At 46.8% G+C, this 72,089-nt stretch overlaps 3 protein-coding genes across 3 annotated transcripts; all 3 read left to right on the plus strand.

Annotated features, from left to right (window-relative positions):
* Positions 1-4,041: 4,041 nt before the first annotated feature.
* LOC148383105 (janus kinase and microtubule-interacting protein 3-like) lies at positions 4,042-7,170 on the plus strand. The gene is made up of 12 exons (XM_088358585.1): positions 4,042-4,050; positions 4,187-4,291; positions 4,436-4,549; positions 4,705-4,747; positions 4,969-5,031; positions 5,118-5,216; positions 5,306-5,539; positions 5,660-5,725; positions 5,787-5,855; positions 5,932-6,009; positions 6,066-6,299; positions 6,379-7,170. The coding sequence occupies exons 6-12, from the start codon at positions 5,127-5,129 to the stop codon at positions 6,493-6,495; spliced, it is 888 nt and encodes a 295-aa protein (XP_088214711.1). The 5' UTR covers positions 4,042-4,050; positions 4,187-4,291; positions 4,436-4,549; positions 4,705-4,747; positions 4,969-5,031; positions 5,118-5,126; the 3' UTR covers positions 6,496-7,170.
* A 16,846-nt stretch (positions 7,171-24,016) lies between these two features.
* Positions 24,017-27,145, plus strand: LOC148383106 (janus kinase and microtubule-interacting protein 3-like). The gene is made up of 12 exons (XM_088358560.1): positions 24,017-24,025; positions 24,162-24,266; positions 24,411-24,524; positions 24,680-24,722; positions 24,944-25,006; positions 25,093-25,191; positions 25,281-25,514; positions 25,635-25,700; positions 25,762-25,830; positions 25,907-25,984; positions 26,041-26,274; positions 26,354-27,145. Exons 6-12 carry the CDS (start codon positions 25,102-25,104, stop codon positions 26,468-26,470), a joined length of 888 nt encoding a protein of 295 aa, XP_088214686.1. The 5' UTR covers positions 24,017-24,025; positions 24,162-24,266; positions 24,411-24,524; positions 24,680-24,722; positions 24,944-25,006; positions 25,093-25,101; the 3' UTR covers positions 26,471-27,145.
* Positions 27,146-44,020: 16,875 nt separating this feature from the next.
* LOC148383107 (janus kinase and microtubule-interacting protein 3-like) lies at positions 44,021-47,147 on the plus strand. Its single transcript, XM_088358583.1, has 12 exons — positions 44,021-44,029; positions 44,166-44,270; positions 44,415-44,528; positions 44,684-44,726; positions 44,950-45,012; positions 45,099-45,197; positions 45,283-45,516; positions 45,637-45,702; positions 45,764-45,832; positions 45,909-45,986; positions 46,043-46,276; positions 46,356-47,147. Exons 6-12 carry the CDS (start codon positions 45,108-45,110, stop codon positions 46,470-46,472), a joined length of 888 nt encoding a protein of 295 aa, XP_088214709.1. The 5' UTR covers positions 44,021-44,029; positions 44,166-44,270; positions 44,415-44,528; positions 44,684-44,726; positions 44,950-45,012; positions 45,099-45,107; the 3' UTR covers positions 46,473-47,147.
* The last annotated feature ends 24,942 nt before the right edge of the window (positions 47,148-72,089 follow it).

Below are 72,089 nucleotides of genomic sequence, written 5' to 3' on the forward strand. Positions count from 1 at the left end.
AGACCTCAGTCAGTCCGGGTCGGACAGAACACCTCTGATGTCATCACCCTCAGCACAGGCTCCCTTCAGGGCTGCGTCCTGAGCCCCCTGCTGTGCACCCTGATGACACACGACTGCGTCCTCAGGTTCACCACCAATCACATCGTGAAGTCAGCAGACGACACAACGGTGGTGGGGCTCATCAGAGACAACAACGACCTGGACTACAGAGAGGAGGTGGAGCAGCTGGTGGGCTGGTGCAGAGAAAACAGCCTGATCCTGAATGAGGAGAAGATGAAGGAGATCATCGTCGACTTCAGGAAAAAACAGCCTCACCACGCTCCACTGATCATCAACAGCTCAGCTGTGGAGGTGGTCAGCACCACCAAATTCCTGGGGGTCCACATCACAGAAGACCTCACCTGGACTATGAACACTACGGCACTGGTCAAGAGGGCACAGAAGCGCTTGTACTTCCTGCGGAGGATGAGGAGAGCCCACCTGCCCCCACCCATCATGAGGACGTTCTACAGGAGCACCATAGAGAGCATTCTGACAAGCTGTCTCTCTGTGTGGTGTGGAGGCTGCACCGCCTCCGATTGGAAGAACGTGAGGAGAGTGGTGAGGACAGCAGAGAGGATCATAGGGGCTCCTCTTCCCTCCATTCAGGACATTTCATCTCAGCGCTGCATGTCCCGTGCCCGTAACATCATCAATGACCCATCACACCCCCACCATGGACTGTTCTCCCTGCTGCCCTCTGGGAAGAGGTTTGCAGCATCCGCTGCAGGTCCACCAGGTTCTGCAACAGCTTTTTCCCTGCTGTCATCAGACTGTTGAACACTAGAACTGTTGAGCTCTAAACTGAACTCTGCATCACACATTCACAGAACTGTACTTTATGACACTACGGACCTCTATCTTGCACTATCTCGCACTACCAACTTTACTGAACTTGTATAAACCCTTTAAATAGAAGTTTAATACATGGTTTAGCATTCCTCTGCACACTCTTGAATACTGTTTTGCCTACTTGCACTATTGCATAATTATCACTGCTGCACTTTATACTTATTTTTAATATATATATATATATATATATATATATATATAGTATATATGTATATATATATATTTTCATAGGATATGTTACTTCTATTCAACTGCAATATCACTACTTTGTTGTAAGACGTATGCAACGGAATTTCGTTTTGTATGCACCATGTGCAGACAAGATGACAATAAAGTTTGTCTAAGTCTAAGTCATGTCAGGTCAGCTGTCTGGAGAGAGAGAGAAGTCAGGACCTGCGGGCGGAGCACCACCGTGCCACCGCCGCCATGACGGAACTCAAAAGCAAACTCCATGAGGAGAAGCAGAAAGAGTTAGCCATTACCAGGGAGACATTACTGCGGCAGCATGAAATGGAGCTGATGAGAGTGATCAAAATCAAAGATGGAGAGATCCAGCGACTGAATGCCTTGGTCCTCAGCCTGAGGGACGGCTCCATGGACAAGGTGATCCGCTCTATCCGTGTCTGACTATCCGCACGCCACGTCGGGCTTCGATGCGGCCGCTACCGTATTGTGTAGCTTGTCCCCAGTAAGCGTCGCGGCGCTCCGTTGCGGTCTCAACGGCCCGGTGTGGCGCAATGTCTGCTCAGGTGAGGAGGGGGGGCGCTTTGCTGGCGGAGGTGGAGGAGACGCGGCGGTGTCGGGAGACCGAGCGGTGTCGCCTCCACCAGGAGCGCGGAAGAAGCCCTGGCAGCGGCCCAGCAGGCCTGGCAGTCCCGAGCGGCCGAGCTCCGATCGGCTCATCACCAGCATCGGGAGGAGCTGAGCCGAACCAAGAGAGACTGCGAGAGGGAGATCCGCCGACTGGTAGGACTGATCAGATGCGCGGTGCGTGGCTATGTTCCCAATTTCGTTGTATACCTGCAGTGCAATGACACCTAAGGCATTCTATTCTATTCTATTTCACAAGAAGAAAATGTCCGGTTGCTCGCTTCGCTTTTGTCACAGCAAAGGTGTTCTAGTCGATTCCAGAAAAAAATTGGCCGGTTGCTCTCTTTGTTTTTGTCACAATTCTGGCAAATGAGTTTGCCCGCCTGCCTGAGCGCTCCCCGTTTGTACATCCAGACGGATGAGATCAAGCTGAAAGACAGAGCGGTTAGTGTTTTGGATGAAGCCCTGGGGCCGGCCACGTCCACCGCCTTCAGCTGCAGACTCAGGCTGCCGAGCAGCAGATCGCTGCCCTGAGGGATTCCCAAAGGGCGGGCCTAAACTACCCTGGAAGTGGGGTCAACGCCGCTACTAGCAATCCTCTTCATTGCGTAAGCCACCTCATCACACACTTGCAGTACGCATGACTTAGTTCGTTGCTGGAGGAAGGTAGCACAAAAACAGTTTTGAACTTTGAACGAGTGCTTGTGTGTGTGTGTTGCGGGGCGTTTTCAGTCTCAGGAGGATCGGGACACGCGACGGTTTCATCTGAAAATCGCTGAGCTCAGCGCAGTCATCAGGAAACTGGAGGATCGAAACGCCCTGCTTTCTGAAGAGCGCAATGAACTGGTAATTTATTGACGGCACGCTTGAAGGTTTGCGCTACGTTTGATGCGCGCCATCCAGCGAGGCACCCATTGCGCTTGCTTATTAGTTGAGCGGCGCGGCGAGTCGGTTGCCTGGTAGATGTCTTTTATTGGGAGCCAAAGCCACGATTCCGTTCAAACCGATGCAAAAGGAATGGATACGTTCTGGCCCGCGTGTTGTGCGTCTTTCACATCCCGCACTTCATGCTTGCAGCTAAAGCGACTGAGAGAAACAGAAAGCCAGTTTCTGCCACTCCTGTACAAAAACAAACGCCTGAGCAGGAAGAATGAAGAACTCTCGCTGGTGCTGTGTCGCCTTGAAAACAAAGTGCGCTTTGTCACCCAGGAGAACGAGGAGATGGCAAGCTTGGTAAGTCGACGCGGACAACGGCGGCGTGCCAACAGAGTCCACTGCATTTGTGTTCCACAGAGAAGGCCTAGTTCGCTCAATGACCTGGACCGCGGTTGCGGCCAGCAGGACGGTGAAATGGAGTTCCTTCAAGTTGTGGAGCAGCGGCACATCATCGACGACTTGTCCAAGGTCTTCAGGCAGGCGACTCGGTGCACGTACGGCAGCGCCGCGCTCGCTCGCTGTCGCCAGGAAACCTTTTCCGTCCAAAGCTTGGCCGGCGGCCGCCATCCAAAAAATTGGCCCCTTAAATTCCGACCTTTCAAGCAGGAGCATTGTGCGCACGCGTTTGAACACGCTTTAGACTTGTTTTGCCGTTTTCAGCAGCTCAAAGCTCCCGTTTTGTCAGCGCCTTTGCCACTCGCTGTGCGCTGAAAACGACGGACTTGCCCGGCTGCTCAGCCCGTCAACCATGAGCCGCGAGCGCGATGTCATTGTCCGTAGGCAGCTAGTGGCAAAATGCACCCTGTTAGAGTTGCGCTCGCTCCAACTTATTTTGCAAGAACCACACGGGAGACAAGTAAGTTCTTTTGGACACCTGCAGGTGGAGAGTCCATCCGTTGTACGAATGAAGTCTGACTCTCGGCTCCTGCACGAGCATTTTAATTAAGAGAAACAGGGTGGGTGTAAGAGTGGATTGAATAGAGGAAGCCCTTGACCTCTAGTCAAAACATAGCAAGGGGTGTTTTACGACTTTGTGTAGGAAGGGATAAGCGATAGGGATAAATAAGGGATAAATAATATTATTTATTACAGGTCGCAGTCAAAGTCAAAGCAACACAATGATACGATAAAGATAATCTGGAAAACCCTGACACACCCTGTAGTTGTCACTTTTGGAAAAGACGAGCGTCCCTCCAATCATCGCCGGTGACGTGTTTTTCAGGCTCTGGAGACAGGAGCTCATGTCAGAAATGTCATTGTGAGTCGCGTTTGTTTCTGCGCCGGAGCCGTTCGTTCCCTTTGCATCCAAAGAATCTCAAAGGCGGATTATTTGTGTCGACAGGAGAGAGATTTGCTGCTACGATACCGACGTCGAGAATCTCTGAGGAGGAACAAAGCGTGAGGTCCTGCAAGGTGAGTCTGTTTGTTTGCGGCTGCTTGGTGTTGCGCAAGATGAAATGGCCTTTTTCTCGCTATCGTTCCTCTCGTCGATTCATCGTGAGGTGTCGCTTCAGTTTGTTCAGAGAGATGTTTGCTTCCGCGCCCGCAGGTCATCGAAACATTTTACGGCTACGACGAAGACGTGTTGGTGGACTCGGACGGATCGTCCTTGTCTTTTCACACCGACAGAACCCCCGACACGGAACCCGAAGAGGTAGCCCGCCATTTCTGCCAGCGTATTGGCACCAAACATTCCTCTTCAGCCTGGAATCGGACTCGTCTTTGCGTCGCGGGTGCTTTGTCGCCGGTCTGACTGATTCTGGTACTAGTGCTGTGTTGCATTGGTGTGTGCATGAAGAGGCGGAGCTTCGCTACCGCCAGCTGACGCAAGAATATCAAGCGCTGCAACGAGCCTACGCTCTGCTAGCCCAGACCAGCGAAAGGGGACTACGACGCCGAGAAGGAGATCAAGGTGGCGCCCCTTCCCGCAACCCCCGGCCGGGTCGCAGCCTCCCCGTTCTCACCCAGCCTCGGGTGTTCTCTGGTCTGAAAGGAGGAGGAGGAGCCTCCCTCCTCCTCCTTTCAGACCAGAGAAAAGCTGATGGTAGAAATGGGTCACTATCAAAGCAGAGTAGCAGATCTGGAGTCAGCGCTGAAGCAACAAGGACAGGTAAGCTCATCAATGAGCACACCTTTTTCTCAGACAAAATAGCTACATTCTTCAGTCACTCATCCGTCTGGCATTACTGGACCAACCCCCCCCCCCCCCCCCCCCCGAACGTGGCTGGGAAAATGCGGAGAAAAGCAAATGTCATTTTCCAGTCAACCAAAGAATTTGTGGATGAAAATGACACAACATTCCAAAGCTGTCCACGCGTTTGTCTCTTCTAGAATGTCAAGTGGGTGGAGGAGAAGCAGCTGCTGCGTCAGAGCAATCAGCAGTTGGCCGAAAAGGTGACGGAAAGAAAGGCGCTGGGCGGAGTCGCTTGGCGTCACACCTGTCGGGAAGCCCCGCAGATGAGGTCTGACTGTCTTTTCAGGTCAGGCGGATGGAGGCGGAAGAAGCGCGTCTGAAAGAGCACATCCAGGATATCCGAGACCAAAACGAACTGCTTGAGTTCCGCATCCTGGAGCTGGAGGTGGGAAGACTCGCACAAGCGTGTTGAGGCCAGAGATGTGACGGACGGACGGACGGACGGACGGACGGATGCATGCCTCTGCCTTTCAGGAGAGGGAGTGGCGCTCCCCCGTCTTGAAGTTTCTGCAAGTCCGTTTCCCAGACGGCCTCAGCCCTTTGCAGATCTACTGCGAGGCCGAGGGCGTGAGCGTACGTAAGGCGTCCCTCGCAACCCTAACCTTAACCCGAGGTCCCAGAACACCTTACATTGCTCCTTGCGCCTTTCCCCCGGACATCGTCATCAGTGATCTGATGAAGAAGCTGGACATCCTGGGCTATAACGCCGTAAGTGTATGTCGAACTCCTTATGTTCGCACTCCACGAGACTCGGCGGCTCAAATGTGACTTTTGGAAGGCTTTGCGCTGAAAGAAGCTTGTTGACGCTGTGCCTTTGGGCTCTTGCAGAATCTCACCAACGAGGAGCAGGTGGTCGTGATTCACGCCAGGACCCTTCTCACCCTAGCCGAGAAGGTAACGCGCACGTCCACGCACGCTCTCGCATTCTGCTTATGTGACAGCAGCCTTTCCTCAGTGGTTAGAATACATCAAAGTGACCAAGTCAGCACTTCAACAGAAGATGTTGGACATTGAAAGTGAGAAGGTAGACAGACACGCGACATCAGCCAAGGGGAACTCCGGCAATGTGCCCCAACAATTCTGACCTTGAGCTGTGCTAGGATATGTTCTGCAAGCAGAAGGGCTACCTGGATGAAGAGTTGGACTTCAGGAAGTGTTCCATGGACCAGGCTCATAAGGTAAGCCGCCCTCAAATCTCCCGCCGGACCACTGATGGACGAGGATTGCGGCCCAGAGGATCCTGGAGCTGGAGGCCATGTTGTACGAGGCGCTACCGCAGCGGGACTGCCCCGCCACGGACGGCGAAAAAGCCAGCCACGCTGGCGTGAATGACGTGCTGACGGCGGATCAGAGAGAAGAGCTTAGGAGCGCCGTGGACCAATGGAAGCGAGCCCTGATGTGCGAGTTGAGGGAGCGCGACGCTTGCATCCTCCAAGAGAGAATGGATCTGCTGCACAGCGCGCAACAGGTAAGGGCCCAAAGCCAGCCCGGCACTTACTTGCACGCTTACTGGCTTTTGAATGCCACTTTCCATTTGTCCGTCCTAGAGGAACAAAGAGCTGAAAGAATTCATCGAAGCTCAGAAGAGACAAATCAAACAATTGGAGGAGAAGTTTCTGTTTCTCTTTCTATTCTTCTCCTTGGCCTTCATTCTGTGGCCCTAACACCAGCTGGTGAGTGAGCTCCAGCGGCACCGCACTCGACACCTCCGATACACTGCCAGCCGGTCTCAGACGTTGGCAGACGCTCCGATGCCAACGTATACCCCCCGCCACGGTGACAGAGGCACCGCGTCACACCGGCGCTCATCCAATCAGAAGGCAGGAAAAGCAAATTCACATGCAGGGCACTTTTGAACCAGAAGAGAGCGCCACAAAAAACGGTTGTTGCCCCAAACGCGCACTAAAAAGGGTCAGAATAACAAGAGTCCCACTGGCCAGCCGGGGCCACCCGTCCAGCTGTTTCTTCAGGGGGGAAAAAAATTGGAGTCACCGGTGAGTACATTTTGCATTTAGCTCTGCTTTTCTGCTTCTGTCTTCAAGTGTGTGGCATCCTGCGATCAAAGAGTCAGCCAACCCCAAAGCGGTTGACCTCAACGTCCCACCACCATGCCTACCAGAGCAGGTGACGTGATGCTTTGGACATCCTTCCGTCTCAGATGCCCAAAAGTACTCTTTGCCACATCTGCGGCAATACGGTGTCTTTTCAAAGGTGCAAATAAATCCAGCGTGGGCGGAACACGCACGTCTTCGGTTTTTCCCGCTTTGTTTGTGTGACAGCTGTTGTGAAAATTTTATACAAATAAAGTTGTATAGTACAGGTTTGGCCAAGCCGCAACTCCCGAACCGCATGCGGCTCTTTTATGTTCATATCAACATTTGTGTGTGTGTGTGTGTGTGTGTGTGTGGGGGGGGGGGGGTTGTGCGTGTTGGCTTCACTTGAGTTCAATTTGGTATTTTGGTCAAAAGCGCATGTGGTGAAATTCCACAAAGTAGGATGGGCAAACACATTTCTTTAAACTATGAGTGTCAATTGGGCTCTCGAAATGGCAGGGAAAAGATGCACAGCAAAACGAAAATACGTAGATGAACACAGGACGTTTTAATCAGAGTGGGAAAGTTTCTATTTTTTGTTGAACGTGATGGCAAACCATTCTGCCTGATATGTCAGACCTCAGCGCATTTCAAAGATTCAAATCTTCAGCGCCATGCACTTCAGCTCACTCCATGCTAACATTGATCAGGCGTCGAACCCGCATCATCATGCTTAAGAGGTGGCCATGCTAACCAGTGCGCCATTATGTCAACGCATAATAACTAAGTCTACTGGTCAAAACAGCGGTTACTATATGACGTCGCTACGTCGTGGTCACGTGACGCAGACAAGACGTCAATGGACGTGGGCAGAGTTAACTTGTTTAAAAGGGAGTAGGCAGAAGAAATATTTAATTTATTTAAATCTATTTTGAGTGCACACCATTATGCCAATGCATAACAACTGTAAATCTACTAAACAAAACAGCGGTTGCTATATGACATCTGCCACGTCGTGGTCACGTGACATACGTGACGTCGATGGGCGTAACTTTCGCCGGAATTCAAATCCGCGGGGAGAGTTAACTTGTTTAAAAGAGAGTGGGCAGAAGAATTATTTAATTTATTTAAATCTATTTGGTGTGTGCGCCATTATGTCAATGCATAACAACTGTAAGTCTACTAAACAAAACAGCGGTTGCTATTTGACGTCTGCCACGTCGTGGTCACGTGACGCGGACGTGACGTCGACGCCTACTTTACATCCCACCGATCACAGGACTCCTCGGCTGCATAACCGTGCCCCCTTCCCAACCAATCGGATTTGCTATACGCGAAAACGACGCCAATGGAAAGAGCTTCCGCCCAAATTTAAATCCGTGGGCGTGGCTCGCAGCAGGAAGTAGGAAAATGGCGGCGATGTTGACAAAGACACAGCGGATGGTAACATACGACTAACAAGAGAAATATTTTTATTTTCTGCTTGCAACTGGACCGTCCAGAGCGTACACGGTAAGTACAACTCATCGTTTTTAAAAAGAAGTACTTTTGTTGCCCTGAAAAGCGAGTGAGCGTGGCGTTTGTGGGGGACGTCGAATTTCGACGATTCTTTCTGGTCAACGGTTGTAAATGATTGTGTTGATTAAAAAAGAAAACTTGATGTAACTCTACTTTTAACTGCCGTTTCAGATAGATTTGGAATTGCATCACATCCAATTTTGCCTAGAGCGTACACGGTAAGTAACACTCGTTGTGTTTAAGGAGATTTACGTTTGTAATAGCAGAAGTGTAGCCGCGTTGCGTTGTACGTGTGAATGTTGGTCCGGGCGAAATGTTAATGTTTAATTTCATTCCTTTAGGTTCCACGGTGTTCGTTGGCTGCAAGTTTTCCACTGCAAGAAGAGGCTCATATCATTGACCAGGAGCGAGCTACAATGGTGAGTAGCCATAACATTTATGTTAAACACTTCCTATTTCATGTCTAACAGTACTTGATTTAACAAATAACCATAAATAAATACAGTGTGGGCACTGAAGTTAACATATGTGATTATACTGCCTAATCTGTCACCGAGTAGATTGTTGCAAAGTAATATAAGATCCAAAGTTGTAATTCAGAATAGTTTTCAAAAGAAGGCCATTAGAATTATATACAAGTCTGATTACCCTGAACAAGCTATTAATTAAATCACAAATTCTTCAATTCAAAGATTTGGTAGATTATCAGACAAATAATGTCTAACAGTAATTGATTTAACACATCACGATAAGTAGATTGAGTGTGGGCACTCTCAAGTTAACATATGTGATTATACTGCCTAATCTGTTACAGAGTATGTTGTTGCCAAGTAATGTAGAATAGATCCAAAGTAGTAATCCAGAATAGTTTTGAAGAGGCCATTAGAATGATAAACAAATCTGATTACCTTGAACATAATAACAAGCTAAGTGTTTAATATGTCCTATGAAGTCAAAATTGGGCACCATCATGTGGTGAAATTTGGAATTGCATCACATCCAATTTTGCCTGGGAACAAACAGATTACATAAATCTTAGTTTTGAATAAGCCACTCCTTCTCAAACAAGTAAACTCTGCCCATTTTGCGCAGTAGATGTTCTGTTAATATCTAGTATTTATACAAAGTCATAATTTAAATTGCTTTCAACCTTCATTCATCGGTTCAACCAACATTACTCGCTCTTATTACCAACTTGTATTGATTTAACTAAGCGTTTAATACTTCCTATCAGGTCTCAAATCGAGATTTGGCAAAATACAATTTCAGCAAATCCAATTTTGCCAGGGAACAAAAATAGATTAAATAAACTAAATAAGTCCTCTTCCCATTAAATAAATCAGAAAAGTCTGTCTTGTAACCAGTCCTCTTCAAACAAGTAAAGTCTGCCCATTTTGTGCCGTAGATTTTGTGTCTATGCCTAGTATTTAAACAAAATCATAATTTAAACGACTTCTTTCCTTCATTCACTTTGGAAATTTGGAATTGCAGCAAATCGAATTTTGGCAGGGAACAAAAATAGATCAATTAAACTAAATAAGTCTTCTTCCCATTAAATAAATTAAAAAAGTCTGTCTTGTAACCAGTCCTTTTCAAACAAGTAAAGTCTGCCCATTTTGTGCCGTCGATTTTGTGTTAATGCCTAGTATTTATACAAAATCATAATTTAAAGGACTTCATTCCTTCATTCACTTTGGAAATTTGGAATTGCAGCACATCAAATTTTGCCTGGGAAGAAAAGTAGATTAAATAAATTTAATAAGTCTTACTACTTCCCATTAAATAAATTAAATACGTCTTACTTGTTCCCACTCCTTTTCAAAACAGTAGTTTAAAACGAGGGCCCTTCACTCAATCTTTAACCTCAACCCCGCACGTTGTGTTGTATCTGTGAATGTTGGTTGTGGCCAAATGATAGTTTTCTTTCATTCGTTTAGGTTCCAAGAAAACTTGATGTAACTCTACTTTTAACTGCCGTTTCAGATAAGCGGGTATTACGTCGCAGTCAAATGCCGCGGATATGACGTAATTGCCCGAACCTCCGCCAAAATTCAAATCTGTTGGCGCGATGGCCGTGAGCCACTGAGCAGCGACGATTATCAACAGAAATATCTTTATTTTCTGCTTGCAACTGGACCGTCTAGAGCGTACACGGTAAGTAACACTCATTGTGTTTAAGGAGATTTACGTTTGTAATAGCAGAAGTGTAGCCGCGTTGCGTTGTACGTGTGAAAATTGGTCGAGGCGAAATGTTAATGTTTAATTTCATTCCTTTAGGTTCCACGGTGTTTGTTGGCTGCAAGTTTTCCACTGCAAGAAGAGGCTCGTATCATTGACCAGGAGCGAGCTACAATGGTGAGTAGCCATAACATTTATGTTAAACACTTCCTATTTCATGTCTAACAGTACTTGATTTAACAAATAACCATAAATAAATACAGTGTGGGCACTGAAGTTAACATATGTGATTATACTGCCTAATCTGTCACGGAGTAGATTGTTGCAAAGTAATATAAGATCCAAAGTTGTAATTCAGAATAGTTTTCAAAAGAAGGCCATTAGAATTATATACAAGTCTGATTACCCTGAACAAGCTATTAATTAAATCACAAATTCTTCAATTCAAAGATTTGGTAGATTATCAGACAAATAATGTCTAACAGTAATTGATTTAACACATCACGATAAGTAGATTGAGTGTGGGCACTCTCAAGTTAACATATGTGATTATACTGCCTAATCTGTTACAGAGTATGTTGTTGCCAAGTAATGTAGAATAGATCCAAAGTAGTAATCCAGAATAGTTTTGAAGAGGCCATTAGAATGATAAACAAATCTGATTACCTTGAACATAATAACAAGCTAAGTGTTTAATATGTCCTATGAAGTCAAAATTGGGCACCATCATGTGGTGAAATTTGGAATTGCATCACATCCAATTTTGCCTGGGAACAAACAGATTACATAAATCTTAGTTTTGAATAAGCCACTCCTTCTCAAACAAGTAAACTCTGCCCATTTTGCGCAGTAGATGTTCTGTTAATATCTAGTATTTATACAAAGTCATAATTTAAATTGCTTTCAACCTTCATTCATCGGTTCAACCAACATTACTCGCTCTTATTACCAACTTGTATTGATTTAACTAAGCGTTTAATACTTCCTATCAGGTCTCAAATCGAGATTTGGCAAAATACAATTTCAGCAAATCCAATTTTGCCAGGGAACAAAAATAGATTAAATAAACTAAATAAGTCCTCTTCCCATTAAATAAATCAGAAAAGTCTGTCTTGTAACCAGTCCTCTTCAAACAAGTAAAGTCTGCCCATTTTGTGCCGTAGATTTTGTGTCTATGCCTAGTATTTAAACAAAATCATAATTTAAACGACTTCTTTCCTTCATTCACTTTGGAAATTTGGAATTGCAGCAAATCGAATTTTGGCAGGGAACAAAAATAGATCAATTAAACTAAATAAGTCTTCTTCCCATTAAATAAATTAAAAAAGTCTGTCTTGTAACCAGTCCTTTTCAAACAAGTAAAGTCTGCCCATTTTGTGCCGTCGATTTTGTGTTAATGCCTAGTATTTATACAAAATCATAATTTAAAGGACTTCATTCCTTCATTCACTTTGGAAATTTGGAATTGCAGCACATCAAATTTTGCCTGGGAAGAAAAGTAGATTAAATAAATTTAATAAGTCTTACTACTTCCCATTAAATAAATTAAATACGTCTTACTTGTTCCCACTCCTTTTCAAAACAGTAGTTTAAAACGAGGGCCCTTCACTCAATCTTTAACCCCAACCCCGCACGTTGTGTTGTATCTGTGAATGTTGGTTGTGGCCAAATGATAGTTTTCTTTCATTCGTTTAGGTTCCAAGAAAACTTGATGTAACTCTACTTTTAACTGCCGTTTCAGATAAGCGGGTATTACGTCGCAGTCATGTGCCGTGGATATGACGTAATTGCCCGAACCTCCGCCAAAATTCAAATCTGTTGGCGCGATGGCCGTGAGCCACTGAGCAGCGACGATTATCAACAGAAATATCTTTATTTTCTGCTTGCAACTGGACCGTCTAGAGCGTACACGGTAAGTAACACTCATTGTGTTTAAGGAGATTTACGTTTGTAATAGCAGAAGTGTAGCCGCGTTGCGTTGTACGTGTGAAAATTGGTCGAGGCGAAATGTTACTGTTTAATTTCATTCCTTTAGGTTCCACGGTGTTTGTTGGCTGCAAGTTTTCCACTGCAAGAAGAGGCTCGTATCATTGACCAGGAGCGAGCTACAATGGTGAGTAGCCATAACATTTATGTTAAACACTTCCTATTTCATGTCTAACAATACTTGATTTAACAAATAACCATAAATAAATACAGTGTGGGCACTGAAGTTAACATATGTGATTATACTGCCTAATCTGTCACGGAGTAGATTGTTGCAAAGTAATATAAGATCCAAAGTTGTAATTCAGAATAGTTTTCAAAAGAAGGCCATTAGAATTATATACAAGTCTGATTACCCTTAACATAACAACAAGCTATTAATTAAATCACAAATTCTTCAATTCAAAGATTTGGTAGATTATCAGACAAATAATGTCTAACAGTAATTGATTTAACACATCACGATAAGTAGATTGAGTGTGGGCACTCTCAAGTTAACAGATATGATTATACTGCCTAATCTGTTACAGAGTATGTTGTTGCCAAGTAATGTAGAATAGATCCAAAGTAGTAATCCAGAATAGTTTTGAAGAGGCCATTAGAATAATAAACAAATCTGATTACCTTGAACATAATAACAAGCTAAGTGTTTAATATGTCCTATGAAGTCAAAATTGGGCACCATCATGTGGTGAAATTTGGAATTGCATCACATCCAATTTTGCCTGGGAACAAACAGATTAAATAAATCTTAGTTTTGAATAAGCCACTCCTTCTCAAACAAGTAAACTCTGCCCATTTCGCGCAGTAGATGTTCTGTTAATATCTAGTATTTATACAAAGTCATAATTTAAATTGCTTTCAACCTTCATTCATCGGTTCAACCAACATTACTCGCTCTTATTACCAACTTGTATTGATTTAACTAAGCGTTTAATACTTCCTATCAGGTCTCAAGGCAAGATTTGGCAAAATACAATTTCAGCAAATCCAATTTTGCCAGGGAACAAAAATAGATTAAATAAACTAAATAAGTCTTCTTCCCATTAAATAAATCAGAAAAGTCTGTCTTGTAACCAGTCCTCTTCAAACAAGTAAAGTCTGCCCATTTTGTGCCGTAGATTTTGTGTCTATGCCTAGTATTTAAACAAAATCATAATTTAAACGACTTCTTTCCTTCATTCACTTTGGAAATTTGGAATTGCAGCAAATCGAATTTTGCCAGGGAACAAAAATAGATCAATTAAACTAAATAAGTCTTCTTCCCATTAAATAAATTAAAAAAGTCTGTCTTGTAACCAGTCCTTTTCAAACAAGTAAAGTCTGCCCATTTTGTGCCGTCGATTTTGTGTTAATGCCTAGTATTTATACAAAATCATAATTTAAAGGACTTCATTCCTTCATTCACTTTGGAAATTTGGAATTGCAGCACATCAAATTTTGCCTGGGAAGAAAAGTAGATTAAATAAATTTAATAAGTCTTACTACTTCCCATTAAATAAATTAAATACGTCTTACTTGTTCCCACTCCTTTACAAAAAAGTAGTTTAAAACGAGGTCCCTTCACTCAACCTTTAACCCTATTTATTCACCTTCTAGGCTAAGTGTTAAAGGCTAAGTGTTAAAGGCTAAGTGTTAAAGGCTAAGTGTTAGAGGCTAAGTGCCAGAGGCTAGGCGCCAGAGGCGAGTTTTTGTGGGCTGAAGTTTTAGTGGGGTTAGTGTGAATACAATCCAAAAGAATACAACAGAATACAATACAATAGAATATAATACATAGATTAAATTCAATAGCTCTTACTACTTCCCATTAAATAAATTAAATACGTCTTACTTGTTCCCAATCCTTTTCAAAAAAGTAGTTTAAAACGAGGGCCCTTCACTCAACCTTTAACCTCAACCCCGCACGTCACATTGTGTTGTATCTGTGAATGTTGGTTGTGGCCAAATGATAGTTTTCTTTCATTCGTTTAGGTTCCACGGTGTTTGTTGGCTATGTTTTCCACTGTCAGAAGGATGAAAATACAAAGTACAACGCTTGGACGTGGGCGAAGACGTCACCGGTGAGTCCTTCCTTCCTATTTATTTACCTTCTAGATGCTAGAGGCTAAGTGTTAGAGGCTAAGTGTTAGAGGCTAAGTGTTAAACACAATACGAACAACACAACGATACTGCACTGAACAACACGATACCGCACTGAGAAACACGATACCGCACTGAACAACACGATACCGCACTAAACAACACCATGCCGCACTGAACACCATGCCACACTGAACAACACCATCCCGCACTGAACAACACCATGCCGCACTAAACAACACCATGCCGCACTGAACAACACCATGCCTCACTGAACGACACCATGCCGCACTGAAAGACACCATGCCGCACTGAACGACACCATGCCGCACTGAAAGACACCATCCCGCACTGAACACCATGCCGCACTGAACAACACCATGCCGCACTGAACAACACCATCCCGCACTGAACAACACCATGCCGCACTGAACAACATTATGCCGCACTGAACATTATGCCGCGCTGAACAACACCATGCCGCACTGAACAACACCATGCCGCACTGAACAACATTATGCCGCACTGAACAACACCATGCCGCACTGAACAACACCATGCCGCACTGAACAACACCATGCCGCACTGAACAACATTATGCCGCACTGAACAACACCATGCCGCACTGAACAACACCATCCTGCACTGAACAACACCATTCCGCATTGAACACCATGCCGCACCGAACAACACCATCCCGCACTGAACAACACCATCCCGCACTGAACAACACCATGCCGCACTGAACAACATTATGCCGCACTGAACAACATTATGCCGCACTGAACAACACCATGCCGCACTGAACAACACCATGCCGCACTGAACAACACCATGCCGCACTGAACAACATTATAACGCACTGAACAACACCATCCCGCACTGAACAACACCATGCCGCACTAAACAACATTATGCCGCACTGAACAACATTATGCCGAAATGAACAACACCATGCCGCACTGAACAACACCATGCCGCACTGAACAACACCATCCTGCACTGAACAACACCATGCCGCACTGAACAACACCATGCCGCACTGAACAACACCATGCCGCACTGAACAACACCATGCCGCAATGAACAACACCATCCCGCACTGAACAACATTATGCCGCACTGAACAACATTATGCCGCACTGAACAACACCATGCCGCACTGAACAACACCATGCCGCACTGAACAACACCATCCTGCACTGAACAACACCATCCCGCACTGAACAACACCATGCCGCACTGAACAACATTATGGCGCACTGAACAACATTATGCCGCACTGAACAACACCATGCCGCACTGAACAACACCATGCCGCACTGAACAACACCATGCGACAATGAACAACACCATCCCGCACTGAACAACACCATGCCGCACTGAGCAACACCATGCCGCACTGAACAACACCATCCTGCACTGAACAACACCATGCCGCACTGAACAACACCATTCCGCACTGAACAACACCATGCCGCACTGAACAACATTACGCTGCACTGAACAACACCATGCCGCATTGAACAACACCATGCCGCACTGAACAACACCATCCTGCACTGAACAACACCATGCCGCATTGAACAACACCATGCCGCACTGAACAACACCATCCTGCACTGAACAACACCATCCCGCACTGAACAACACCATCCCGCATTGAACAACACCATCCTGCACTGAACAACACCATGCCGCACTGAACAACACCATGCCGCACTGAACAACACCATTCCGCACTGAACAACACCATGCCGCACTGAACAACACCATCCTGCACTGAACAACACCATCCCGCACTGAACAACACCATGCCGCATTGAACAACACCATCCTGCACTGAACAACACCATCCTGCACTGAACAACACCATGCCGCACTGAACAACACCATGCTGCACTGAACAACATTATGCTGCACTGAACAACACGATCCTGCATTGAACAACACCATGCCGCACTGAACAACACCATCCTGCACTGAACAACACCTTTCCACACTGAACAACACCATGCCGCACTGAACAACATTATGCCGCACTGAACAACACCATGCCGCACTGAACAACACCATGCCGCACTGAACAACACCATGCCGCACTGAACAACACCATGCCGCAATGAACAACACCATCCCGCACTGAACAACACCATGCCGCATTGAACAACACCATGCCGCACTGAACAACACCATCCCGCACTGAACAACACCACCCCGCACTGAACAACACGATCCCGCATTGAACAACACCATCCCGGACTGAACAACACCATGCCGCACTGAACAACACCATTCCGCACTGAACAACACCATGCCGCACTGAACAACACCATGCCGCACTGAACAACACCATGCCGCACTGAACAACACCATGCCGCACTGAACAACATTATGCCGCACTGAACAACACCATGCCGCACTGAACAACACCATCCCGCACTGAACAACACCATGCCGCATTGAACAACACCATGCCGCACTGAACAACACCATCCTGCACTGAACAACACCATCCCGCACTGAACAACACCATGCCGCACTGAACAACATTATGGCGCACTGAACAACATTATTCCGCACTGAACAACACCATGCCGCACTGAACAACACCATGCCGCACTGAACAACACCATGCCGCACTGAACAACATTATGCCGCACTGAACAACATTATGCCGCACTGAACAACACCATGCCGCACTGAACAACACCATGCCGCACTGAACAACACCATGCCGCACTGAACAACACGACGTCGCACTGAACAACACGACGCCGCACAGAACAACACGACGCCGCACAGAATAACACAATACCGCACAGAACAACACAATACCGCACAAACAGTTTTAGATAATATTACGTCGCAGTCATGTGACGCGGACATGACGTCAATAGGCGGAACTCACGGCAAAATTATAATCCGTGGGCGTGGCTTGCAACAGGAAGTAGGAAAGCGGCAGTTCTGGCAAACAAGACACAGCTGTTAGTAACACGATGACTAACAAGGCAAATATTTTTGTTTTCAGCTTGCAACTTGACCGTCTAGAGCGTACAAGGTAATTACAACTGGTTTTTTTTAGCCCTGAAAAGCAAGGGAGTGTGGCGTTTGGGAGGAATGTCGAACTCGGCGTCTGCTTCCAGCCACAGACGCCAAATTTCGACGATTATTTCGACTGGTCAACGGTTGTAAATTATTGCGTTGACTAAAAACTTTATTTAACTCTACTCTTAACTTTGCCGTTTCAGATATGCGGGTATTACACCGCGGAAATGACGTCAATAGGCTGAACTCTCGCCAAAATTCAAATCTGTGGGCGCAATGGCCTTGAGCGAGACACCGGATACAAACACGACGATTATCAACAGAAATATCTTTATTTTCCGCTTGCAAGTGGACCGTCTAGAGCGTACACGGTAAGTACAACTCATTGTGTTTAAAAAGATTTACGTTTGTGTAGTTTGCGTTGCGTTGTATCTGTGAATGTTGGTTGAGGCTAAATGTTAATGTTTAATTTCATTCCTTTAGGTTCCACGGTGTTTGTTGGCTGTATGTTTTCCACTGCAAGAAGAGGCTCGTATCATTGACCAGCAGGAGCTACAATGGTGAGTACCCCTTTCGTCTTCCATTTATGTTAAACACTTCCTATTTCATGTCTAACAGTACTCGATTTAACAAATAACCATAAATAAATACAGTGTGGGCAGTCACGTTAACATATGTGATTATCCTGCCTAATATGTTTATCACAAATATGTCACTAATCACTAATATGTTTATTTGTTTATCACAACACCTTTGGACCTTCAGCAATCGATTATTTACCTTCATCTACATAGAGACAGAACGATGGTGTCTTAAACATCTCATTCATTTCACCAAATAACTTCACGCAGGTGGATAACGGCCGTCTCGGTCACGCTATGTTGCGTGATGCAGTTTTGAAGAACCAAATGCATTTATTCAATGAATAAGTCAAGCTAGTTCTATGTTTATGATGTTGTAAGTTACGGTACCGATTGAAGTTGAGTTCGAAGCCAGTGGAAAACAGCGCTGCGTTTGTGCTCTCCAGGTACAAATGTTGTGATCTCTGACTGACGACCGGGCGAGACTCGAGTAAGAGATGTCCAAACGAGCTCCGGCAGGGCGGGCCAAGGCGGAGCGAACGGACGCCCTTCAGGCCGCCAATGACGAGCTGAGAACCAAACTGATGGACGTCCAGTTAGAACTTCAGCAGGAGAAGAACAAGGTGAAAACCTCAACAGACAGACACTGCCTGCCTCCCTGCCTGCCTCCCTGCCTGCCTCCCTGCCTGCCTCCCTCCCTCCCAGTTTTCCCGATGTAGATTAGACATGCGTGTGCCATGACTGTGTCAGCCTACATCAACAAATGCACCGAGGACGTCAGCACCACTAAGAATATCATCACCCGGGGCAACCAACGACCCTGGATGACTGAGGAGGTACGTCAAACGCTACGAGCGCGGAACTCTGCCTTCAAGTCTGGCGACAAGGAGACACTGAGGACAGCGAGAGCCAACTTGAACCGTGCCATCAGGATAGCGAAGCGAGACCGCAGTCGAAAATTTCAGGATCGTTTCCACGACGTCAAAAACATCAGGAGTATGTGGCAAGGCATACGGGCGATTACAGACTACAACTCACCCTCCCCCCCCCCGGTGGGTGTAGTTGATGCTGACTTTCTAAATGGTCTAAATAACTTCTTTGGGAGGTTCGAGGCACTAAACGGCACTCCAGCAGTTAAAACTGTCCCCCATCAGGAAGAGGAGGTACTCTGCCTTGACTCCGCCGATGTGTTGAAGACCCTGAGGAGAGTCAACCCCTGTAAGGCCCCTGGCCCCGACAACATTCCTGGGCGTGTGTTCAGGGAATGTGCAAGTCATCTGGCTGGGGTCATCACAGACATTTTTAACACCTCGCTGGGCCAAGCCACAGTGCCGGCGTGCTTTAAGACTGCCTCCATCATTCCGGTGCCGAAGAAACCTCAAATCACCTCATTTAATGATTACCGGCCTGTTGCACTGACTCCGGTTATGATGAAGTGCTTCGAAAGGCTGCTTAAAGGTCACATCGTTTCCAGACTCCCCCTATTATTTGACCCGTTCCAGTTTGCCGACCGGCAAAACCGCTCCACTCAGGACGCCATCTCCTCCGTTCTTCACCTGAGCCTGGCTCACCTGGAGGAGAAGAACACCCATGTGCGGAGGCTGTTCCTGGACTTCAGCTCAGCGTTTAACACCATCATCCCACAGCATCTGGTAGGAAAATTGGAACACCTGGGCTTCAACACCCCCCTTCGCAACTGGCTGCTAGACTTCCTCACCAACAGACCTCAGTCAGTCCGGGTCGGACAGAACACCTCTGATGTCATCACCCTCAGCACAGGCTCCCTTCAGGGCTGCGTCCTGAGCCCCCTGCTGTGCACCCTGATGACACACGACTGCGTCCTCAGGTTCACCACCAATCACATCGTGAAGTCAGCAGACGACACAACGGTGGTGGGGCTCATCAGAGACAACAACGACCTGGACTACAGAGAGGAGGTGGAGCAGCTGGTGGGCTGGTGCAGAGAAAACAGCCTGATCCTGAATGAGGAGAAGATGAAGGAGATCATCGTCGACTTCAGGAAAAAACAGCCTCACCACGCTCCACTGATCATCAACAGCTCAGCTGTGGAGGTGGTCAGCACCACCAAATTCCTGGGGGTCCACATCACAGAAGACCTCACCTGGACTATGAACACTACGGCACTGGTCAAGAGGGCACAGAAGCGCTTGTACTTCCTGCGGAGGATGAGGAGAGCCCACCTGCCCCCACCCATCATGAGGACGTTCTACAGGAGCACCATAGAGAGCATTCTGACAAGCTGTCTCTCTGTGTGGTGTGGAGGCTGCACCGCCTCCGATTGGAAGAACGTGAGGAGAGTGGTGAGGACAGCAGAGAGGATCATAGGGGCTCCTCTTCCCTCCATTCAGGACATTTCATCTCAGCGCTGCATGTCCCGTGCCCGTAACATCATCAATGACCCATCACACCCCCACCATGGACTGTTCTCCCTGCTGCCCTCTGGGAAGAGGTTTGCAGCATCCGCTGCAGGTCCACCAGGTTCTGCAACAGCTTTTTCCCTGCTGTCATCAGACTGTTGAACACTAGAACTGTTGAGCTCTAAACTGAACTCTGCATCACACATTCACAGAACTGTACTTTATGACACTACGGACCTCTATCTTGCACTATCTCGCACTACCAACTTTACTGAACTTGTATAAACCCTTTAAATAGAAGTTTAATACATGGTTTAGCATTCCTCTGCACACTCTTGAATACTGTTTTGCCTACTTGCACTATTGCATAATTATCACTGCTGCACTTTATACTTATTTTTAATATATATATATATATATATATATATATATATAGTATATATGTATATATATATATTTTCATAGGATATGTTACTTCTATTCAACTGCAATATCACTACTTTGTTGTAAGACGTATGCAACGGAATTTCGTTTTGTATGCACCATGTGCAGACAAGATGACAATAAAGTTTGTCTAAGTCTAAGTCATGTCAGGTCAGCTGTCTGGAGAGAGAGAGAAGTCAGGACCTGCGGGCGGAGCACCACCGTGCCACCGCCGCCATGACGGAACTCAAAAGCAAACTCCATGAGGAGAAGCAGAAAGAGTTAGCCATTACCAGGGAGACATTACTGCGGCAGCATGAAATGGAGCTGATGAGAGTGATCAAAATCAAAGATGGAGAGATCCAGCGACTGAATGCCTTGGTCCTCAGCCTGAGGGACGGCTCCATGGACAAGGTGATCCGCTCTATCCGTGTCTGACTATCCGCACGCCACGTCGGGCTTCGATGCGGCCGCTACCGTATTGTGTAGCTTGTCCCCAGTAAGCGTCGCGGCGCTCCGTTGCGGTCTCAACGGCCCGGTGTGGCGCAATGTCTGCTCAGGTGAGGAGGGGGGGCGCTTTGCTGGCGGAGGTGGAGGAGACGCGGCGGTGTCGGGAGACCGAGCGGTGTCGCCTCCACCAGGAGCGCGGAAGAAGCCCTGGCAGCGGCCCAGCAGGCCTGGCAGTCCCGAGCGGCCGAGCTCCGATCGGCTCATCACCAGCATCGGGAGGAGCTGAGCCGAACCAAGAGAGACTGCGAGAGGGAGATCCGCCGACTGGTAGGACTGATCAGATGCGCGGTGCGTGGCTATGTTCCCAATTTCGTTGTATACCTGCAGTGCAATGACACCTAAGGCATTCTATTCTATTCTATTTCACAAGAAGAAAATGTCCGGTTGCTCGCTTCGCTTTTGTCACAGCAAAGGTGTTCTAGTCGATTCCAGAAAAAAATTGGCCGGTTGCTCTCTTTGTTTTTGTCACAATTCTGGCAAATGAGTTTGCCCGCCTGCCTGAGCGCTCCCCGTTTGTACATCCAGACGGATGAGATCAAGCTGAAAGACAGAGCGGTTAGTGTTTTGGATGAAGCCCTGGGGCCGGCCACGTCCACCGCCTTCAGCTGCAGACTCAGGCTGCCGAGCAGCAGATCGCTGCCCTGAGGGATTCCCAAAGGGCGGGCCTAAACTACCCTGGAAGTGGGGTCAACGCCGCTACTAGCAATCCTCTTCATTGCGTAAGCCACCTCATCACACACTTGCAGTACGCATGACTTAGTTCGTTGCTGGAGGAAGGTAGCACAAAAACAGTTTTGAACTTTGAACGAGTGCTTGTGTGTGTGTGTTGCGGGGCGTTTTCAGTCTCAGGAGGATCGGGACACGCGACGGTTTCATCTGAAAATCGCTGAGCTCAGCGCAGTCATCAGGAAACTGGAGGATCGAAACGCCCTGCTTTCTGAAGAGCGCAATGAACTGGTAATTTATTGACGGCACGCTTGAAGGTTTGCGCTACGTTTGATGCGCGCCATCCAGCGAGGCACCCATTGCGCTTGCTTATTAGTTGAGCGGCGCGGCGAGTCGGTTGCCTGGTAGATGTCTTTTATTGGGAGCCAAAGCCACGATTCCGTTCAAACCGATGCAAAAGGAATGGATACGTTCTGGCCCGCGTGTTGTGCGTCTTTCACATCCCGCACTTCATGCTTGCAGCTAAAGCGACTGAGAGAAACAGAAAGCCAGTTTCTGCCACTCCTGTACAAAAACAAACGCCTGAGCAGGAAGAATGAAGAACTCTCGCTGGTGCTGTGTCGCCTTGAAAACAAAGTGCGCTTTGTCACCCAGGAGAACGAGGAGATGGCAAGCTTGGTAAGTCGACGCGGACAACGGCGGCGTGCCAACAGAGTCCACTGCATTTGTGTTCCACAGAGAAGGCCTAGTTCGCTCAATGACCTGGACCGCGGTTGCGGCCAGCAGGACGGTGAAATGGAGTTCCTTCAAGTTGTGGAGCAGCGGCACATCATCGACGACTTGTCCAAGGTCTTCAGGCAGGCGACTCGGTGCACGTACGGCAGCGCCGCGCTCGCTCGCTGTCGCCAGGAAACCTTTTCCGTCCAAAGCTTGGCCGGCGGCCGCCATCCAAAAAATTGGCCCCTTAAATTCCGACCTTTCAAGCAGGAGCATTGTGCGCACGCGTTTGAACACGCTTTAGACTTGTTTTGCCGTTTTCAGCAGCTCAAAGCTCCCGTTTTGTCAGCGCCTTTGCCACTCGCTGTGCGCTGAAAACGACGGACTTGCCCGGCTGCTCAGCCCGTCAACCATGAGCCGCGAGCGCGATGTCATTGTCCGTAGGCAGCTAGTGGCAAAATGCACCCTGTTAGAGTTGCGCTCGCTCCAACTTATTTTGCAAGAACCACACGGGAGACAAGTAAGTTCTTTTGGACACCTGCAGGTGGAGAGTCCATCCGTTGTACGAATGAAGTCTGACTCTCGGCTCCTGCACGAGCATTTTAATTAAGAGAAACAGGGTGGGTGTAAGAGTGGATTGAATAGAGGAAGCCCTTGACCTCTAGTCAAAACATAGCAAGGGGTGTTTTACGACTTTGTGTAGGAAGGGATAAGCGATAGGGATAAATAAGGGATAAATAATATTATTTATTACAGGTCGCAGTCAAAGTCAAAGCAACACAATGATACGATAAAGATAATCTGGAAAACCCTGACACACCCTGTAGTTGTCACTTTTGGAAAAGACGAGCGTCCCTCCAATCATCGCCGGTGACGTGTTTTTCAGGCTCTGGAGACAGGAGCTCATGTCAGAAATGTCATTGTGAGTCGCGTTTGTTTCTGCGCCGGAGCCGTTCGTTCCCTTTGCATCCAAAGAATCTCAAAGGCGGATTATTTGTGTCGACAGGAGAGAGATTTGCTGCTACGATACCGACGTCGAGAATCTCTGAGGAGGAACAAAGCGTGAGGTCCTGCAAGGTGAGTCTGTTTGTTTGCGGCTGCTTGGTGTTGCGCAAGATGAAATGGCCTTTTTCTCGCTATCGTTCCTCTCGTCGATTCATCGTGAGGTGTCGCTTCAGTTTGTTCAGAGAGATGTTTGCTTCCGCGCCCGCAGGTCATCGAAACATTTTACGGCTACGACGAAGACGTGTTGGTGGACTCGGACGGATCGTCCTTGTCTTTTCACACCGACAGAACCCCCGACACGGAACCCGAAGAGGTAGCCCGCCATTTCTGCCAGCGTATTGGCACCAAACATTCCTCTTCAGCCTGGAATCGGACTCGTCTTTGCGTCGCGGGTGCTTTGTCGCCGGTCTGACTGATTCTGGTACTAGTGCTGTGTTGCATTGGTGTGTGCATGAAGAGGCGGAGCTTCGCTACCGCCAGCTGACGCAAGAATATCAAGCGCTGCAACGAGCCTACGCTCTGCTAGCCCAGACCAGCGAAAGGGGACTACGACGCCGAGAAGGAGATCAAGGTGGCGCCCCTTCCCGCAACCCCCGGCCGGGTCGCAGCCTCCCCGTTCTCACCCAGCCTCGGGTGTTCTCTGGTCTGAAAGGAGGAGGAGGAGCCTCCCTCCTCCTCCTTTCAGACCAGAGAAAAGCTGATGGTAGAAATGGGTCACTATCAAAGCAGAGTAGCAGATCTGGAGTCAGCGCTGAAGCAACAAGGACAGGTAAGCTCATCAATGAGCACACCTTTTTCTCAGACAAAATAGCTACATTCTTCAGTCACTCATCCGTCTGGCATTACTGGACCAACCCCCCCCCCCCCCCCCCCCCGAACGTGGCTGGGAAAATGCGGAGAAAAGCAAATGTCATTTTCCAGTCAACCAAAGAATTTGTGGATGAAAATGACACAACATTCCAAAGCTGTCCACGCGTTTGTCTCTTCTAGAATGTCAAGTGGGTGGAGGAGAAGCAGCTGCTGCGTCAGAGCAATCAGCAGTTGGCCGAAAAGGTGACGGAAAGAAAGGCGCTGGGCGGAGTCGCTTGGCGTCACACCTGTCGGGAAGCCCCGCAGATGAGGTCTGACTGTCTTTTCAGGTCAGGCGGATGGAGGCGGAAGAAGCGCGTCTGAAAGAGCACATCCAGGATATCCGAGACCAAAACGAACTGCTTGAGTTCCGCATCCTGGAGCTGGAGGTGGGAAGACTCGCACAAGCGTGTTGAGGCCAGAGATGTGACGGACGGACGGACGGACGGACGGACGGATGCATGCCTCTGCCTTTCAGGAGAGGGAGTGGCGCTCCCCCGTCTTGAAGTTTCTGCAAGTCCGTTTCCCAGACGGCCTCAGCCCTTTGCAGATCTACTGCGAGGCCGAGGGCGTGAGCGTACGTAAGGCGTCCCTCGCAACCCTAACCTTAACCCGAGGTCCCAGAACACCTTACATTGCTCCTTGCGCCTTTCCCCCGGACATCGTCATCAGTGATCTGATGAAGAAGCTGGACATCCTGGGCTATAACGCCGTAAGTGTATGTCGAACTCCTTATGTTCGCACTCCACGAGACTCGGCGGCTCAAATGTGACTTTTGGAAGGCTTTGCGCTGAAAGAAGCTTGTTGACGCTGTGCCTTTGGGCTCTTGCAGAATCTCACCAACGAGGAGCAGGTGGTCGTGATTCACGCCAGGACCCTTCTCACCCTAGCCGAGAAGGTAACGCGCACGTCCACGCACGCTCTCGCATTCTGCTTATGTGACAGCAGCCTTTCCTCAGTGGTTAGAATACATCAAAGTGACCAAGTCAGCACTTCAACAGAAGATGTTGGACATTGAAAGTGAGAAGGTAGACAGACACGCGACATCAGCCAAGGGGAACTCCGGCAATGTGCCCCAACAATTCTGACCTTGAGCTGTGCTAGGATATGTTCTGCAAGCAGAAGGGCTACCTGGATGAAGAGTTGGACTTCAGGAAGTGTTCCATGGACCAGGCTCATAAGGTAAGCCGCCCTCAAATCTCCCGCCGGACCACTGATGGACGAGGATTGCGGCCCAGAGGATCCTGGAGCTGGAGGCCATGTTGTACGAGGCGCTACCGCAGCGGGACTGCCCCGCCACGGACGGCGAAAAAGCCAGCCACGCTGGCGTGAATGACGTGCTGACGGCGGATCAGAGAGAAGAGCTTAGGAGCGCCGTGGACCAATGGAAGCGAGCCCTGATGTGCGAGTTGAGGGAGCGCGACGCTTGCATCCTCCAAGAGAGAATGGATCTGCTGCACAGCGCGCAACAGGTAAGGGCCCAAAGCCAGCCCGGCACTTACTTGCACGCTTACTGGCTTTTGAATGCCACTTTCCATTTGTCCGTCCTAGAGGAACAAAGAGCTGAAAGAATTCATCGAAGCTCAGAAGAGACAAATCAAACAATTGGAGGAGAAGTTTCTGTTTCTCTTTCTATTCTTCTCCTTGGCCTTCATTCTGTGGCCCTAACACCAGCTGGTGAGTGAGCTCCAGCGGCACCGCACTCGACACCTCCGATACACTGCCAGCCGGTCTCAGACGTTGGCAGACGCTCCGATGCCAACGTATACCCCCCGCCACGGTGACAGAGGCACCGCGTCACACCGGCGCTCATCCAATCAGAAGGCAGGAAAAGCAAATTCACATGCAGGGCACTTTTGAACCAGAAGAGAGCGCCACAAAAAACGGTTGTTGCCCCAAACGCGCACTAAAAAGGGTCAGAATAACAAGAGTCCCACTGGCCAGCCGGGGCCACCCGTCCAGCTGTTTCTTCAGGGGGGAAAAAAATTGGAGTCACCGGTGAGTACATTTTGCATTTAGCTCTGCTTTTCTGCTTCTGTCTTCAAGTGTGTGGCATCCTGCGATCAAAGAGTCAGCCAACCCCAAAGCGGTTGACCTCAACGTCCCACCACCATGCCTACCAGAGCAGGTGACGTGATGCTTTGGACATCCTTCCGTCTCAGATGCCCAAAAGTACTCTTTGCCACATCTGCGGCAATACGGTGTCTTTTCAAAGGTGCAAATAAATCCAGCGTGGGCGGAACACGCACGTCTTCGGTTTTTCCCGCTTTGTTTGTGTGACAGCTGTTGTGAAAATTTTATACAAATAAAGTTGTATAGTACAGGTTTGGCCAAGCCGCAACTCCCGAACCGCATGCGGCTCTTTTATGTTCATATCAACATTTGTGTGTGTGTGTGTGTGTGTGTGTGTGGGGGGGGGGGGGTTGTGCGTGTTGGCTTCACTTGAGTTCAATTTGGTATTTTGGTCAAAAGCGCATGTGGTGAAATTCCACAAAGTAGGATGGGCAAACACATTTCTTTAAACTATGAGTGTCAATTGGGCTCTCGAAATGGCAGGGAAAAGATGCACAGCAAAACGAAAATACGTAGATGAACACAGGACGTTTTAATCAGAGTGGGAAAGTTTCTATTTTTTGTTGAACGTGATGGCAAACCATTCTGCCTGATATGTCAGACCTCAGCGCATTTCAAAGATTCAAATCTTCAGCGCCATGCACTTCAGCTCACTCCATGCTAACATTGATCAGGCGTCGAACCCGCATCATCATGCTTAAGAGGTGGCCATGCTAACCAGTGCGCCATTATGTCAACGCATAATAACTAAGTCTACTGGTCAAAACAGCGGTTACTATATGACGTCGCTACGTCGTGGTCACGTGACGCAGACAAGACGTCAATGGACGTGGGCAGAGTTAACTTGTTTAAAAGGGAGTAGGCAGAAGAAATATTTAATTTATTTAAATCTATTTTGAGTGCACACCATTATGCCAATGCATAACAACTGTAAATCTACTAAACAAAACAGCGGTTGCTATATGACATCTGCCACGTCGTGGTCACGTGACATACGTGACGTCGATGGGCGTAACTTTCGCCGGAATTCAAATCCGCGGGGAGAGTTAACTTGTTTAAAAGAGAGTGGGCAGAAGAATTATTTAATTTATTTAAATCTATTTGGTGTGTGCGCCATTATGTCAATGCATAACAACTGTAAGTCTACTAAACAAAACAGCGGTTGCTATTTGACGTCTGCCACGTCGTGGTCACGTGACGCGGACGTGACGTCGACGCCTACTTTACATCCCACCGATCACAGGACTCCTCGGCTGCATAACCGTGCCCCCTTCCCAACCAATCGGATTTGCTATACGCGAAAACGACGCCAATGGAAAGAGCTTCCGCCCAAATTTAAATCCGTGGGCGTGGCTCGCAGCAGGAAGTAGGAAAATGGCGGCGATGTTGACAAAGACACAGCGGATGGTAACATACGACTAACAAGAGAAATATTTTTATTTTCTGCTTGCAACTGGACCGTCCAGAGCGTACACGGTAAGTACAACTCATCGTTTTTAAAAAGAAGTACTTTTGTTGCCCTGAAAAGCGAGTGAGCGTGGCGTTTGTGGGGGACGTCGAATTTCGACGATTCTTTCTGGTCAACGGTTGTAAATGATTGTGTTGATTAAAAAAGAAAACTTGATGTAACTCTACTTTTAACTGCCGTTTCAGATAGATTTGGAATTGCATCACATCCAATTTTGCCTAGAGCGTACACGGTAAGTAACACTCGTTGTGTTTAAGGAGATTTACGTTTGTAATAGCAGAAGTGTAGCCGCGTTGCGTTGTACGTGTGAATGTTGGTCCGGGCGAAATGTTAATGTTTAATTTCATTCCTTTAGGTTCCACGGTGTTCGTTGGCTGCAAGTTTTCCACTGCAAGAAGAGGCTCATATCATTGACCAGGAGCGAGCTACAATGGTGAGTAGCCATAACATTTATGTTAAACACTTCCTATTTCATGTCTAACAGTACTTGATTTAACAAATAACCATAAATAAATACAGTGTGGGCACTGAAGTTAACATATGTGATTATACTGCCTAATCTGTCACCGAGTAGATTGTTGCAAAGTAATATAAGATCCAAAGTTGTAATTCAGAATAGTTTTCAAAAGAAGGCCATTAGAATTATATACAAGTCTGATTACCCTGAACAAGCTATTAATTAAATCACAAATTCTTCAATTCAAAGATTTGGTAGATTATCAGACAAATAATGTCTAACAGTAATTGATTTAACACATCACGATAAGTAGATTGAGTGTGGGCACTCTCAAGTTAACATATGTGATTATACTGCCTAATCTGTTACAGAGTATGTTGTTGCCAAGTAATGTAGAATAGATCCAAAGTAGTAATCCAGAATAGTTTTGAAGAGGCCATTAGAATGATAAACAAATCTGATTACCTTGAACATAATAACAAGCTAAGTGTTTAATATGTCCTATGAAGTCAAAATTGGGCACCATCATGTGGTGAAATTTGGAATTGCATCACATCCAATTTTGCCTGGGAACAAACAGATTACATAAATCTTAGTTTTGAATAAGCCACTCCTTCTCAAACAAGTAAACTCTGCCCATTTTGCGCAGTAGATGTTCTGTTAATATCTAGTATTTATACAAAGTCATAATTTAAATTGCTTTCAACCTTCATTCATCGGTTCAACCAACATTACTCGCTCTTATTACCAACTTGTATTGATTTAACTAAGCGTTTAATACTTCCTATCAGGTCTCAAATCGAGATTTGGCAAAATACAATTTCAGCAAATCCAATTTTGCCAGGGAACAAAAATAGATTAAATAAACTAAATAAGTCCTCTTCCCATTAAATAAATCAGAAAAGTCTGTCTTGTAACCAGTCCTCTTCAAACAAGTAAAGTCTGCCCATTTTGTGCCGTAGATTTTGTGTCTATGCCTAGTATTTAAACAAAATCATAATTTAAACGACTTCTTTCCTTCATTCACTTTGGAAATTTGGAATTGCAGCAAATCGAATTTTGGCAGGGAACAAAAATAGATCAATTAAACTAAATAAGTCTTCTTCCCATTAAATAAATTAAAAAAGTCTGTCTTGTAACCAGTCCTTTTCAAACAAGTAAAGTCTGCCCATTTTGTGCCGTCGATTTTGTGTTAATGCCTAGTATTTATACAAAATCATAATTTAAAGGACTTCATTCCTTCATTCACTTTGGAAATTTGGAATTGCAGCACATCAAATTTTGCCTGGGAAGAAAAGTAGATTAAATAAATTTAATAAGTCTTACTACTTCCCATTAAATAAATTAAATACGTCTTACTTGTTCCCACTCCTTTTCAAAACAGTAGTTTAAAACGAGGGCCCTTCACTCAATCTTTAACCTCAACCCCGCACGTTGTGTTGTATCTGTGAATGTTGGTTGTGGCCAAATGATAGTTTTCTTTCATTCGTTTAGGTTCCAAGAAAACTTGATGTAACTCTACTTTTAACTGCCGTTTCAGATAAGCGGGTATTACGTCGCAGTCAAATGCCGCGGATATGACGTAATTGCCCGAACCTCCGCCAAAATTCAAATCTGTTGGCGCGATGGCCGTGAGCCACTGAGCAGCGACGATTATCAACAGAAATATCTTTATTTTCTGCTTGCAACTGGACCGTCTAGAGCGTACACGGTAAGTAACACTCATTGTGTTTAAGGAGATTTACGTTTGTAATAGCAGAAGTGTAGCCGCGTTGCGTTGTACGTGTGAAAATTGGTCGAGGCGAAATGTTAATGTTTAATTTCATTCCTTTAGGTTCCACGGTGTTTGTTGGCTGCAAGTTTTCCACTGCAAGAAGAGGCTCGTATCATTGACCAGGAGCGAGCTACAATGGTGAGTAGCCATAACATTTATGTTAAACACTTCCTATTTCATGTCTAACAGTACTTGATTTAACAAATAACCATAAATAAATACAGTGTGGGCACTGAAGTTAACATATGTGATTATACTGCCTAATCTGTCACGGAGTAGATTGTTGCAAAGTAATATAAGATCCAAAGTTGTAATTCAGAATAGTTTTCAAAAGAAGGCCATTAGAATTATATACAAGTCTGATTACCCTGAACAAGCTATTAATTAAATCACAAATTCTTCAATTCAAAGATTTGGTAGATTATCAGACAAATAATGTCTAACAGTAATTGATTTAACACATCACGATAAGTAGATTGAGTGTGGGCACTCTCAAGTTAACATATGTGATTATACTGCCTAATCTGTTACAGAGTATGTTGTTGCCAAGTAATGTAGAATAGATCCAAAGTAGTAATCCAGAATAGTTTTGAAGAGGCCATTAGAATGATAAACAAATCTGATTACCTTGAACATAATAACAAGCTAAGTGTTTAATATGTCCTATGAAGTCAAAATTGGGCACCATCATGTGGTGAAATTTGGAATTGCATCACATCCAATTTTGCCTGGGAACAAACAGATTACATAAATCTTAGTTTTGAATAAGCCACTCCTTCTCAAACAAGTAAACTCTGCCCATTTTGCGCAGTAGATGTTCTGTTAATATCTAGTATTTATACAAAGTCATAATTTAAATTGCTTTCAACCTTCATTCATCGGTTCAACCAACATTACTCGCTCTTATTACCAACTTGTATTGATTTAACTAAGCGTTTAATACTTCCTATCAGGTCTCAAATCGAGATTTGGCAAAATACAATTTCAGCAAATCCAATTTTGCCAGGGAACAAAAATAGATTAAATAAACTAAATAAGTCCTCTTCCCATTAAATAAATCAGAAAAGTCTGTCTTGTAACCAGTCCTCTTCAAACAAGTAAAGTCTGCCCATTTTGTGCCGTAGATTTTGTGTCTATGCCTAGTATTTAAACAAAATCATAATTTAAACGACTTCTTTCCTTCATTCACTTTGGAAATTTGGAATTGCAGCAAATCGAATTTTGGCAGGGAACAAAAATAGATCAATTAAACTAAATAAGTCTTCTTCCCATTAAATAAATTAAAAAAGTCTGTCTTGTAACCAGTCCTTTTCAAACAAGTAAAGTCTGCCCATTTTGTGCCGTCGATTTTGTGTTAATGCCTAGTATTTATACAAAATCATAATTTAAAGGACTTCATTCCTTCATTCACTTTGGAAATTTGGAATTGCAGCACATCAAATTTTGCCTGGGAAGAAAAGTAGATTAAATAAATTTAATAAGTCTTACTACTTCCCATTAAATAAATTAAATACGTCTTACTTGTTCCCACTCCTTTTCAAAACAGTAGTTTAAAACGAGGGCCCTTCACTCAATCTTTAACCCCAACCCCGCACGTTGTGTTGTATCTGTGAATGTTGGTTGTGGCCAAATGATAGTTTTCTTTCATTCGTTTAGGTTCCAAGAAAACTTGATGTAACTCTACTTTTAACTGCCGTTTCAGATAAGCGGGTATTACGTCGCAGTCATGTGCCGTGGATATGACGTAATTGCCCGAACCTCCGCCAAAATTCAAATCTGTTGGCGCGATGGCCGTGAGCCACTGAGCAGCGACGATTATCAACAGAAATATCTTTATTTTCTGCTTGCAACTGGACCGTCTAGAGCGTACACGGTAAGTAACACTCATTGTGTTTAAGGAGATTTACGTTTGTAATAGCAGAAGTGTAGCCGCGTTGCGTTGTACGTGTGAAAATTGGTCGAGGCGAAATGTTACTGTTTAATTTCATTCCTTTAGGTTCCACGGTGTTTGTTGGCTGCAAGTTTTCCACTGCAAGAAGAGGCTCGTATCATTGACCAGGAGCGAGCTACAATGGTGAGTAGCCATAACATTTATGTTAAACACTTCCTATTTCATGTCTAACAATACTTGATTTAACAAATAACCATAAATAAATACAGTGTGGGCACTGAAGTTAACATATGTGATTATACTGCCTAATCTGTCACGGAGTAGATTGTTGCAAAGTAATATAAGATCCAAAGTTGTAATTCAGAATAGTTTTCAAAAGAAGGCCATTAGAATTATATACAAGTCTGATTACCCTTAACATAACAACAAGCTATTAATTAAATCACAAATTCTTCAATTCAAAGATTTGGTAGATTATCAGACAAATAATGTCTAACAGTAATTGATTTAACACATCACGATAAGTAGATTGAGTGTGGGCACTCTCAAGTTAACAGATATGATTATACTGCCTAATCTGTTACAGAGTATGTTGTTGCCAAGTAATGTAGAATAGATCCAAAGTAGTAATCCAGAATAGTTTTGAAGAGGCCATTAGAATAATAAACAAATCTGATTACCTTGAACATAATAACAAGCTAAGTGTTTAATATGTCCTATGAAGTCAAAATTGGGCACCATCATGTGGTGAAATTTGGAATTGCATCACATCCAATTTTGCCTGGGAACAAACAGATTAAATAAATCTTAGTTTTGAATAAGCCACTCCTTCTCAAACAAGTAAACTCTGCCCATTTCGCGCAGTAGATGTTCTGTTAATATCTAGTATTTATACAAAGTCATAATTTAAATTGCTTTCAACCTTCATTCATCGGTTCAACCAACATTACTCGCTCTTATTACCAACTTGTATTGATTTAACTAAGCGTTTAATACTTCCTATCAGGTCTCAAGGCAAGATTTGGCAAAATACAATTTCAGCAAATCCAATTTTGCCAGGGAACAAAAATAGATTAAATAAACTAAATAAGTCTTCTTCCCATTAAATAAATCAGAAAAGTCTGTCTTGTAACCAGTCCTCTTCAAACAAGTAAAGTCTGCCCATTTTGTGCCGTAGATTTTGTGTCTATGCCTAGTATTTAAACAAAATCATAATTTAAACGACTTCTTTCCTTCATTCACTTTGGAAATTTGGAATTGCAGCAAATCGAATTTTGCCAGGGAACAAAAATAGATCAATTAAACTAAATAAGTCTTCTTCCCATTAAATAAATTAAAAAAGTCTGTCTTGTAACCAGTCCTTTTCAAACAAGTAAAGTCTGCCCATTTTGTGCCGTCGATTTTGTGTTAATGCCTAGTATTTATACAAAATCATAATTTAAAGGACTTCATTCCTTCATTCACTTTGGAAATTTGGAATTGCAGCACATCAAATTTTGCCTGGGAAGAAAAGTAGATTAAATAAATTTAATAAGTCTTACTACTTCCCATTAAATAAATTAAATACGTCTTACTTGTTCCCACTCCTTTACAAAAAAGTAGTTTAAAACGAGGTCCCTTCACTCAACCTTTAACCCTATTTATTCACCTTCTAGGCTAAGTGTTAAAGGCTAAGTGTTAAAGGCTAAGTGTTAAAGGCTAAGTGTTAGAGGCTAAGTGCCAGAGGCTAGGCGCCAGAGGCGAGTTTTTGTGGGCTGAAGTTTTAGTGGGGTTAGTGTGAATACAATCCAAAAGAATACAACAGAATACAATACAATAGAATATAATACATAGATTAAATTCAATAGCTCTTACTACTTCCCATTAAATAAATTAAATACGTCTTACTTGTTCCCAATCCTTTTCAAAAAAGTAGTTTAAAACGAGGGCCCTTCACTCAACCTTTAACCTCAACCCCGCACGTCACATTGTGTTGTATCTGTGAATGTTGGTTGTGGCCAAATGATAGTTTTCTTTCATTCGTTTAGGTTCCACGGTGTTTGTTGGCTATGTTTTCCACTGTCAGAAGGATGAAAATACAAAGTACAACGCTTGGACGTGGGCGAAGACGTCACCGGTGAGTCCTTCCTTCCTATTTATTTACCTTCTAGATGCTAGAGGCTAAGTGTTAGAGGCTAAGTGTTAGAGGCTAAGTGTTAAACACAATACGAACAACACAACGATACTGCACTGAACAACACGATACCGCACTGAGAAACACGATACCGCACTGAACAACACGATACCGCACTAAACAACACCATGCCGCACTGAACACCATGCCACACTGAACAACACCATCCCGCACTGAACAACACCATGCCGCACTAAACAACACCATGCCGCACTGAACAACACCATGCCTCACTGAACGACACCATGCCGCACTGAAAGACACCATGCCGCACTGAACGACACCATGCCGCACTGAAAGACACCATCCCGCACTGAACACCATGCCGCACTGAACAACACCATGCCGCACTGAACAACACCATCCCGCACTGAACAACACCATGCCGCACTGAACAACATTATGCCGCACTGAACATTATGCCGCGCTGAACAACACCATGCCGCACTGAACAACACCATGCCGCACTGAACAACATTATGCCGCACTGAACAACACCATGCCGCACTGAACAACACCATGCCGCACTGAACAACACCATGCCGCACTGAACAACATTATGCCGCACTGAACAACACCATGCCGCACTGAACAACACCATCCTGCACTGAACAACACCATTCCGCATTGAACACCATGCCGCACCGAACAACACCATCCCGCACTGAACAACACCATCCCGCACTGAACAACACCATGCCGCACTGAACAACATTATGCCGCACTGAACAACATTATGCCGCACTGAACAACACCATGCCGCACTGAACAACACCATGCCGCACTGAACAACACCATGCCGCACTGAACAACATTATAACGCACTGAACAACACCATCCCGCACTGAACAACACCATGCCGCACTAAACAACATTATGCCGCACTGAACAACATTATGCCGAAATGAACAACACCATGCCGCACTGAACAACACCATGCCGCACTGAACAACACCATCCTGCACTGAACAACACCATGCCGCACTGAACAACACCATGCCGCACTGAACAACACCATGCCGCACTGAACAACACCATGCCGCAATGAACAACACCATCCCGCACTGAACAACATTATGCCGCACTGAACAACATTATGCCGCACTGAACAACACCATGCCGCACTGAACAACACCATGCCGCACTGAACAACACCATCCTGCACTGAACAACACCATCCCGCACTGAACAACACCATGCCGCACTGAACAACATTATGGCGCACTGAACAACATTATGCCGCACTGAACAACACCATGCCGCACTGAACAACACCATGCCGCACTGAACAACACCATGCGACAATGAACAACACCATCCCGCACTGAACAACACCATGCCGCACTGAGCAACACCATGCCGCACTGAACAACACCATCCTGCACTGAACAACACCATGCCGCACTGAACAACACCATTCCGCACTGAACAACACCATGCCGCACTGAACAACATTACGCTGCACTGAACAACACCATGCCGCATTGAACAACACCATGCCGCACTGAACAACACCATCCTGCACTGAACAACACCATGCCGCATTGAACAACACCATGCCGCACTGAACAACACCATCCTGCACTGAACAACACCATCCCGCACTGAACAACACCATCCCGCATTGAACAACACCATCCTGCACTGAACAACACCATGCCGCACTGAACAACACCATGCCGCACTGAACAACACCATTCCGCACTGAACAACACCATGCCGCACTGAACAACACCATCCTGCACTGAACAACACCATCCCGCACTGAACAACACCATGCCGCATTGAACAACACCATCCTGCACTGAACAACACCATCCCGCACTGAACAACACCATGCCGCATTGAACAACACCATCCTGCACTGAACAACACCATCCTGCACTGAACAACACCATGCCGCACTGAACAACACCATGCTGCACTGAACAACATTATGCTGCACTGAACAACACGATCCTGCATTGAACAACACCATGCCGCACTGAACAACACCATCCTGCACTGAACAACACCTTTCCACACTGAACAACACCATGCCGCACTGAACAACATTATGCCGCACTGAACAACACCATGCCGCACTGAACAACACCATGCCGCACTGAACAACACCATGCCGCACTGAACAACACCATGCCGCAATGAACAACACCATCCCGCACTGAACAACACCATGCCGCATTGAACAACACCATGCCGCACTGAACAACACCATCCCGCACTGAACAACACCACCCCGCACTGAACAACACGATCCCGCATTGAACAACACCATCCCGGACTGAACAACACCATGCCGCACTGAACAACACCATTCCGCACTGAACAACACCATGCCGCACTGAACAACACCATGCCGCACTGAACAACACCATGCCGCACTGAACAACACCATGCCGCACTGAACAACATTATGCCGCACTGAACAACACCATGCCGCACTGAACAACACCATCCCGCACTGAACAACACCATGCCGCATTGAACAACACCATGCCGCACTGAACAACACCATCCTGCACTGAACAACACCATCCCGCACTGAACAACACCATGCCGCACTGAACAACATTATGGCGCACTGAACAACATTATTCCGCACTGAACAACACCATGCCGCACTGAACAACACCATGCCGCACTGAACAACACCATGCCGCACTGAACAACATTATGCCGCACTGAACAACATTATGCCGCACTGAACAACACCATGCCGCACTGAACAACACCATGCCGCACTGAACAACACCATGCCGCACTGAACAACACGACGTCGCACTGAACAACACGACGCCGCACAGAACAACACGACGCCGCACAGAATAACACAATACCGCACAGAACAACACAATACCGCACAAACAGTTTTAGATAATATTACGTCGCAGTCATGTGACGCGGACATGACGTCAATAGGCGGAACTCACGGCAAAATTATAATCCGTGGGCGTGGCTTGCAACAGGAAGTAGGAAAGCGGCAGTTCTGGCAAACAAGACACAGCTGTTAGTAACACGATGACTAACAAGGCAAATATTTTTGTTTTCAGCTTGCAACTTGACCGTCTAGAGCGTACAAGGTAATTACAACTGGTTTTTTTTAGCCCTGAAAAGCAAGGGAGTGTGGCGTTTGGGAGGAATGTCGAACTCGGCGTCTGCTTCCAGCCACAGACGCCAAATTTCGACGATTATTTCGACTGGTCAACGGTTGTAAATTATTGCGTTGACTAAAAACTTTATTTAACTCTACTCTTAACTTTGCCGTTTCAGATATGCGGGTATTACACCGCGGAAATGACGTCAATAGGCTGAACTCTCGCCAAAATTCAAATCTGTGGGCGCAATGGCCTTGAGCGAGACACCGGATACAAACACGACGATTATCAACAGAAATATCTTTATTTTCCGCTTGCAAGTGGACCGTCTAGAGCGTACACGGTAAGTACAACTCATTGTGTTTAAAAAGATTTACGTTTGTGTAGTTTGCGTTGCGTTGTATCTGTGAATGTTGGTTGAGGCTAAATGTTAATGTTTAATTTCATTCCTTTAGGTTCCACGGTGTTTGTTGGCTGTATGTTTTCCACTGCAAGAAGAGGCTCGTATCATTGACCAGCAGGAGCTACAATGGTGAGTACCCCTTTCGTCTTCCATTTATGTTAAACACTTCCTATTTCATGTCTAACAGTACTCGATTTAACAAATAACCATAAATAAATACAGTGTGGGCAGTCACGTTAACATATGTGATTATCCTGCCTAATATGTTTATCACAAATATGTCACTAATCACTAATATGTTTATTTGTTTATCACAACACCTTTGGACCTTCAGCAATCGATTATTTACCTTCATCTACATAGAGACAGAACGATGGTGTCTTAAACATCTCATTCATTTCACCAAATAACTTCACGCAGGTGGATAACGGCCGTCTCGGTCACGCTATGTTGCGTGATGCAGTTTTGAAGAACCAAATGCATTTATTCAATGAATAAGTCAAGCTAGTTCTATGTTTATGATGTTGTAAGTTACGGTACCGATTGAAGTTGAGTTCGAAGCCAGTGGAAAACAGCGCTGCGTTTGTGCTCTCCAGGTACAAATGTTGTGATCTCTGACTGACGACCGGGCGAGACTCGAGTAAGAGATGTCCAAACGAGCTCCGGCAGGGCGGGCCAAGGCGGAGCGAACGGACGCCCTTCAGGCCGCCAATGACGAGCTGAGAACCAAACTGATGGACGTCCAGTTAGAACTTCAGCAGGAGAAGAACAAGGTGAAAACCTCAACAGACAGACACTGCCTGCCTCCCTGCCTGCCTCCCTGCCTGCCTCCCTGCCTGCCTCCCTCCCTCCCAGTTTTCCCGATGTAGATTAGACATGCGTGTGCCATGACTGTGTCAGCCTACATCAACAAATGCACCGAGGACGTCAGCACCACTAAGAATATCATCACCCGGGGCAACCAACGACCCTGGATGACTGAGGAGGTACGTCAAACGCTACGAGCGCGGAACTCTGCCTTCAAGTCTGGCGACAAGGAGACACTGAGGACAGCGAGAGCCAACTTGAACCGTGCCATCAGGATAGCGAAGCGAGACCGCAGTCGAAAATTTCAGGATCGTTTCCACGACGTCAAAAACATCAGGAGTATGTGGCAAGGCATACGGGCGATTACAGACTACAACTCACCCTCCCCCCCCCCGGTGGGTGTAGTTGATGCTGACTTTCTAAATGGTCTAAATAACTTCTTTGGGAGGTTCGAGGCACTAAACGGCACTCCAGCAGTTAAAACTGTCCCCCATCAGGAAGAGGAGGTACTCTGCCTTGACTCCGCCGATGTGTTGAAGACCCTGAGGAGAGTCAACCCCTGTAAGGCCCCTGGCCCCGACAACATTCCTGGGCGTGTGTTCAGGGAATGTGCAAGTCATCTGGCTGGGGTCATCACAGACATTTTTAACACCTCGCTGGGCCAAGCCACAGTGCCGGCGTGCTTTAAGACTGCCTCCATCATTCCGGTGCCGAAGAAACCTCAAATCACCTCATTTAATGATTACCGGCCTGTTGCACTGACTCCGGTTATGATGAAGTGCTTCGAAAGGCTGCTTAAAGGTCACATCGTTTCCAGACTCCCCCTATTATTTGACCCGTTCCAGTTTGCCGACCGGCAAAACCGCTCCACTCAGGACGCCATCTCCTCCGTTCTTCACCTGAGCCTGGCTCACCTGGAGGAGAAGAACACCCATGTGCGGAGGCTGTTCCTGGACTTCAGCTCAGCGTTTAACACCATCATCCCACAGCATCTGGTAGGAAAATTGGAACACCTGGGCTTCAACACCCCCCTTCGCAACTGGCTGCTAGACTTCCTCACCAACAGACCTCAGTCAGTCCGGGTCGGACAGAACACCTCTGATGTCATCACCCTCAGCACAGGCTCCCTTCAGGGCTGCGTCCTGAGCCCCCTGCTGTGCACCCTGATGACACACGACTGCGTCCTCAGGTTCACCACCAATCACATCGTGAAGTCAGCAGACGACACAACGGTGGTGGGGCTCATCAGAGACAACAACGACCTGGACTACAGAGAGGAGGTGGAGCAGCTGGTGGGCTGGTGCAGAGAAAACAGCCTGATCCTGAATGAGGAGAAGATGAAGGAGATCATCGTCGACTTCAGGAAAAAACAGCCTCACCACGCTCCACTGATCATCAACAGCTCAGCTGTGGAGGTGGTCAGCACCACCAAATTCCTGGGGGTCCACATCACAGAAGACCTCACCTGGACTATGAACACTACGGCACTGGTCAAGAGGGCACAGAAGCGCTTGTACTTCCTGCGGAGGATGAGGAGAGCCCACCTGCCCCCACCCATCATGAGGACGTTCTACAGGAGCACCATAGAGAGCATTCTGACAAGCTGTCTCTCTGTGTGGTGTGGAGGCTGCACCGCCTCCGATTGGAAGAACGTGAGGAGAGTGGTGAGGACAGCAGAGAGGATCATAGGGGCTCCTCTTCCCTCCATTCAGGACATTTCATCTCAGCGCTGCATGTCCCGTGCCCGTAACATCATCAATGACCCATCACACCCCCACCATGGACTGTTCTCCCTGCTGCCCTCTGGGAAGAGGTTTGCAGCATCCGCTGCAGGTCCACCAGGTTCTGCAACAGCTTTTTCCCTGCTGTCATCAGACTGTTGAACACTAGAACTGTTGAGCTCTAAACTGAACTCTGCATCACACATTCACAGAACTGTACTTTATGACACTACGGACCTCTATCTTGCACTATGTCGCACTACCAACTTTACTGAACTTGTATAAACCCTTTAAATAGAAGTTTAATACATGGTTTAGCATTCCTCTGCACACTCTTGAATACTGTTTTGCCTACTTGCACTATTGCATAATTATCACTGCTGCACTTTATACTTATTTTTAATATATATATATATATATATATATATAGTATATATGTATATATATATATTTTCATAGGATATGTTACTTCTATTCAACTGCAATATCACTACTTTGTTGTAAGACGTATGCAACGGAATTTCGTTTTGTATGCACCATGTGCAGACAAGATGACAATAAAGTTTGTCTAAGTCTAAGTCATGTCAGGTCAGCTGTCTGGAGAGAGAGAGAAGTCAGGACCTGCGGGCGGAGCACCACCGTGCCACCGCCGCCATGACGGAACTCAAAAGCAAACTCCATGAGGAGAAGCAGAAAGAGTTAGCCATTACCAGGGAGACATTACTGCGGCAGCATGAAATGGAGCTGATGAGAGTGATCAAAATCAAAGATGGAGAGATCCAGCGACTGAATGCCTTGGTCCTCAGCCTGAGGGACGGCTCCATGGACAAGGTGATCCGCTCTATCCGTGTCTGACTATCCGCACGCCACGTCGGGCTTCGATGCGGCCGCTACCGTATTGTGTAGCTTGTCCCCAGTAAGCGTCGCGGCGCTCCGTTGCGGTCTCAACGGCCCGGTGTGGCGCAATGTCTGCTCAGGTGAGGAGGGGGGGCGCTTTGCTGGCGGAGGTGGAGGAGACGCGGCGGTGTCGGGAGACCGAGCGGTGTCGCCTCCACCAGGAGCGCGGAAGAAGCCCTGGCAGCGGCCCAGCAGGCCTGGCAGCCCCGAGCGGCCGAGCTCCGATCGGCTCATCACCAGCATCGGGAGGAGCTGAGCCGAACCAAGAGAGACTGCGAGAGGGAGATCCGCCGACTGGTAGGACTGATCAGATGCGCGGTGCGTGGCTATGTTCCCAATTTTTGACACCTAAGGCATTCTATTCTATTTCACAAGAAGAAAATGTCCGGTTGCTCGCTTCGCTTTTGTCACAGCAAAGGTGTTCTAGTCGATTCAAGAAAAAAATTGGCCGGTTGCTCTCTTTGTTTTTGTCACAATTCTGGCAAATGAGTTTGCCCGCCTGCCTGAGCGCTCCCCGTTTGTACATCCAGACGGATGAGATCAAGCTGAAAGACAGAGCGGTTAGTGTTTTGGATGAAGCCCTGGGGCCGGCCACGTCCACCGCCTTCAGCTGCAGACTCAGGCTGCCGAGCAGCAGATCGCTGCCCTGAGGGATTCCCAAAGGGCGGGCCTAAACTACCCTGGAAGTGGGGTCAACGCCGCTACTAGCAATCCTCTTCATTGCGTAAGCCACCTCATCACACACTTGCAGTACGCATGACTTAGTTCGTTGCTGGAGGAAGGTAGCACAAAAACAGTTTTGAACTTTGAACGAGTGCTTGTGTGTGTGTGTTGCGGGGCGTTTTCAGTCTCAGGAGGATCGGGACACGCGACGGTTTCATCTGAAAATCGCTGAGCTCAGCGCAGTCATCAGGAAACTGGAGGATCGAAACGCCCTGCTTTCTGAAGAGCGCAATGAACTGGTAATTTATTGACGGCACGCTTGAAGGTTTGCGCTACGTTTGATGCGCGCCATCCAGCGAGGCACCCATTGCGCTTGCTTATTAGTTGAGCGGCGCGGCGAGTCGGTTGCCTGGTAGATGTCTTTTATTGGGAGCCAAAGCCACGATTCCGTTCAAACCGATGCAAAAGGAATGGATACGTTCTGGCCCGCGTGTTGTGCGTCTTTCACATCCCGCACTTCATGCTTGCAGCTAAAGCGACTGAGAGAAACAGAAAGCCAGTTTCTGCCACTCCTGTACAAAAACAAACGCCTGAGCAGGAAGAATGAAGAACTCTCGCTGGTGCTGTGTCGCCTTGAAAACAAAGTGCGCTTTGTCACCCAGGAGAACGAGGAGATGGCAAGCTTGGTAAGTCGACGCGGACAACGGCGGCGTGCCAACAGAGTCCACTGCATTTGTGTTCCACAGAGAAGGCCTAGTTCGCTCAATGACCTGGACCGCGGTTGCGGCCAGCAGGACGGTGAAATGGAGTTCCTTCAAGTTGTGGAGCAGCGGCACATCATCGACGACTTGTCCAAGGTCTTCAGGCAGGCGACTCGGTGCACGTACGGCAGCGCCGCGCTCGCTCGCTGTCGCCAGGAAACCTTTTCCGTCCAAAGCTTGGCCGGCGGCCGCCATCCAAAAAATTGGCCCCTTAAATTCCGACCTTTCAAGCAGGAGCATTGTGCGCACGCGTTTGAACACGCTTTAGACTTGTTTTGCCGTTTTCAGCAGCTCAAAGCTCCCGTTTTGTCAGCGCCTTTGCCACTCGCTGTGCGCTGAAAACGACGGACTTGCCCGGCTGCTCAGCCCGTCAACCATGAGCCGCGAGCGCGACGTCATTGTCCGTAGGCAGCTAGTGGCAAAATGCACCCTGTTAGAGTTGCGCTCGCTCCAACTTATTTTGCAAGAACCACACGGGAGACAAGTAAGTTCTTTTGGACACCTGCAGGTGGAGAGTCCATCCGTTGTACGAATGAAGTCTGACTCTCGGCTCCTGCACGAGCATTTTAATTAAGAGAAACAGGGTGGGTGTAAGAGTGGATTGAATAGAGGAAGCCCTTGACCTCTAGTCAAAACATAGCAAGGGGTGTTTTACGACTTTGTGTAGGAAGGGATAAGCGATAGGGATAAATAAGGGATAAATAATATTAATTATTACAGGTCGCAGTCAAAGTCAAAGCAACACAATGATACGATAAAGATAATCTGGAAAACCCTGACACACCCTGTAGTTGTCACTTTTGGAAAAGACGAGCGTCCCTCCAATCATCGCCGGTGACGTGTTTTTCAGGCTCTGGAGACAGGAGCTCATGTCAGAAATGTCATTGTGAGTCGCGTTTGTTTCTGCGCCGGAGCCGTTCGTTCCCTTTGCATCCAAAGAATCTCAAAGGCGGATTATTTGTGTCGACAGGAGAGAGATTTGCTGCTACGATACCGACGTCGAGAATCTCTGAGGAGGAACAAAGCGTGAGGTCCTGCAAGGTGAGTCTGTTTGTTTGCGGCTGCTTGGTGTTGCGCAAGATGAAATGGCCTTTTTCTCGCTATCGTTCCTCTCGTCGATTCATCGTGAGGTGTCGCTTCAGTTTGTTCAGAGAGATGTTTGCTTCCGCGCCCGCAGGTCATCGAAACATTTTACGGCTACGACGAAGACGTGTTGGTGGACTCGGACGGATCGTCCTTGTCTTTTCACACCGACAGAACCCCCGACACGGAACCCGAAGAGGTAGCCCGCCATTTCTGCCAGCGTATTGGCACCAAACATTCCTCTTCAGCCTGGAATCGGACTCGTCTTTGCGTCGCGGGTGCTTTGTCGCCGGTCTGACTGATTCTGGTACTAGTGCTGTGTTGCATTGGTGTGTGCATGAAGAGGCGGAGCTTCGCTACCGCCAGCTGACGCAAGAATATCAAGCACTGCAACGAGCCTACGCTCTGCTAGCCCAGACCAGCGAAAGGGGACTACGACGCCGAGAAGGAGATCAAGGTGGCGCCCCTTCCCGCAACCCCCGGCCGGGTCGCAGCCTCCCCGTTCTCACCCAGCCTCGGGTGTTCTCTGGTCTGAAAGGAGGAGGAGGAGCCTCCCTCCTCCTCCTTTCAGACCAGAGAAAAGCTGATGGTAGAAATGGGTCACTATCAAAGCAGAGTAGCAGATCTGGAGTCAGCGCTGAAGCAACAAGGACAGGTAAGCTCATCAATGAGCACACCTTTTTCTCAGACAAAATAGCTACATTCTTCAGTCACTCATCCGTCTGGCATTACTGGACCAACCCCCCCCCCCCCCCCCCCCCCCGAACGTGGCTGGGAAAATGCGGAGAAAAGCAAATGTCATTTTCCAGTCAACCAAAGAATTTGTGGATGAAAATGACACAACATTCCAAAGCTGTCCACGCGTTTGTCTCTTCTAGAATGTCAAGTGGGTGGAGGAGAAGCAGCTGCTGCGTCAGAGCAATCAGCAGTTGGCCGAAAAGGTGACGGAAAGAAAGGCGCTGGGCGGAGTCGCTTGGCGTCACACCTGTCGGGAAGCCCCGCAGATGAGGTCTGACTGTCTTTTCAGGTCAGGCGGATGGAGGCGGAAGAAGCGCGTCTGAAAGAGCACATCCAGGATATCCGAGACCAAAACGAACTGCTTGAGTTCCGCATCCTGGAGCTGGAGGTGGGAAGACTCGCACAAGCGTGTTGAGGCCAGAGATGTGACGGACGGACGGACGGACGGACGGATGCATGCCTCTGCCTTTCAGGAGAGGGAGTGGCGCTCCCCCGTCTTGAAGTTTCTGCAAGTCCGTTTCCCAGACGGCCTCAGCCCTTTGCAGATCTACTGCGAGGCCGAGGGCGTGAGCGTACGTAAGGCGTCCCTCGCAACCCTAACCTTAACCCGAGGTCCCAGAACACCTTACATTGCTCCTTGCGCCTTTCCCCCGGACATCGTCATCAGTGATCTGATGAAGAAGCTGGACATCCTGGGCTATAACGCCGTAAGTGTATGTCGAACTCCTTATGTTCGCACTCCACGAGACTCGGCGGCTCAAATGTGACTTTTGGAAGGCTTTGCGCTGAAAGAAGCTTGTTGACGCTGTGCCTTTGGGCTCTTGCAGAATCTCACCAACGAGGAGCAGGTGGTCGTGATTCACGCCAGGACCCTTCTCACCCTAGCCGAGAAGGTAACGCGCACGTCCACGCACGCTCTCGCATTCTGCTTATGTGACAGCAGCCTTTCCTCAGTGGTTAGAATACATCAAAGTGACCAAGTCAGCACTTCAACAGAAGATGTTGGACATTGAAAGTGAGAAGGTAGACAGACACGCGACATCAGCCAAGGGGAACTCCGGCAATGTGCCCCAACAATTCTGACCTTGAGCTGTGCTAGGATATGTTCTGCAAGCAGAAGGGCTACCTGGATGAAGAGTTGGACTTCAGGAAGTGTTCCATGGACCAGGCTCATAAGGTAAGCCGCCCTCAAATCTCCCGCCGGACCACTGATGGACGAGGATTGCGGCCCAGAGGATCCTGGAGCTGGAGGCCATGTTGTACGAGGCGCTACCGCAGCGGGACTGCCCCGCCACGGACGGCGAAAAAGCCAGCCACGCTGGCGTGAATGACGTGCTGACGGCGGATCAGAGAGAAGAGCTTAGGAGCGCCGTGGACCAATGGAAGCGAGCCCTGATGTGCGAGTTGAGGGAGCGCGACGCTTGCATCCTCCAAGAGAGAATGGATCTGCTGCACAGCGCGCAACAGGTAAGGGCCCAAAGCCAGCCCGGCACTTACTTGCACGCTTACTGGCTTTTGAATGCCACTTTCCATTTGTCCGTCCTAGAGGAACAAAGAGCTGAAAGAATTCATCGAAGCTCAGAAGAGACAAATCAAACAATTGGAGGAGAAGTTTCTGTTTCTCTTTCTATTCTTCTCCTTGGCCTTCATTCTGTGGCCCTAACACCAGCTGGTGAGTGAGCTCCAGCGGCACCGCACTCGACACCTCCGATACACTGCCAGCCGGTCTCAGACGTTGGCAGACGCTCCGATGCCAACGTATACCCCCCGCCACGGTGACAGAGGCACCGCGTCACACCGGCGCTCATCCAATCAGAAGGCAGGAAAAGCAAATTCACATGCAGGGCACTTTTGAACCAGAAGAGAGCGCCACAAAAAACGGTTGTTGCCCCAAACGCGCACTAAAAAGGGTCAGAATAACAAGAGTCCCACTGGCCAGCCGGGGCCACCCGTCCAGCTGTTTCTTCAGGGGGGAAAAAAATTGGAGTCACCGGTGAGTACATTTTGCATTTAGCTCTGCTTTTCTGCTTCTGTCTTCAAGTGTGTGGCATCCTGCGATCAAAGAGTCAGCCAACCCCAAAGCGGTTGACCTCAACGTCCCACCACCATGCCTACCAGAGCAGGTGACGTGATGCTTTGGACATCCTTCCGTCTCAGATGCCCAAAAGTACTCTTTGCCACATCTGCGGCAATACGGTGTCTTTTCAAAGGTGCAAATAAATCCAGCGTGGGCGGAACACGCACGTCTTCGGTTTTTCCCGCTTTGTTTGTGTGACAGCTGTTGTGAAAATTTTATACAAATAAAGTTGTATAGTACAGGTTTGGCCAAGCCGCAACTCCCGAACCGCATGCGGCTCTTTTATGTTCATATCAACATTTGTGTGTGTGTGTGTGTGTGTGTGGGGGGGGGGGGGGGGGGGGTTGTGCGTGTTGGCTTCACTTGAGTTCAATTTGGTATTTTGGTCAAAAGCGCATGTGGTGAAATTCCACAAAGTAGGATGGGCAAACACATTTCTTTAAACTATGAGTGTCAATTGGGCTCTCGAAATGGCAGGGAAAAGATGCACAGCAAAACGAAAATACGTAGATGAACACAGGACGTTTTAATCAGAGTGGGAAAGTTTCTATTTTTTGTTGAACGTGATGGCAAACCATTCTGCCTGATATGTCAGACCTCAGCGCATTTCAAAGATTCAAATCTTCAGCGCCATGCACTTCAGCTCACTCCATGCTAACATTGATCAGGCGTCGAACCCGCATCATCATGCTTAAGAGGTGGCCATGCTAACCAGTGCGCCATTATGTCAACGCATAATAACTAAGTCTACTGGTCAAAACAGCGGTTACTATATGACGTCGCTACGTCGTGGTCACGTGACGCAGACAAGACGTCAATGGACGTGGGCAGAGTTAACTTGTTTAAAAGGGAGTAGGCAGAAGAAATATTTAATTTATTTAAATCTATTTTGAGTGCACACCATTATGCCAATGCATAACAACTGTAAATCTACTAAACAAAACAGCGGTTGCTATATGACATCTGCCACGTCGTGGTCACGTGACATACGTGACGTCGATGGGCGTAACTTTCGCCGGAATTCAAATCCGCGGGGAGAGTTAACTTGTTTAAAAGAGAGTGGGCAGAAGAATTATTTAATTTATTTAAATCTATTTGGTGTGTGCGCCATTATGTCAATGCATAACAACTGTAAGTCTACTAAACAAAACAGCGGTTGCTATTTGACGTCTGCCACGTCGTGGTCACGTGACGCGGACGTGACGTCGACGCCTACTTTACATCCCACCGATCACAGGACTCCTCGGCTGCATAACCGTGCCCCCTTCCCAACCAATCGGATTTGCTATACGCGAAAACGACGCCAATGGAAAGAGCTTCCGCCCAAATTTAAATCCGTGGGCGTGGCTCGCAGCAGGAAGTAGGAAAATGGCGGCGATGTTGACAAAGACACAGCGGATGGTAACATACGACTAACAAGAGAAATATTTTTATTTTCTGCTTGCAACTGGACCGTCCAGAGCGTACACGGTAAGTACAACTCATCGTTTTTAAAAAGAAGTACTTTTGTTGCCCTGAAAAGCGAGTGAGCGTGGCGTTTGTGGGGGACGTCGAATTTCGACGATTCTTTCTGGTCAACGGTTGTAAATGATTGTGTTGATTAAAAAAGAAAACTTGATGTAACTCTACTTTTAACTGCCGTTTCAGATAGATTTGGAATTGCATCACATCCAATTTTGCCTAGAGCGTACACGGTAAGTAACACTCGTTGTGTTTAAGGAGATTTACGTTTGTAATAGCAGAAGTGTAGCCGCGTTGCGTTGTACGTGTGAATGTTGGTCCGGGCGAAATGTTAATGTTTAATTTCATTCCTTTAGGTTCCACGGTGTTTGTTGGCTGCAAGTTTTCCACTGCAAGAAGAGGCTCATATCATTGACCAGGAGCGAGCTACAATGGTGAGTAGCCATAACATTTATGTTAAACACTTCCTATTTCATGTCTAACAGTACTTGATTTAACAAATAACCATAAATAAATACAGTGTGGGCACTGAAGTTAACATATGTGATTATACTGCCTAATCTGTCACCGAGTAGATTGTTGCAAAGTAATATAAGATCCAAAGTTGTAATTCAGAATAGTTTTCAAAAGAAGGCCATTAGAATTATATACAAGTCTGATTACCCTGAACAAGCTATTAATTAAATCACAAATTCTTCAATTCAAAGATTTGGTAGATTATCAGACAAATAATGTCTAACAGTAATTGATTTAACACATCACGATAAGTAGATTGAGTGTGGGCACTCTCAAGTTAACATATGTGATTATACTGCCTAATCTGTTACAGAGTATGTTGTTGCCAAGTAATGTAGAATAGATCCAAAGTAGTAATCCAGAATAGTTTTGAAGAGGCCATTAGAATGATAAACAAATCTGATTACCTTGAACATAATAACAAGCTAAGTGTTTAATATGTCCTATGAAGTCAAAATTGGGCACCATCATGTGGTGAAATTTGGAATTGCATCACATCCAATTTTGCCTGGGAACAAACAGATTACATAAATCTTAGTTTTGAATAAGCCACTCCTTCTCAAACAAGTAAACTCTGCCCATTTTGCGCAGTAGATGTTCTGTTAATATCTAGTATTTATACAAAGTCATAATTTAAATTGCTTTCAACCTTCATTCATCGGTTCAACCAACATTACTCGCTCTTATTACCAACTTGTATTGATTTAACTAAGCGTTTAATACTTCCTATCAGGTCTCAAATCGAGATTTGGCAAAATACAATTTCAGCAAATCCAATTTTGCCAGGGAACAAAAATAGATTAAATAAACTAAATAAGTCCTCTTCCCATTAAATAAATCAGAAAAGTCTGTCTTGTAACCAGTCCTCTTCAAACAAGTAAAGTCTGCCCATTTTGTGCCGTAGATTTTGTGTCTATGCCTAGTATTTAAACAAAATCATAATTTAAACGACTTCTTTCCTTCATTCACTTTGGAAATTTGGAATTGCAGCAAATCGAATTTTGGCAGGGAACAAAAATAGATCAATTAAACTAAATAAGTCTTCTTCCCATTAAATAAATTAAAAAAGTCTGTCTTGTAACCAGTCCTTTTCAAACAAGTAAAGTCTGCCCATTTTGTGCCGTCGATTTTGTGTTAATGCCTAGTATTTATACAAAATCATAATTTAAAGGACTTCATTCCTTCATTCACTTTGGAAATTTGGAATTGCAGCACATCAAATTTTGCCTGGGAAGAAAAGTAGATTAAATAAATTTAATAAGTCTTACTACTTCCCATTAAATAAATTAAATACGTCTTACTTGTTCCCACTCCTTTTCAAAACAGTAGTTTAAAACGAGGGCCCTTCACTCAATCTTTAACCTCAACCCCGCACGTTGTGTTGTATCTGTGAATGTTGGTTGTGGCCAAATGATAGTTTTCTTTCATTCGTTTAGGTTCCAAGAAAACTTGATGTAACTCTACTTTTAACTGCCGTTTCAGATAAGCGGGTATTACGTCGCAGTCAAATGCCGCGGATATGACGTAATTGCCCGAACCTCCGCCAAAATTCAAATCTGTTGGCGCGATGGCCGTGAGCCACTGAGCAGCGACGATTATCAACAGAAATATCTTTATTTTCTGCTTGCAACTGGACCGTCTAGAGCGTACACGGTAAGTAACACTCATTGTGTTTAAGGAGATTTACGTTTGTAATAGCAGAAGTGTAGCCGCGTTGCGTTGTACGTGTGAAAATTGGTCGAGGCGAAATGTTAATGTTTAATTTCATTCCTTTAGGTTCCACGGTGTTTGTTGGCTGCAAGTTTTCCACTGCAAGAAGAGGCTCGTATCATTGACCAGGAGCGAGCTACAATGGTGAGTAGCCATAACATTTATGTTAAACACTTCCTATTTCATGTCTAACAGTACTTGATTTAACAAATAACCATAAATAAATACAGTGTGGGCACTGAAGTTAACATATGTGATTATACTGCCTAATCTGTCACGGAGTAGATTGTTGCAAAGTAATATAAGATCCAAAGTTGTAATTCAGAATAGTTTTCAAAAGAAGGCCATTAGAATTATATACAAGTCTGATTACCCTGAACAAGCTATTAATTAAATCACAAATTCTTCAATTCAAAGATTTGGTAGATTATCAGACAAATAATGTCTAACAGTAATTGATTTAACACATCACGATAAGTAGATTGAGTGTGGGCACTCTCAAGTTAACATATGTGATTATACTGCCTAATCTGTTACAGAGTATGTTGTTGCCAAGTAATGTAGAATAGATCCAAAGTAGTAATCCAGAATAGTTTTGAAGAGGCCATTAGAATGATAAACAAATCTGATTACCTTGAACATAATAACAAGCTAAGTGTTTAATATGTCCTATGAAGTCAAAATTGGGCACCATCATGTGGTGAAATTTGGAATTGCATCACATCCAATTTTGCCTGGGAACAAACAGATTACATAAATCTTAGTTTTGAATAAGCCACTCCTTCTCAAACAAGTAAACTCTGCCCATTTTGCGCAGTAGATGTTCTGTTAATATCTAGTATTTATACAAAGTCATAATTTAAATTGCTTTCAACCTTCATTCATCGGTTCAACCAACATTACTCGCTCTTATTACCAACTTGTATTGATTTAACTAAGCGTTTAATACTTCCTATCAGGTCTCAAATCGAGATTTGGCAAAATACAATTTCAGCAAATCCAATTTTGCCAGGGAACAAAAATAGATTAAATAAACTAAATAAGTCCTCTTCCCATTAAATAAATCAGAAAAGTCTGTCTTGTAACCAGTCCTCTTCAAACAAGTAAAGTCTGCCCATTTTGTGCCGTAGATTTTGTGTCTATGCCTAGTATTTAAACAAAATCATAATTTAAACGACTTCTTTCCTTCATTCACTTTGGAAATTTGGAATTGCAGCAAATCGAATTTTGGCAGGGAACAAAAATAGATCAATTAAACTAAATAAGTCTTCTTCCCATTAAATAAATTAAAAAAGTCTGTCTTGTAACCAGTCCTTTTCAAACAAGTAAAGTCTGCCCATTTTGTGCCGTCGATTTTGTGTTAATGCCTAGTATTTATACAAAATCATAATTTAAAGGACTTCATTCCTTCATTCACTTTGGAAATTTGGAATTGCAGCACATCAAATTTTGCCTGGGAAGAAAAGTAGATTAAATAAATTTAATAAGTCTTACTACTTCCCATTAAATAAATTAAATACGTCTTACTTGTTCCCACTCCTTTTCAAAACAGTAGTTTAAAACGAGGGCCCTTCACTCAATCTTTAACCCCAACCCCGCACGTTGTGTTGTATCTGTGAATGTTGGTTGTGGCCAAATGATAGTTTTCTTTCATTCGTTTAGGTTCCAAGAAAACTTGATGTAACTCTACTTTTAACTGCCGTTTCAGATAAGCGGGTATTACGTCGCAGTCATGTGCCGTGGATATGACGTAATTGCCCGAACCTCCGCCAAAATTCAAATCTGTTGGCGCGATGGCCGTGAGCCACTGAGCAGCGACGATTATCAACAGAAATATCTTTATTTTCTGCTTGCAACTGGACCGTCTAGAGCGTACACGGTAAGTAACACTCATTGTGTTTAAGGAGATTTACGTTTGTAATAGCAGAAGTGTAGCCGCGTTGCGTTGTACGTGTGAAAATTGGTCGAGGCGAAATGTTAATGTTTAATTTCATTCCTTTAGGTTCCACGGTGTTTGTTGGCTGCAAGTTTTCCACTGCAAGAAGAGGCTCGTATCATTGACCAGGAGCGAGCTACAATGGTGAGTAGCCATAACATTTATGTTAAACACTTCCTATTTCATGTCTAACAGTACTTGATTTAACAAATAACCATAAATAAATACAGTGTGGGCACTGAAGTTAACATATGTGATTATACTGCCTAATCTGTCACGGAGTAGATTGTTGCAAAGTAATATAAGATCCAAAGTTGTAATTCAGAATAGTTTTCAAAAGAAGGCCATTAGAATTATATACAAGTCTGATTACCCTTAACATAACAACAAGCTATTAATTAAATCACAAATTCTTCAATTCAAAGATTTGGTAGATTATCAGACAAATAATGTCTAACAGTAATTGATTTAACACATCACGATAAGTAGATTGAGTGTGGGCACTCTCAAGTTAACAGATATGATTATACTGCCTAATCTGTTACAGAGTATGTTGTTGCCAAGTAATGTAGAATAGATCCAAAGTAGTAATCCAGAATAGTTTTGAAGAGGCCATTAGAATAATAAACAAATCTGATTACCTTGAACATAATAACAAGCTAAGTGTTTAATATGTCCTATGAAGTCAAAATTGGGCACCATCATGTGGTGAAATTTGGAATTGCATCACATCCAATTTTGCCTGGGAACAAACAGATTAAATAAATCTTAGTTTTGAATAAGCCACTCCTTCTCAAACAAGTAAACTCTGCCCATTTCGCGCAGTAGATGTTCTGTTAATATCTAGTATTTATACAAAGTCATAATTTAAATTGCTTTCAACCTTCATTCATCGGTTCAACCAACATTACTCGCTCTTATTACCAACTTGTATTGATTTAACTAAGCGTTTAATACTTCCTATCAGGTCTCAAGGCAAGATTTGGCAAAATACAATTTCAGCAAATCCAATTTTGCCAGGGAACAAAAATAGATTAAATAAACTAAATAAGTCTTCTTCCCATTAAATAAATCAGAAAAGTCTGTCTTGTAACCAGTCCTCTTCAAACAAGTAAAGTCTGCCCATTTTGTGCCGTAGATTTTGTATCTATGCCTAGTATTTAAACAAAATCATAATTTAAACGACTTCTTTCCTTCATTCACTTTGGAAATTTGGAATTGCAGCAAATCGAATTTTGCCAGGGAACAAAAATAGATCAATTAAACTAAATAAGTCTTCTTCCCATTAAATAAATTAAAAAAGTCTGTCTTGTAACCAGTCCTTTTCAAACAAGTAAAGTCTGCCCATTTTGTGCCGTCGATTTTGTGTTAATGCCTAGTATTTATACAAAATCATAATTTAAAGGACTTCATTCCTTCATTCACTTTGGAAATTTGGAATTGCAGCACATCAAATTTTGCCTGGGAAGAAAAGTAGATTAAATAAATTTAATAAGTCTTACTACTTCCCATTAAATAAATTAAATACGTCTTACTTGTTCCCACTCCTTTACAAAAAAGTAGTTTAAAACGAGGTCCCTTCACTCAACCTTTAACCCTATTTATTCACCTTCTAGGCTAAGTGTTAAAGGCTAAGTGTTAAAGGCTAAGTGTTAAAGGCTAAGTGTTAGAGGCTAAGTGCCAGAGGCTAGGCGCCAGAGGCGAGTTTTTGTGGGCTGAAGTTTTAGTGGGGTTAGTGTGAATACAATCCAAAAGAATACAACAGAATACAATACAATAGAATATAATACATAGATTAAATTCAATAGCTCTTACTACTTCCCATTAAATAAATTAAATACGTCTTACTTGTTCCCAATCCTTTTCAAAAAAGTAGTTTAAAACGAGGGCCCTTCACTCAACCTTTAACCTCAACCCCGCACGTCACATTGTGTTGTATCTGTGAATGTTGGTTGTGGCCAAATGATAGTTTTCTTTCATTCGTTTAGGTTCCACGGTGTTTGTTGGCTATGTTTTCCACTGTCAGAAGGATGAAAATACAAAGTACAACGCTTGGACGTGGGCGAAGACGTCACCGGTGAGTCCTTCCTTCCTATTTATTTACCTTCTAGATGCTAGAGGCTAAGTGTTAGAGGCTAAGTGTTAGAGGCTAAGTGTTAAACACAATACGAACAACACAACGATACTGCACTGAACAACACGATACCGCACTGAGAAACACGATACCGCACTGAACAACACGATACCGCACTGAACAACACCATGCCGCACTGAACACCATGCCACACTGAACAACACCATCCCGCACTGAACAACACCATGCCGCACTAAACAACACCATGCCGCACTGAACAACACCATGCCTCACTGAACGACACCATGCCGCACTGAAAGACACCATGCCGCACTGAACGACACCATGCCGCACTGAAAGACACCATCCCGCACTGAACACCATGCCGCACTGAACAACACCATGCCGCACTGAACAACACCATCCCGCACTGAACAACACCATGCCGCACTGAACAACATTATGCCGCACTGAACATTATGCCGCACTGAACAACACCATGCCGCACTGAACAACACCATGCCGCACTGAACAACATTATGCCGCACTGAACAACACCATGCCGCACTGAACAACACCATGCCGCACTGAACAACACCATGCCGCACTGAACAACATTATGCCGCACTGAACAACACCATGCCGCACTGAACAACACCATCCTGCACTGAACAACACCATTCCGCATTGAACACCATGCCGCACTGAACAACACCATCCCGCACTGAACAACACCATCCCGCACTGAACAACACCATGCCGCACTGAACAACATTATGCCGCACTGAACAACATTATGCCGCACTGAACAACACCATGCCGCACTGAACAACACCATGCCGCACTGAACAACACCATGCCGCACTGAACAACATTATAACGCACTGAACAACACCATCCCGCACTGAACAACACCATGCCGCACTAAACAACATTATGCCGCACTGAACAACATTATGCCGAAATGAACAACACCATGCCGCACTGAACAACACCATGCCGCACTGAACAACACCATCCTGCACTGAACAACACCATGCCGCACTGAACAACACCATGCCGCACTGAACAACACCATGCCGCACTGAACAACACCATGCCGCAATGAACAACACCATCCCGCACTGAACAACATTATGCCGCACTGAACAACATTATGCCGCACTGAACAACACCATGCCGCACTGAACAACACCATGCCGCACTGAACAACACCATCCTGCACTGAACAACACCATCCCGCACTGAACAACACCATGCCGCACTGAACAACATTATGGCGCACTGAACAACATTATGCCGCACTGAACAACACCATGCCGCACTGAACAACACCATGCCGCACTGAACAACACCATGCGACAATGAACAACACCATCCCGCACTGAACAACACCATGCCGCACTGAGCAACACCATGCCGCACTGAACAACACCATCCTGCACTGAACAACACCATGCCGCACTGAACAACACCATTCCGCACTGAACAACACCATGCCGCACTGAACAACATTACGCTGCACTGAACAACACCATGCCGCATTGAACAACACCATGCCGCACTGAACAACACCATCCTGCACTGAACAACACCATGCCGCATTGAACAACACCATGCCGCACTGAACAACACCATCCTGCACTGAACAACACCATCCCGCACTGAACAACACCATCCCGCATTGAACAACACCATCCTGCACTGAACAACACCATGCCGCACTGAACAACACCATGCCGCACTGAACAACACCATTCCGCACTGAACAACACCATGCCGCACTGAACAACACCATCCTGCACTGAACAACACCATCCCGCACTGAACAACACCATGCCGCATTGAACAACACCATCCTGCACTGAACAACACCATCCTGCACTGAACAACACCATGCCGCACTGAACAACACCATGCCGCACTGAACAACACCATGCCGCACTGAACAACACCATGCCGCACTGAACAACATTATGCCGCACTGAACAACATTATGTCGCACTGAACAACACCATGCCGCACTGAACAACACCATGCCGCACTGAACAACATTATGCCGCACTGAAAAACACCACGCCGCACTGAACAACACCATCCCGCACTGAACAACACCATGCCGCATTGAACAACACCATGCCGCACTGAACAACACCATGCTGCACTGAACAACATTATGCTGCACTGAACAACACGATCCTGCATTGAACAACACCATGCCGCACTGAACAACACCATCCTGCACTGAACAACACCATCCTGCACTGAACAACACCACCCCGCACTGAACAACACGATCCCGCATTGAACACCATCCCGCACTGAACAACACCATGCCGCACTGAACAACACCATTCCGCACTGAACAACACCATGCCGCACTGAACAACACCATGCCGCACTGAACAACACCATGCCGCACTGAACAACACCATGCCGCACTGAACAACATTATGCCGCACTGAACAACACCATGCCGCACTGAACAACACCATCCCGCACTGAACAACACCATGCCGCATTGAACAACACCATGCCGCACTGAACAACACCATCCTGCACTGAACAACACCATCCCGCACTAAACAACACCATGCCGCACTGAACAACATTATGGCGCACTGGACAACATTATGCCGCACTGAACAACACCATGCCGCACTGAACAACACCATGCCGCACTGAACAACACCATGCCGCACTGAACAACACCATGCCGCACTGAACAACATTATGCCGCACTGAACAACACCATGCCGCACTGAACAACACCATGCCGCACTGAACAACACGATCCCGCATTGAACAACACCATCCTGCACTGAACAACACCATGCCGCACTGAACAACACCATGCCGCACTGAACAACACCATTCCGCACTGAACAACACCATGCCGCACTGAACGACACCATCCTGCACTGAACAACACCATCCCGCACTGAACAACACCATGCCGCATTAAACAACACCATGCCGCACTGAACAACACCATCCTGCACTGAACAACACCATGCCGCACTGAACAACACCATGCCGCACTGAACAACACCATGCCGCACTGAACAACATTATGCCGCACTGAACAACATTATGCCGCACTAAACAACATTATGTCGCACTGAACAACACCATGCCGCACTGAACAACACCATGCTGCACTGAACAACATTATGCCGCACTGAACAACACGATCCCGCATTGAACAACACCATCCCGCAGTGAACAACACCATGCCGCATTGAACAACACCATGCCGCACTGAACAACACCATGCTGCACTGAACAACATTATGCTGCACTGAACAACACGATCCTGCATTGAACAACACCATGCCGCACTGAACAACACCATGCCGCACTGAACAACATTATGCCGCACTGAAAAACACCATGCCGCACTGAACAACACCATCCCGCACTGAACAACACCATGCCGCATTGAACAACACCATGCCGCACTGAACAACACCATGCTGCACTGAACAACATTATGCTGCACTGAACAACACGATCCTGCATTGAACAACACCATGCCGCACTGAACAACACCATCCTGCACTGAACAACACCATCCTGCACTGAACAACACCACCCCGCACTGAACAACACGATCCCGCATTGAACAACACCATCCCGCACTGAACAACACCATGCCGCACTGAACAACACCATTCCGCACTGAACAACACCATGCCGCACTGAACAACACCATGCCGCACTGAACAACACCATGCCGCACTGAACAACACCATGCCGCACTGAACAACATTATGCCGCACTGAACAACACCATGCCGCACTGAACAACACCATCCCGCACTGAACAACACCATGCCGCATTGAACAACACCATGCCGCACTGAACAACACCATCCTGCACTGAACAACACCATCCCGCACTAAACAACACCATGCCACACTGAACAACATTATGGCGCACTGGACAACATTATGCCGCACTGAACAACACCATGCCGCACTGAACAACACCATGCCGCACTGAACAACACCATGCCGCACTGAACAACACCATGCCGCACTGAACAACATTATGCCGCACTGAACAACACCATGCCGCACTGAACAACACCATGCCGCACTGAACAACACGATCCCGCATTGAACAACACCATCCTGCACTGAACAACACCATGCCGCACTGAACAACACCATGCCGCACTGAACAACACCATGCCGCACTGAACAACACCATTCTGCACTGAACAACACCATCCCGCACTGAACAACACCATGCCGCATTGAACAACACCATGCCGCACTGAACAACACCATCCTGCACTGAACAACACCATGCCGCACTGAACAACACCATGCCGCACTGAACAACACCATGCCGCACTGAACAACATTATGCCGCACTGAACAACATTATGCCGCACTAAACAACATTATGTCGCACTGAACAACACCATGCCGCACTGAACAACACCATGCTGCACTGAACAACATTATGCCGCACTGAACAACACGATCCCGCATTGAACAACACCATCCCGCAGTGAACAACACCATGCCGCATTGAACAACACCATGCCGCACTGAACAACACCATGCTGCACTGAACAACATTATGCTGCACTGAACAACACGATCCTGCATTGAACAACACCATGCCGCACTGAACAACACCATCCTGCACTGAACAACACCTTTCCACACTGAACAACACCATGCCGCACTGAACAACATTATGCCGCACTGAACAACACCATGCCGCACTGAACAACACCATGCCGCACTGAACAACACCATGCCGCACTGAACAACACCATGCCGCAATGAACAACACCATCCCGCACTGAACAACACCATGCCGCATTGAACAACACCATGCCGCACTGAACAACACCATCCCGCACTGAACAACACCACCCCGCACTGAACAACACGATCCCGCATTGAACAACACCATCCCGGACTGAACAACACCATGCCGCACTGAACAACACCATTCCGCACTGAACAACACCATGCCGCACTGAACAACACCATGCCGCACTGAACAACACCATGCCGCACTGAACAACACCATGCCGCACTGAACAACATTATGCCGCACTGAACAACACCATGCCGCACTGAACAACACCATCCCGCACTGAACAACACCATGCCGCATTGAACAACACCATGCCGCACTGAACAACACCATCCTGCACTGAACAACACCATCCCGCACTGAACAACACCATGCCGCACTGAACAACATTATGGCGCACTGAACAACATTATGCCGCACTGAACAACACCATGCCGCACTGAACAACACCATGCCGCACTGAACAACACCATGCCGCACTGAACAACATTATGCCGCACTGAACAACATTATGCCGCACTGAACAACACCATGCCGCACTGAACAACACCATGCCGCACTGAACAACACCATGCCGCACTGAACAACACGACGTCGCACTGAACAACACGACGCCGCACAGAACAACACGACGCCGCACAGAATAACACAATACCGCACAGAACAACACAATACCGCACAAACAGTTTTAGATAATATTACGTCGCAGTCATGTGACGCGGACATGACGTCAATAGGCGGAACTCACGGCAAAATTATAATCCGTGGGCGTGGCTTGCAACAGGAAGTAGGAAAGCGGCAGTTCTGGCAAACAAGACACAGCTGTTAGTAACACGATGACTAACAAGGCAAATATTTTTGTTTTCAGCTTGCAACTTGACCGTCTAGAGCGTACAAGGTAATTACAACTGTTTTTTTTTAGCCCTGAAAAGCAAGGGAGTGTGGCGTTTGGGAGGAATGTCGAACTCGGCGTCTGCTTCCAGCCACAGACGCCAAATTTCGACGATTATTTCGACTGGTCAACGGTTGTAAATTATTGCGTTGACTAAAAACTTTATTTAACTCTACTCTTAACTTTGCCGTTTCAGATATGCGGGTATTACACCGCGGAAATGACGTCAATAGGCTGAACTCTCGCCAAAATTCAAATCTGTGGGCGCAATGGCCTTGAGCGAGACACCGGATACAAACACGACGATTATCAACAGAAATATCTTTATTTTCCGCTTGCAAGTGGACCGTCTAGAGCGTACACGGTAAGTACAACTCATTGTGTTTAAAAAGATTTACGTTTGTGTAGTTTGCGTTGCGTTGTATCTGTGAATGTTGGTTGAGGCTAAATGTTAATGTTTAATTTCATTCCTTTAGGTTCCACGGTGTTTGTTGGCTGTATGTTTTCCACTGCAAGAAGAGGCTCGTATCATTGACCAGCAGGAGCTACAATGGTGAGTACCCCTTTCGTCTTCCATTTATGTTAAACACTTCCTATTTCATGTCTAACAGTACTCGATTTAACAAATAACCATAAATAAATACAGTGTGGGCAGTCACGTTAACATATGTGATTATCCTGCCTAATATGTTTATCACAAATATGTCACTAATCACTAATATGTTTATTTGTTTATCACAACACCTTTGGACCTTCAGCAATCGATTATTTACCTTCATCTACATAGAGACAGAACGATGGTGTCTTAAACATCTCATTCATTTCACCAAATAACTTCACGCAGGTGGATAACGGCCGTCTCGGTCACGCTATGTTGCGTGATGCAGTTTTGAAGAACCAAATGCATTTATTCAATGAATAAGTCAAGCTAGTTCTATGTTTATGATGTTGTAAGTTACGGTACCGATTGAAGTTGAGTTCGAAGCCAGTGGAAAACAGCGCTGCGTTTGTGCTCTCCAGGTACAAATGTTGTGATCTCTGACTGACGACCGGGCGAGACTCGAGTAAGAGATGTCCAAACGAGCTCCGGCAGGGCGGGCCAAGGCGGAGCGAACGGACGCCCTTCAGGCCGCCAATGACGAGCTGAGAACCAAACTGATGGACGTCCAGTTAGAACTTCAGCAGGAGAAGAACAAGGTGAAAACCTCAACAGACAGACACTGCTTGCCTCCCTGCCTGCCTCCCTGCCTGCCTCCCTGCCTGCCTCCCTCCCTCCCAGTTTTCCCGATGTAGATTAGACATGCGTGTGCCATGACTGTGTCAGCCTACATCAACAAATGCACCGAGGACGTCAGCACCACTAAGAATATCATCACCCGGGGCAACCAACGACCCTGGATGACTGAGGAGGTACGTCAAACGCTACGAGCGCGGAACTCTGCCTTCAAGTCTGGCGACAAGGAGACACTGAGGACAGCGAGAGCCAACTTGAACCGTGCCATCAGGATAGCGAAGCGAGACCGCAGTCGAAAATTTCAGGATCGTTTCCACGACGTCAAAAACATCAGGAGTATGTGGCAAGGCATACGGGCGATTACAGACTACAACTCACCCTCCCCCCCCCCGGTGGGTGTAGTTGATGCTGACTTTCTAAATGGTCTAAATAACTTCTTTGGGAGGTTCGAGGCACTAAACGGCACTCCAGCAGTTAAAACTGTCCCCCATCAGGAAGAGGAGGTACTCTGCCTTGACTCCGCCGATGTGTTGAAGACCCTGAGGAGAGTCAACCCCTGTAAGGCCCCTGGCCCCGACAACATTCCTGGGCGTGTGTTCAGGGAATGTGCAAGTCATCTGGCTGGGGTCATCACAGACATTTTTAACACCTCGCTGGGCCAAGCCACAGTGCCGGCGTGCTTTAAGACTGCCTCCATCATTCCGGTGCCGAAGAAACCTCAAATCACCTCATTTAATGATTACCGGCCTGTTGCACTGACTCCGGTTATGATGAAGTGCTTCGAAAGGCTGCTTAAAGGTCACATCGTTTCCAGACTCCCCCTATTATTTGACCCGTTCCAGTTTGCCGACCGGCAAAACCGCTCCACTCAGGACGCCATCTCCTCCGTTCTTCACCTGAGCCTGGCTCACCTGGAGGAGAAGAACACCCATGTGCGGAGGCTGTTCCTGGACTTCAGCTCAGCGTTTAACACCATCATCCCACAGCATCTGGTAGGAAAATTGGAACACCTGGGCTTCAACACCCCCCTTCGCAACTGGCTGCTAGACTTCCTCACCAACAGACCTCAGTCAGTCCGGGTCGGACAGAACACCTCTGATGTCATCACCCTCAGCACAGGCTCCCTTCAGGGCTGCGTCCTGAGCCCCCTGCTGTGCACCCTGATGACACACGACTGCGTCCTCAGGTTCACCACCAATCACATCGTGAAGTCAGCAGACGACACAACGGTGGTGGGGCTCATCAGAGACAACAACGACCTGGACTACAGAGAGGAGGTGGAGCAGCTGGTGGGCTGGTGCAGAGAAAACAGCCTGATCCTGAATGAGGAGAAGATGAAGGAGATCATCGTCGACTTCAGGAAAAAACAGCCTCACCACGCTCCACTGATCATCAACAGCTCAGCTGTGGAGGTGGTCAGCACCACCAAATTCCTGGGGGTCCACATCACAGAAGACCTCACCTGGACTATGAACACTACGGCACTGGTCAAGAGGGCACAGAAGCGCTTGTACTTCCTGCGGAGGATGAGGAGAGCCCACCTGCCCCCACCCATCATGAGGACGTTCTACAGGAGCACCATAGAGAGCATTCTGACAAGCTGTCTCTCTGTGTGGTGTGGAGGCTGCACCGCCTCCGATTGGAAGAACGTGAGGAGAGTGGTGAGGACAGCAGAGAGGATCATAGGGGCTCCTCTTCCCTCCATTCAGGACATTTCATCTCAGCGCTGCATGTCCCGTGCCCGTAACATCATCAATGACCCATCACACCCCCACCATGGACTGTTCTCCCTGCTGCCCTCTGGGAAGAGGTTTGCAGCATCCGCTGCAGGTCCACCAGGTTCTGCAACAGCTTTTTCCCTGCTGTCATCAGACTGTTGAACACTAGAACTGTTGAGCTCTAAACTGAACTCTGCATCACACATTCACAGAACTGTACTTTATGACACTACGGACCTCTATCTTGCACTATCTCGCACTACCAACTTTACTGAACTTGTATAAACCCTTTAAATAGAAGTTTAATACATGGTTTAGCATTCCTCTGCACACTCTTGAATACTGTTTTGCCTACTTGCACTATTGCATAATTATCACTGCTGCACTTTATACTTATTTTTAATATATATATATATATATATATATAGTATATATGTATATATATATATTTTCATAGGATATGTTACTTCTATTCAACTGCAATATCACTACTTTGTTGTAAGACGTATGCAACGGAATTTCGTTTTGTATGCACCATGTGCAGACAAGATGACAATAAAGTTTGTCTAAGTCTAAGTCATGTCAGGTCAGCTGTCTGGAGAGAGAGAGAAGTCAGGACCTGCGGGCGGAGCACCACCGTGCCACCGCCGCCATGACGGAACTCAAAAGCAAACTCCATGAGGAGAAGCAGAAAGAGTTAGCCATTACCAGGGAGACATTACTGCGGCAGCATGAAATGGAGCTGATGAGAGTGATCAAAATCAAAGATGGAGAGATCCAGCGACTGAATGCCTTGGTCCTCAGCCTGAGGGACGGCTCCATGGACAAGGTGATCCGCTCTATCCGTGTCTGACTATCCGCACGCCACGTCGGGCTTCGATGCGGCCGCTACCGTATTGTGTAGCTTGTCCCCAGTAAGCGTCGCGGCGCTCCGTTGCGGTCTCAACGGCCCGGTGTGGCGCAATGTCTGCTCAGGTGAGGAGGGGGGGCGCTTTGCTGGCGGAGGTGGAGGAGACGCGGCGGTGTCGGGAGACCGAGCGGTGTCGCCTCCACCAGGAGCGCGGAAGAAGCCCTGGCAGCGGCCCAGCAGGCCTGGCAGTCCCGAGCGGCCGAGCTCCGATCGGCTCATCACCAGCATCGGGAGGAGCTGAGCCGAACCAAGAGAGACTGCGAGAGGGAGATCCGCCGACTGGTAGGACTGATCAGATGCGCGGTGCGTGGCTATGTTCCCAATTTCGTTGTATACCTGCAGTGCAATGACACCTAAGGCATTCTATTCTATTCTATTTCACAAGAAGAAAATGTCCGGTTGCTCGCTTCGCTTTTGTCACAGCAAAGGTGTTCTAGTCGATTCAAGAAAAAAATTGGCCGGTTGCTCTCTTTGTTTTTGTCACAATTCTGGCAAATGAGTTTGCCCGCCTGCCTGAGCGCTCCCCGTTTGTACATCCAGACGGATGAGATCAAGCTGAAAGACAGAGCGGTTAGTGTTTTGGATGAAGCCCTGGGGCCGGCCACGTCCACCGCCTTCAGCTGCAGACTCAGGCTGCCGAGCAGCAGATCGCTGCCCTGAGGGATTCCCAAAGGGCGGGCCTAAACTACCCTGGAAGTGGGGTCAACGCCGCTACTAGCAATCCTCTTCATTGCGTAAGCCACCTCATCACACACTTGCAGTACGCATGACTTAGTTCGTTGCTGGAGGAAGGTAGCACAAAAACAGTTTTGAACTTTGAACGAGTGCTTGTGTGTGTGTGTTGCGGGGCGTTTTCAGTCTCAGGAGGATCGGGACACGCGACGGTTTCATCTGAAAATCGCTGAGCTCAGCGCAGTCATCAGGAAACTGGAGGATCGAAACGCCCTGCTTTCTGAAGAGCGCAATGAACTGGTAATTTATTGACGGCACGCTTGAAGGTTTGCGCTACGTTTGATGCGCGCCATCCAGCGAGGCACCCATTGCGCTTGCTTATTAGTTGAGCGGCGCGGCGAGTCGGTTGCCTGGTAGATGTCTTTTATTGGGAGCCAAAGCCACGATTCCGTTCAAACCGATGCAAAAGGAATGGATACGTTCTGGCCCGCGTGTTGTGCGTCTTTCACATCCCGCACTTCATGCTTGCAGCTAAAGCGACTGAGAGAAACAGAAAGCCAGTTTCTGCCACTCCTGTACAAAAACAAACGCCTGAGCAGGAAGAATGAAGAACTCTCGCTGGTGCTGTGTCGCCTTGAAAACAAAGTGCGCTTTGTCACCCAGGAGAACGAGGAGATGGCAAGCTTGGTAAGTCGACGCGGACAACGGCGGCGTGCCAACAGAGTCCACTGCATTTGTGTTCCACAGAGAAGGCCTAGTTCGCTCAATGACCTGGACCGCGGTTGCGGCCAGCAGGACGGTGAAATGGAGTTCCTTCAAGTTGTGGAGCAGCGGCACATCATCGACGACTTGTCCAAGGTCTTCAGGCAGGCGACTCGGTGCACGTACGGCAGCGCCGCGCTCGCTCGCTGTCGCTAGGAAACCTTTTCCGTCCAAAGCTTGGCCGGCGGCCGCCATCCAAAAAATTGGCCCCTTAAATTCCGACCTTTCAAGCAGGAGCATTGTGCGCACGCGTTTGAACACGCTTTAGACTTGTTTTGCCGTTTTCAGCAGCTCAAAGCTCCCGTTTTGTCAGCGCCTTTGCCACTCGCTGTGCGCTGAAAACGACGGACTTGCCCGGCTGCTCAGCCCGTCAACCATGAGCCGCGAGCGCGACGTCATTGTCCGTAGGCAGCTAGTGGCAAAATGCACCCTGTTAGAGTTGCGCTCGCTCCAACTTATTTTGCAAGAACCACACGGGAGACAAGTAAGTTCTTTTGGACACCTGCAGGTGGAGAGTCCATCCGTTGTACGAATGAAGTCTGACTCTCGGCTCCTGCACGAGCATTTTAATTAAGAGAAACAGGGTGGGTGTAAGAGTGGATTGAATAGAGGAAGCCCTTGACCTCTAGTCAAAACATAGCAAGGGGTGTTTTACGACTTTGTGTAGGAAGGGATAAGCGATAGGGATAAATAAGGGATAAATAATATTATTTATTACAGGTCGCAGTCAAAGTCAAAGCAACACAATGATACGATAAAGATAATCTGGAAAACCCTGACACACCCTGTAGTTGTCACTTTTGGAAAAGACGAGCGTCCCTCCAATCATCGCCGGTGACGTGTTTTTCAGGCTCTGGAGACAGGAGCTCATGTCAGAAATGTCATTGTGAGTCGCGTTTGTTTCTGCGCCGGAGCCGTTCGTTCCCTTTGCATCCAAAGAATCTCAAAGGCGGATAATTTGTGTCGACAGGAGAGAGATTTGCTGCTACGATACCGACGTCGAGAATCTCTGAGGAGGAACAAAGCGTGAGGTCCTGCAAGGTGAGTCTGTTTGTTTGCGGCTGCTTGGTGTTGCGCAAGATGAGTTTGTTCAGAGAGATGTTTGCTTCCGCGCCCGCAGGTCATCGAAACATTTTACGGCTACGACGAAGACGTGTTGGTGGACTCGGACGGATCGTCCTTGTCTTTTCACACCGACAGAACCCCCGACACGGAACCCGAAGAGGTAGCCCGCCATTTCTGCCAGCGTATTGGCACCAAACATTCCTCTTCAGCCTGGAATCGGACTCGTCTTTGCGTCGCGGGTGCTTTGTCGCCGGTCTGACTGATTCTGGTACTAGTGCTGTGTTGCATTGGTGTGTGCATGAAGAGGCGGAGCTTCGCTACCGCCAGCTGACGCAAGAATATCAAGCGCTGCAACGAGCCTACGCTCTGCTAGCCCAGACCAGCGAAAGGGGACTACGACGCCGAGAAGGAGATCAAGGTGGCGCCCCTTCCCGCAACCCCCGGCCGGGTCGCAGCCTCCCCGTTCTCACCCAGCCTCGGGTGTTCTCTGGTCTGAAAGGAGGAGGAGGAGCCTCCCTCCTCCTCCTTTCAGACCAGAGAAAAGCTGATGGTAGAAATGGGTCACTATCAAAGCAGAGTAGCAGATCTGGAGTCAGCGCTGAAGCAACAAGGACAGGTAAGCTCATCAATGAGCACACCTTTTTCTCAGACAAAATAGCTACATTCTTCAGTCACTCATCCGTCTGGCATTACTGGACCAACCCCCCCCCCCCCCCCCCGAACGTGGCTGGGAAAATGCGGAGAAAAGCAAATGTCATTTTCCAGTCAACCAAAGAATTTGTGGATGAAAATGACACAACATTCCAAAGCTGTCCACGCGTTTGTCTCTTCTAGAATGTCAAGTGGGTGGAGGAGAAGCAGCTGCTGCGTCAGAGCAATCAGCAGTTGGCCGAAAAGGTGACGGAAAGAAAGGCGCTGGGCGGAGTCGCTTGGCGTCACACCTGTCGGGAAGCCCCGCAGATGAGGTCTGACTGTCTTTTCAGGTCAGGCGGATGGAGGCGGAAGAAGCGCGTCTGAAAGAGCACATCCAGGATATCCGAGACCAAAACGAACTGCTTGAGTTCCGCATCCTGGAGCTGGAGGTGGGAAGACTCGCACAAGCGTGTTGAGGCCAGAGATGTGACGGACGGACGGACGGACGGACGGATGCATGCCTCTGCCTTTCAGGAGAGGGAGTGGCGCTCCCCCGTCTTGAAGTTTCTGCAAGTCCGTTTCCCAGACGGCCTCAGCCCTTTGCAGATCTACTGCGAGGCCGAGGGCGTGAGCGTACGTAAGGCGTCCCTCGCAACCCTAACCTTAACCCGAGGTCCCAGAACACCTTACATTGCTCCTTGCGCCTTTCCCCCGGACATCGTCATCAGTGATCTGATGAAGAAGCTGGACATCCTGGGCTATAACGCCGTAAGTGTATGTCGAACTCCTTATGTTCGCACTCCACGAGACTCGGCGGCTCAAATGTGACTTTTGGAAGGCTTTGCGCTGAAAGAAGCTTGTTGACGCTGTGCCTTTGGGCTCTTGCAGAATCTCACCAACGAGGAGCAGGTGGTCGTGATTCACGCCAGGACCCTTCTCACCCTAGCCGAGAAGGTAACGCGCACGTCCACGCACGCTCTCGCATTCTGCTTATGTGACAGCAGCCTTTCCTCAGTGGTTAGAATACATCAAAGTGACCAAGTCAGCACTTCAACAGAAGATGTTGGACATTGAAAGTGAGAAGGTAGACAGACACGCGACATCAGCCAAGGGGAACTCCGGCAATGTGCCCCAACAATTCTGACCTTGAGCTGTGCTAGGATATGTTCTGCAAGCAGAAGGGCTACCTGGATGAAGAGTTGGACTTCAGGAAGTGTTCCATGGACCAGGCTCATAAGGTAAGCCGCCCTCAAATCTCCCGCCGGACCACTGATGGACGAGGATTGCGGCCCAGAGGATCCTGGAGCTGGAGGCCATGTTGTACGAGGCGCTACCGCAGCGGGACTGCCCCGCCACGGACGGCGAAAAAGCCAGCCACGCTGGCGTGAATGACGTGCTGACGGCGGATCAGAGAGAAGAGCTTAGGAGCGCCGTGGACCAATGGAAGCGAGCCCTGATGTGCGAGTTGAGGGAGCGCGACGCTTGCATCCTCCAAGAGAGAATGGATCTGCTGCACAGCGCGCAACAGGTAAGGGCCCAAAGCCAGCCCGGCACTTACTTGCACGCTTACTGGCTTTTGAATGCCACTTTCCATTTGTCCGTCCTAGAGGAACAAAGAGCTGAAAGAATTCATCGAAGCTCAGAAGAGACAAATCAAACAATTGGAGGAGAAGTTTCTGTTTCTCTTTCTATTCTTCTCCTTGGCCTTCATTCTGTGGCCCTAACACCAGCTGGTGAGTGAGCTCCAGCGGCACCGCACTCGACACCTCCGATACACTGCCAGCCGGTCTCAGACGTTGGCAGACGCTCCGATGCCAACGTATACCCCCCGCCACGGTGACAGAGGCACCGCGTCACACCGGCGCTCATCCAATCAGAAGGCAGGAAAAGCAAATTCACATGCAGGGCACTTTTGAACCAGAAGAGAGCGCCACAAAAAACGGTTGTTGCCCCAAACGCGCACTAAAAAGGGTCAGAATAACAAGAGTCCCACTGGCCAGCCGGGGCCACCCGTCCAGCTGTTTCTTCAGGGGGGAAAAAAATTGGAGTCACCGGTGAGTACATTTTGCATTTAGCTCTGCTTTTCTGCTTCTGTCTTCAAGTGTGTGGCATCCTGCGATCAAAGAGTCAGCCAACCCCAAAGCGGTTGACCTCAACGTCCCACCACCATGCCTACCAGAGCAGGTGACGTGATGCTTTGGACATCCTTCCGTCTCAGATGCCCAAAAGTACTCTTTGCCACATCTGCGGCAATACGGTGTCTTTTCAAAGGTGCAAATAAATCCAGCGTGGGCGGAACACGCACGTCTTCGGTTTTTCCCGCTTTGTTTGTGTGACAGCTGTTGTGAAAATTTTATACAAATAAAGTTGTATAGTACAGGTTTGGCCAAGCCGCAACTCCCGAACCGCATGCGGCTCTTTTATGTTCATATCAACATTTGTGTGTGTGTGTGTGTGTGTGTGGGGGGGGGGGTTGTGCGTGTTGGCTTCACTTGAGTTCAATTTGGTATTTTGGTCAAAAGCGCATGTGGTGAAATTCCACAAAGTAGGATGGGCAAACACATTTCTTTAAACTATGAGTGTCAATTGGGCTCTCGAAATGGCAGGGAAAAGATGCACAGCAAAACGAAAATACGTAGATGAACACAGGACGTTTTAATCAGAGTGGGAAAGTTTCTATTTTTTGTTGAACGTGATGGCAAACCATTCTGCCTGATATGTCAGACCTCAGCGCATTTCAAAGATTCAAATCTTCAGCGCCATGCACTTCAGCTCACTCCATGCTAACATTGATCAGGCGTCGAACCCGCATCATCATGCTTAAGAGGTGGCCATGCTAACCAGTGCGCCATTATGTCAACGCATAATAACTAAGTCTACTGGTCAAAACAGCGGTTACTATATGACGTCGCTACGTCGTGGTCACGTGACGCAGACAAGACGTCAATGGACGTGGGCAGAGTTAACTTGTTTAAAAGGGAGTAGGCAGAAGAAATATTTAATTTATTTAAATCTATTTTGAGTGCACACCATTATGCCAATGCATAACAACTGTAAATCTACTAAACAAAACAGCGGTTGCTATATGACATCTGCCACGTCGTGGTCACGTGACATACGTGACGTCGATGGGCGTAACTTTCGCCGGAATTCAAATCCGCGGGGAGAGTTAACTTGTTTAAAAGAGAGTGGGCAGAAGAATTATTTAATTTATTTAAATCTATTTGGTGTGTGCGCCATTATGTCAATGCATAACAACTGTAAGTCTACTAAACAAAACAGCGGTTGCTATTTGACGTCTGCCACGTCGTGGTCACGTGACGCGGACGTGACGTCGACGCCTACTTTACATCCCACCGATCACAGGACTCCTCGGCTGCATAACCGTGCCCCCTTCCCAACCAATCGGATTTGCTATACGCGAAAACGACGCCAATGGAAAGAGCTTCCGCCCAAATTTAAATCCGTGGGCGTGGCTCGCAGCAGGAAGTAGGAAAATGGCGGCGATGTTGACAAAGACACAGCGGATGGTAACATACGACTAACAAGAGAAATATTTTTATTTTCTGCTTGCAACTGGACCGTCCAGAGCGTACACGGTAAGTACAACTCATCGTTTTTAAAAAGAAGTACTTTTGTTGCCCTGAAAAGCGAGTGAGCGTGGCGTTTGTGGGGGACGTCGAATTTCGACGATTCTTTCTGGTCAACGGTTGTAAATGATTGTGTTGATTAAAAAAGAAAACTTGATGTAACTCTACTTTTAACTGCCGTTTCAGATAGATTTGGAATTGCATCACATCCAATTTTGCCTAGAGCGTACACGGTAAGTAACACTCGTTGTGTTTAAGGAGATTTACGTTTGTAATAGCAGAAGTGTAGCCGCGTTGCGTTGTACGTGTGAATGTTGGTCCGGGCGAAATGTTAATGTTTAATTTCATTCCTTTAGGTTCCACGGTGTTTGTTGGCTGCAAGTTTTCCACTGCAAGAAGAGGCTCATATCATTGACCAGGAGCGAGCTACAATGGTGAGTAGCCATAACATTTATGTTAAACACTTCCTATTTCATGTCTAACAGTACTTGATTTAACAAATAACCATAAATAAATACAGTGTGGGCACTGAAGTTAACATATGTGATTATACTGCCTAATCTGTCACCGAGTAGATTGTTGCAAAGTAATATAAGATCCAAAGTTGTAATTCAGAATAGTTTTCAAAAGAAGGCCATTAGAATTATATACAAGTCTGATTACCCTGAACAAGCTATTAATTAAATCACAAATTCTTCAATTCAAAGATTTGGTAGATTATCAGACAAATAATGTCTAACAGTAATTGATTTAACACATCACGATAAGTAGATTGAGTGTGGGCACTCTCAAGTTAACATATGTGATTATACTGCCTAATCTGTTACAGAGTATGTTGTTGCCAAGTAATGTAGAATAGATCCAAAGTAGTAATCCAGAATAGTTTTGAAGAGGCCATTAGAATGATAAACAAATCTGATTACCTTGAACATAATAACAAGCTAAGTGTTTAATATGTCCTATGAAGTCAAAATTGGGCACCATCATGTGGTGAAATTTGGAATTGCATCACATCCAATTTTGCCTGGGAACAAACAGATTACATAAATCTTAGTTTTGAATAAGCCACTCCTTCTCAAACAAGTAAACTCTGCCCATTTTGCGCAGTAGATGTTCTGTTAATATCTAGTATTTATACAAAGTCATAATTTAAATTGCTTTCAACCTTCATTCATCGGTTCAACCAAC

The sequence above is a fragment of the Syngnathus floridae genome, chromosome 17 (assembly GCF_059516105.1).
Source record: "Syngnathus floridae isolate MCC-2025c chromosome 17, RoL_Sflo_1.0, whole genome shotgun sequence".
NCBI classification, from domain to species: domain Eukaryota; kingdom Metazoa; phylum Chordata; class Actinopteri; order Syngnathiformes; family Syngnathidae; genus Syngnathus; species Syngnathus floridae.

What these genes read in the sequence shown, in the direction of transcription:
- LOC148383105 (XM_088358585.1), top strand. Translation starts at nt 5,127, where the DNA reads ATGGAGGCGGAAGAAGCGCGTCTGAAAGAGCACATCCAGGATATCCGA. An exon ending in TTCTCACCCTAGCCGAGAAG is followed by an intron (nt 5,726 to 5,786) that starts GTAACGCGCACG and finishes GCCTTTCCTCAG; the next exon opens with TGGTTAGAATACATCAAAGT. An exon ending in CCATGGACCAGGCTCATAAG is followed by an intron (nt 6,010 to 6,065) that starts GTAAGCCGCCCT and finishes ATTGCGGCCCAG; the next exon opens with AGGATCCTGGAGCTGGAGGC.
- LOC148383106 (XM_088358560.1), top strand. Translation starts at nt 25,102, where the DNA reads ATGGAGGCGGAAGAAGCGCGTCTGAAAGAGCACATCCAGGATATCCGA. An exon ending in ACATCCTGGGCTATAACGCC is followed by an intron (nt 25,515 to 25,634) that starts GTAAGTGTATGT and finishes GGGCTCTTGCAG; the next exon opens with AATCTCACCAACGAGGAGCA. An exon ending in TGCTGCACAGCGCGCAACAG is followed by an intron (nt 26,275 to 26,353) that starts GTAAGGGCCCAA and finishes TGTCCGTCCTAG; the next exon opens with AGGAACAAAGAGCTGAAAGA.
- LOC148383107 (XM_088358583.1), top strand. Translation starts at nt 45,108, where the DNA reads ATGGAGGCGGAAGAAGCGCGTCTGAAAGAGCACATCCAGGATATCCGA. An exon ending in ACATCCTGGGCTATAACGCC is followed by an intron (nt 45,517 to 45,636) that starts GTAAGTGTATGT and finishes GGGCTCTTGCAG; the next exon opens with AATCTCACCAACGAGGAGCA. An exon ending in TGGACATTGAAAGTGAGAAG is followed by an intron (nt 45,833 to 45,908) that starts GTAGACAGACAC and finishes GAGCTGTGCTAG; the next exon opens with GATATGTTCTGCAAGCAGAA.